General features: G+C 33.7%; 3 protein-coding genes and 1 long non-coding RNA gene across 5 annotated transcripts; 1 reads left to right on the top strand and 3 right to left on the bottom strand.

The window, feature by feature from the left end:
* Nucleotides 1–2,265: 2,265 nt before the first annotated feature.
* On the bottom strand, nt 2,266–8,448 carry LOC114758403 (disease resistance protein At4g27190-like). The gene is made up of 9 exons (XM_028947444.1): nt 8,208–8,448; nt 7,722–7,878; nt 7,498–7,588; nt 7,313–7,402; nt 7,106–7,204; nt 6,668–6,756; nt 5,953–6,122; nt 5,128–5,220; nt 2,266–4,703 (listed from the first exon to the last, which is right to left on the bottom strand). Exons 1-9 carry the CDS (start codon nt 8,446–8,448, stop codon nt 2,266–2,268), a joined length of 3,468 nt encoding a protein of 1,155 aa, XP_028803277.1.
* Nucleotides 8,449–43,626: 35,178 nt separating this feature from the next.
* On the bottom strand, nt 43,627–45,639 carry LOC114758402 (probable disease resistance protein At4g27220). Its single transcript, XM_028947443.1, has 3 exons — nt 45,370–45,639; nt 45,147–45,267; nt 43,627–45,056 (listed from the first exon to the last, which is right to left on the bottom strand). The coding sequence occupies exons 1-3, from the start codon at nt 45,637–45,639 to the stop codon at nt 43,627–43,629; spliced, it is 1,821 nt and encodes a 606-aa protein (XP_028803276.1).
* Nucleotides 45,640–52,834: 7,195 nt separating this feature from the next.
* On the bottom strand, nt 52,835–53,628 carry LOC114758401 (uncharacterized). The gene is made up of 3 exons (XM_028947439.1): nt 53,531–53,628; nt 53,315–53,427; nt 52,835–53,211 (listed from the first exon to the last, which is right to left on the bottom strand). Exons 1-3 carry the CDS (start codon nt 53,626–53,628, stop codon nt 52,835–52,837), a joined length of 588 nt encoding a protein of 195 aa, XP_028803272.1.
* A 3,679-nt stretch (nt 53,629–57,307) lies between these two features.
* Nucleotides 57,308–59,108, top strand: LOC114758406 (uncharacterized). 2 transcript variants are annotated; one of them, XR_003741789.1, is made up of 3 exons: nt 57,308–57,378; nt 58,435–58,515; nt 58,857–59,108. It is a non-coding gene; the product is annotated as an uncharacterized LOC114758406 (long non-coding RNA). The 2 variants fall into 2 exon arrangements; XR_003741788.1 differs by having other exon boundaries at nt 58,435–59,108.
* The last annotated feature ends 3,596 nt before the right edge of the window (nt 59,109–62,704 follow it).

Here is a 62,704-nt window from a genome sequence, read left to right as displayed (position 1 = left end):
TTTTTTTTTTTTTTTTTTTTAACTTGCATTCCAGCATCTAAACAGAATTTATTTAGCCAGGTTAATTACTTAGCATAAAAAACCATCTTTGTACTTATTAAATACCAAACCTTCATCTAATCACAATATTTCTTTAAAATCCTTTGAGATCACCAATTCAAATTAAACACCTCTCACTCCCTAAATACTTGCATACATATATAAATCTAAATGTACAAAATTCCGTTAGCATATATATAAACTTCTTTTCCCTTTTTTCACTTGAGGAACTTTAACCTTAATCTAAGAATTTTCCGGGTGTAAGATGATAATCAAACCATACTTTTAATATCTTTAGACAACTTTAACAATCCAAAATAACTGCAAAACATTTTAGGATCATTAGACAAAAACTGCAAACTGATTCCTAGTTTTCAAAGTTACTCATTCTATTTAACCTCTTGTGATTAGCACTTGATCACATTTAAGCTCTTGAGATTTGCCTTATAAGCTCTTGAGATTTGCCTTATATACAATCATTTAATTGTCCTCTAACACACGTAACTTTTACTCCAGATCTGGAAATTTTCCAGATTTATAGCTATGTATTCAAATTCAAATTTAGCATTCAAATTATCACACTCATTGATCCATCTAATCTCCCTTAACACAGCATCACAACACGCATAAGGAAAGGAGCTCAAGTTCTGCTCCCCATTTAGTCGCATTATCCACTAAACAAAAGAAGAAAAAGAACATGCAATCCAACATACTCACATGCAATGAGATGTTTACTGTTATGGGTCTTGATTTTAATAGATTCGGAGCTAAAAATTCAAACAACCTTCTTTCCCCTGTTTCGGCCAACCCAAAAACAGAGCAAGGAAATCTACATGCAAGCTAAAAATCATACTCCATTATCGTCAACAAAATCAACAAACACTACTCTTTCCTCCTCATCAAGTTCGCACTTAACCAAGAGTTTCTCTCACTAGAACCCAAACTTCTTTCGTCATTAACTCTTCAAACACTTAGCAAACCGAAGAAAGAAGAGTAGAATGATGATCAGAGGACTCACCTTGTTCAGACACTAAGCTCGGCATGCAATGAAAAGGCCACCGATCACTACTCGGACGGCTTCTCCTCTCACGGTCTCCCTCTCACGTTCCTCTTCGTTTCTTTTTCTCTCTGGTTCCTGTCGAAATGATGGAAGGAGTAGATGCGTTTAATCAAATTAAAAAAAAAAGGTCAGAAATGATCAACAAGTTTTGTATTCACTTTCATCCTTTCAACAAATTTCTGAAATATAAAATAAATCCAAAAATTAATCCATCATATTTTATATGGATTTTTCTTGTCTATTAGCTTCTTTGGCTCATAAAATAATTTTTCTTAAACTTGGGATCAAAAATCAATTCCTAACTATTTTTCTTGATTTTTTTAAGGAAATAGCCCTTAATTTCAGAAATCAATGCTTAATTCATTTTGAGGATTTTATGCCTCAATTAGCTTCTTTGCCTCATAAAATAATTATTTTAAAATTTTTATCTCAAATATAAACCTCTAACTATTTTTCTTGAATTTTCAAAAAAAAAAAGGTCTTTTTAACTCTCAAAATTAACTTTCAAATTGTTTATACCACATTTTGAGGAAATAAACTTTTCCATAAAATTTCTAAGTCCTTGAAATTATTGTTCAATAAATTTTCTCAAATTTTCTTAGGCTTTAAATAATTTTAATAAATTTATTTCCCTTGTTCCCCTAAAATTTAAACATTCCAGATGTTACACCTGCCAAAAACAACTTTGCAACTATACTTTGTGACTGATTGAATAACTGACAATATCATTAGGAACTTAGGAGATGAAATATATTCACAATGATTAACATCCTATATTGTGTAGTGCACACTTTGAGCATTCAAATAAAACACATCGAGGGATGGTCACGTTATAATTTAAATTTTTTTCTACTTTGATATAATTTGTAACAAAAAATTTCAATTACTGGAACATTAAATTTTTTTTTATTGTCAGCAATTTTGAAATTGATATGAGCGTGCAAGGTCAGTGGTGAATACAAAAATCAAGTACAACACAAGCAGGCAGAGAGAAATAAACAAAAGAAACATATGATTATTTGGCTCTAATATAAATTAATTTTAGGTTTTCAAAGTTCGTCCCTTGGTGTCATTAGAGATGAGAAGCTCATCGGTATATTTGAAGCTTGAGGAGAAGTACACACAAACAGTAACAATATTCATAAATTGCTGAGATTCAATCAGAATCATAAACATAATATAAAAGAAGTCAGATATGGACCTGATTGATCAATATTAGCTCGCCAACGGTATAGCAATAGGGCCTCATCCATCTTAAGCAGCGGTCCACCCTTTGATCTCGTTATCTGAGGGCGTCTTAGAATCGGGCAATTATTAGCAGAGAATGTTTGGAGGGAAGGGCAGACCATGATGCCTCTGTATACGACATCTAATTGTGTCATGAAATTTAATTTGAGAGATGTCAACTCGGGAAGAGTGATAGGTTCCAATTCAGAATGATCCTTTTCAGCTTCAACCATTTCTTTCATCTTCTGACAAGCATCAACATCGATGGTGCGCAAGTTTCGTAGGTGTGCCAATAACTTGGGTGTGATCAGAGCTTCCATGCTGTCGCAAAACGAAATAGAGAGATCTGTGAGATGAGAAAATAGGGGGGATTGAGGCAAGGAATCAGCATATGATGGCACTAAATCTTCCAAGTCCTCCTTATCCGTGCAAAAGGGGCAATTACAACAGCACAAGCACTCCAAATCTTTGCAATGGCTAATTTCCAACAGTTCAATTTTGAGTGGCTCACTGTTGTCGCAGTATGATAAAACACTGCATAGGGATCCATTACCTGTCCCTAGGCGGCAATTCCTGATAACCAACTTGTTGGTTCCCCCTGGGAGTATTACTTTTTCATCTCCCAAGTCCATATCCTCAATATATATCTCTTTCACGGAATATTCTCTATCATAAGCATGATGAATACGGTGCCGGCCAACAACGTATTCTGCAACCCGTAAAGTTAATTGATAGCTTCTGGTTACACAATTATGGGCCAGGAAGCTCACAAAGTTATTGAATACGCTAATGTCACGAAAATAGGCTAGTACAACTTCCAACTTTTTCAAACCTTGTGTACCTTGTCCTATCGCATCCGTTGAGCATTGGGTCCAACCCACCTCAAGACATAGGCGTCTAAGATTGACCAGTGATTCCAAGCCCCTAGGTGCTTCAATGATTGGAGTAAAACATAGATCCAATGATATTAAGCTTTTCAATTTTATTAATGAAGGAATGCAACTCAATTCTCTACATCGAGAAAGTAATAATGCAATCAGACATTTCAAGTTGGACAATGATTCGGGCAGACGCTTGATCCCAGTCCCAGACAAATCAAGTACTTTAAGAACAGGCATGTTGTTGAAAAACTCATCTGAAATGTGGTTGAGTTCTACATTACAATTCAACAACAACGTCGAAAGTTGAGAAAACTTAAGACATGTTCCATTTGGAATTGTTTGTATCTTGTTTCCCGTCAGAAAAACTTTTTGTAAATCCTCTTTCCATTGGTCATCACTTGGTATTTCTGTCAAATTCTTGTAAGCTTTTCCCATAATTTTACAAGTTTCTTCTGCAATACCAATGGCAAGGATTCTAAGAAATTTATTTATCTTCCATTGATTCCGTTGATCATCATAATCCAACATGCTATGATCCTTTAATTTATACAACATGTTGTAACCTTTGTTATACTGCACCGTCAACTTCTTTGTCTCATCTATGCTTTCATAAACAAATTTTCTTAGCAAATAATTAGCATCGTCATTGTCAAAAATTCCATTGGTACTTAAAGCACAATCCAAGAAGAATATTTGCAATTTGTTATTTAAGAAATCATAGCTAGATCTCAAAACTGGCAATACCCATTTGTCCATTTCATATTGCCCATTGCCCAGGTTTTCAAGACATTCCAACATATGTCTCCATTCTCTAGCTTCTGTTCTCCCCTTCATGCTTGTCGCGATTCTAACAATAGCTAGGGGAAAACCCTCACATTTTTGTGCCACATTCTGTGCAATATCTTCCACTTCCGAAGACAGTTCTTCACGGAAGGACCCCAAAAACTCCTTAAACAAATCCCAACTCTCTTCATCATCATCATCATCATCATCTAGAGGCGCCACTTCTATTACCTTCTTACAACCCATACCTTGACACACATTCCATATACGGGTGGTCAAAATCAATTTAATTCGATTATCTGACATAGGAAATCCAACATCCTTTAGAAAGAAATGATCCCAAACATCATCTAAAATAATAACACATTTGTTCATCTCTTCGAATGCTTGAAATAATTTCCCGGCAATTCTTTTAACCTCAAACTCATCAGATATATCCAACTCAATTGATCTGGCGACCACTTTTTGCAAATGGGAGATGCTATTTTGTGATACAGTTACCCAAATAACTTTAATGTCGCTAGTAGCTTCTTCTGAAATAAGCTTGTTATGTATATGGGTTGCTAAGGCTGTTTTTCCTGACCCTGCCATTCCCCAAATTCCAATTGGTGACGGCTTGTCATCCATTATCCATTCCCATATATCTTTAATTTCCCATTGAAAACGCCCACCTATTAAATCTGTCGTAGGCAATATATAACCCGTGGAAGATCCTAGCAACAAGAATAGTAATGAATAATTAAGTAAAGAGAGTAAGAAGAATATATAAAAAATTAAACTAAACATATGGCATTCAAATTTTAAGTAGTCATATATAGACATATATACTCTATCATCGAAATTTTTCAGGAATCAAAATGTAAGTCACCACAGAATTTAGGCAGCATTAAATATTTTTCTGCACTTGTCCCTCATCAAATAATCAAAAAAGTTATGGACAAGAGAGTGGCTAAGAAATATACAAGAGAAGATTACAATTGAATGGGAGAAATTTTTGGAAGTTATGAAGTTTATCAAAAAGATTTTGGAAGTCATGAAAACTTTGGAAAGTTTAAAAACTTCAACTAGTTTTAATAAATTTTCATAAATAACATTTAAAATGAGCTGGACATATATTTTTTATGCTAACAGACGTACCTTTTCCTTGTTGGTTTTCATTCTCACTATCGGAAGCAGAAGATGACCCATCTTGAATCATTGCCTGACGGGTAGCTTCAGCTGGAATTTGTCCTGCTTCATTGGACAACGCCATAATCTATTAGACCGTCCAATGAGATTTTTTTATTACAAAAAACCAAAAAAAAAAAATTCCCCTGTGCATGTCTTTTGAAAAAATTTACCAGATCTAAGGCAAGAGCTAAAAAAATTCACCTCTGTCTGAAAATTAAAGGCGTATCTAATTAATTTAGTCTTCATTTAAACCTCTATATCACATATGATATCTTCAAAAATAAAGGCAATGTGGGATAGAAATGTAACAAACATCACATAAGATATCTTCCCAAAAAAAAAAACCCTCTGTATGAATTAAAAAAAGATAGGAGGCGAGGGAGTATATAATTAAGCATTTTAGCTAATTCATTAGAATTAAAATATGGCATTTAACTCATCAAATCTGTCTCAAATGGAAAATATCCTTCAATTTTATCCAAGTTAAATAAGATTGTAAAGGAATACAAAAGGTTACATTAAAGTATTAATTGCAGGACAAAATTGACAAATAAATATTAATTACGCTCAAGATCAATCACTAAGTAATCAAAAAGTTATGGAGAAGAGAGTGGCAAAGAGGAAAATATGAGAGAAGTTTACAATCTGACGAGAGTAATTTTTTTAGGTTATGACAATTTTTTTGGCCAAAAACAAAGTTATGAAAATTTTTAAGAGTTTAAAAACTTCAACAAATTCATAAATGACAAATAAATGGAGGTGGATATAAATTTTACATGCTGATACTCATACCTTCTTCTAAACGATCTTGTCTATTCACTCCGTCAACTCGTAATCTTTTATTGCCATCTTGCTTTCCAACTTGTGCATAGTGGCGTCTTGCTTTATCATATAGACTTTGTTTTTCTTGGTTCAGGTCACTGTTGAGCAACTTCATAGCCAAATCTTCCCTTTCTTTTTCACTGTCAAACTAAATAGTTGTCCGTATCATTTATATGACCAAGGGTCTGTTTGGGATGAAGAAAAGGGAGGGGAGGAAAGGAAAGAAAGAATTTTAATGAGGCCGACTTTAAAAATCGAAGAAATTGGGTTAAAAATGTTTAATTAATTTTTAATACTTTTTATTTTACATATTCTCTTTATTAAAATTTTAAAATCCCATTTCTTCAATTTTTTTAAATCAACCTTATTAAAATTTTCTCCCCCTTATCCTTCCGTCCATTTGCCTCATGGGGTAGAAGAGACTACTTTGCGTGCCCGTGTAGGACTATGTGTGGGCATGTGTGAGTGCTGAGCTATGAATCTATGACTATATGTTTGTAAGAAGTCATACCTGAAATGAAGGATTTCTCTTCACATAATTACATGATTGTTCCATGAACTTCATAACAAAGATACCGCAGTCAAATCTACAAATTAATATATATATATATATATATGATAAAGTCCTGATAAAAGCTTTTTCTAGTAAAGTTTATATAACTTTACATAATAATTGTCGACTCACCCATTGGGCTGTGGGAGGATGTCAGTTTCCATCTTCGAACGAAATTCCGTAAATGCTACCTCTATGAAGAGTTTTTCCATGGCAAGCAACTAGATACATAAAGCATAAATTCTACAAAATCAAAAGAATAATTGATCGATTAAGGTTGTCAATATTGCAATGATCTAACACTCACCAATTTTTTGGTTGTCTCATCACGTTCTATTTCAGCCACAAATGTATTGAGTAGAGAATCCCACACTTCAATCTCTTTATTCTTTAAATGGATAATATATAAATAAAAATGTCCACCATTTGACTTCGCTCCAATGTGAACAGGAATAAATATCTAATATTTGTGATAACAAAAATTAAATTGATATATATAGCAGGAAAAAAAAAAGGTAATCAGGTCGACAAAGAAAGTTTTCTATAAAGAGTTAAAAAGACTTGACATACCTTCTCACAGGATTTCAAGTCAGACGTATAATTTTCTCTTATTTTTTGGCGATCGACAAAGTCCAAGAAGCGAGCTATGCTGTATTTGAGTGCTGCCTCCTATGATCACATTACGTTGAACCATTAAGAGTTATTGTCAATGAACTAGCTTTAGATTAAACAACTACTGACATGCATCATGTAACAAAAAAGGGAATAGGAAATCACCGAAAATGTCACAGGGAGATAACAATTCGAAGGTGTAATTTTCTTCTTTCGCTCAATATGAGTTAACATCTCCGCAAAAGCATCTATTACCTAAGGATGCATGAAACTGAATGTCATTAATATAAATAAAACCTTTTTCATTAATATTAAAATAGAATATAAAAATATAATAAATAAATACTCACCAATGAATCCAAAAAAGCCCCTGGTCTAAGCGTGGCAAATTCTTCTTGAGTCAAATATGAAAGTGGGGAACCAAAAACCTTATCTTCAGGACTGAAGAATTAATTAAAATGATATATTTATCAAAACATAGAATTAGAGTGATTTGAAAAAAGAAAACAAAAAATAAAATACATTCATCTACACATATTAGAAGCACATATACAGTGAGAAGCATGAATCTAACCTTAAGCATTCAAACACATATTGTATAACCTTCAAGTCTTCAGTCTCCCCATCGGAAACAGAAGAAGACCCAACAACTCGAACCCCTTTCTGATACTTGGCATCAGCTTGACTTTGTCCTGCTTCGTTCGGCATGCTATAATCTATTATACCGTCCACTGAGATTTCTTATAAGGAAAAAATATAAATAAAATGAAATAAAATTCCCTGAGCATGACTTGTAAAAAAATTTACCAGAACTAAGGGAAGAGTTAAAAGTTAAAACTCTTCACCTCTGTCCGAAAAGTAAAGGAGTATCTAATTGATTTTATCTTCATTTAAACCTATCGTATAGCGTAACTCTAAATAATTGGGTCAACATTAAATAACGGCAATGTGGGAGAAATGTAATAAATATCAAGTTGGCAAAAAAACAAAAAGAAAAAATCCCCTCTGCAGGAATTATTAAAAAGATAGAAGGGAGCATAATAATATATAATCGCGTAACCTTGGTGACAATGTCGGAGGTTGTCTCTGAGATCATTGGAGTTTCCTCTGTCTGGAACATATTTTGCACAGGCTCGAATGCCTCCGCCTTTACCTCCTTTAATATGAGATCTGATTCTGGTGGCACCTCCTGCGAATTCCAATTTACAATATTTACACTTCCATCTTCGTCCTTCCTCCAATACCACAACGTGTCGCCACACATCATCATCCTTTGGCCTCCCACCAACTACCTTTTTCATTATTACTGTTCCTGCATATGCAATATATATACAGAGACAGAACCAAAGTGATAATAATTAAAATTGAAGTCATATATACAGTTCCACAGTTTGGGGATTGAGTTTTCGCCAATAAATCTAATCTACTTTTCCCGCACATACAAAATCATCTACCTTTCCTTAATATGCATGCAATTTGATCGAGCAAAGTAATGAAGGGATGAAGATTATTGTGCGCAGAGAAACTTCAGAGAGCGACCAACCTTGAATCTGTCCAATTAGAGAATGAACAATCGTGGAAAGGCAGAAGCAGAAGTAACAAACACAGGAAGATGAAAATGAGGTCACCTGATAATGATCAAAAGGAAAGGCAGAGGAAATTGAGAGAGGAAGTTACTGAATGCCATTGCAAGTTGAGGATTGAAGCATGGTGGACAGCTGACTCCGGTGAGAAACAGCAGTTGAGTTGAGTCCGTAGAATAGAAATGTGATGATGAAGAAGAAGGACTCTGGGGGAAGAGTGTTGTAATATTTTTTGGGTGTGTCAAAGAAAGGATCCTACATTAATTGGGAATGTGGGAAGATGAAAATAAATTGAGCATTAATCATGGACAGATTTTCTTATTATTATTATGAATTATGAATATTATGAATAGGAAAATCAAATGTAGAAGAGTTTTAAATGGATTTCCAATGCATTAAAAGATTTAAAAGTGGCCCATTAAAATCCTTTAATACTGAAGCATTTAAATTATTCAACGGAAATTTTCTATGATTATCCAACGCCTTGAAACGCTTGATATCCAGGTGCTTTAAACATGTTTTAATGTATTAAATGATGGCCATGAATTTCAAAATGGAGTAACGTCTGAAATGTTTGAAGTGTTGGTGCGGTTTTATTCCTTTTAATATATTAAACAATGATTATGAAATACAAAACGGAAGCTTTATCTCTTTGCCTCCAACCGTTCACATTATGCAATTAAATCATTTAATGTGCAACGTTCAAAACTGAAATTTGATTAGCTTTAAGAGGCAAGCAATATTCAGATCATGGAGGCCTATAAAAGGGTGCTCTGGTCTAAGGTTCAGAACACATAGCTCTAGAGTTTTTGAGCTCCTCTCTTCCCCCTCTTGTGTGTTCTCTTACTAGCTGAGTTTACTACTATCTTCTGCTGTTCTGCTCACCCTGTTATATAGGAAGGATCCGTTTAATCCTGGGGAGTGCCGCATCCTTATCTACCGGTGGTTGTGGAATAGCTCTTAAGGACAGCGTACTTAGGACGTGACTCGGATTAACTATTTATTTTGCAGGTGCTGCCGCCAACAATCTTAAGAGCTAATCACATCATGGAACAACCCCGCAACACTGCTGCTCAGAATAACCATGATGCTGCCCCAGTCACTGTTGTTCCAACAGCAGTTCCTATTCCTAGGCCGTTCCCTGACACTTCAAAAATAGAGACATTTGATGGAAGGAATTTCAGGCGGTGGCAGGAGCGAGTTTACTCTGTCCTTGACATGCATGGAGTAGCTGCTGCTCTTACTCAGTCCGAACCAACTCCAGATGCTGATCAAGCCCAGAAAGATATTTGGACACATGCTAATAAGGTTTGCAGACACACTCTCATCAGTACTTTATCTAATGACCTGTTCGATGTGTACTGTGTCTATAAGGAAGCACACAAGATATGGGAGTCTCTTATCCTCAAGTACACTGCTGAGGATGATGGGAAACAGAAGTTTGTGGTGGGGAACTTCTACAAATGGGAGATGACTGAAGAGAAAGACATCAAGCTCCAAATCAACGAGTACCACAAGTTGCTGGAGGAGCTTCGTGCTGAGAAGATCAATCTACCAGATGAGTTCGTAGCTGGTATACTGATCGAGAAGCTGCCAGAAACATGGAGTGACTACAAACAACAGTTAAAGCACAAGCAGAAGCAGTTGTCCCTGTCAGATCTAATTACCCACATAATAATTGAAGACACAAACAGAAAGGCTATACAAGCTGCGAAAGGAAAGGAAATAGCTGCCAAAGCAAACCTGGTGGAATCGAAACCGCGCTCCAAGAGGTATGATCCCAAAAACAAAAATAACAAAAATAAGAAATCTGATTACAAATCCAAGGACTCTAACCCCAAATTCAAAAAGAAAGGCAATTGTTTTGTCTGTGGAAAGCCAGGGCACTATGCGGTGCAATGTAGAAAAAGGGCTACTCAAAAGGGTGATAATCCTCCTAAGCCAAATGTGAATTTGGTTGAAGGAGATGATGGCAGTGATGATGAAGTCATAGCTGCAGTGGTCTCTCAAGCCCTCATTGTGACTGATGTGAAGAAATGGGTAGTGGATTCAGGAGCCACTAAGCACATTTGTGCAAACAGAGAGATGTTTACCTCCTTTGAAGAAGGGGAAGACCACATCTACCTTGCCAACTCTCGAACTGCTAAGGTTCAGGGAAAAGGAAAAGTGGTACTGAAACTCACATCAGGGAAGACCTTGGCACTGAATGATGTTCTGTATGTGCCTGATGTTAGGGCAAACTTAGTCTCTGTGGCGCTGCTTGGGAAAGCTGGGGTTAGAGTGTCGTTTGAGTCTGACAAGGTTGTCATGACTAAGAACAATGTTCTCATTGGGAAGGGATATTGTAATCAGGGTCTGTTTGTTTTAAGTGTTGCTGAAATTAATGAAAATGCATCTTCTTCTGCTTACTTGATTGACTCTTTTGACATATGGCATGCTAGATTAGGACATGCTCATAAATCATATATAAAGAGATTGCAAAATCTTGGGTTAATTCATGGAATTAAAAGTAATGATTTTAACAAATGTGAAGTTTGTGTAGAAACTAAATTAACTAAGAAGCCACATTTTTCTACTCAGAGAGAAACTGAATTGTTATCTTTAATTCATACTGACTTAGGGGATTTAAAACAAGTTCAAACTAGAGGAGGCAAAAGATATTATATCACTTTTATTGATGATTTTTCAAGATATACTAAAGTATATTTATTGAGAAATAAAGATGAAGCTTTTGAAATGTTTCTTTTGTATAAAGCAGAAGTAGAAAATCAACTGAATAAAAAGATTAAACGAGTTAGGTCAGACAGAGGAGGAGAATATTTATTATTAAATGATTTTTGTGAAAAAGAGGGTATAATCCATGAAGTAACTCCTCCTTATTCACCTGAATCTAATGGCATAGCAGAAAGGAAAAATAGAACTTTAAAAGAAATGATGAATGCTCTGCTTGTGAGTTCTGCTGCACCTGATAACTTGTGGGGTGAAGCTTTGTTGTCTGCTTGTTTTTTACAAAATAGAATACCCCATAGGAAAACTAAAAAGACACCTTATGAATTATGGAAAGGATTTGTGCCTAACCTCAAATATTTAAAAGTGTGGGGGTGTCTTGCAAAAGTTTTATTACCTGATTCTAAAAAGAGAAAGATTGGTTCTAAAACTTCTGATTGCATGTTTATTGGTTACGCTCAAAAAAGTGCTGCTTATCATTTTCTAGTTTTGAAAAGTGATATTTTGGATTCTAATACGATTGTTGAAACAAAAGATGCAAAATTTTTTGAACATATATTTCCTTTGAAAGTTGAGCGTGTCCCTAAAAGAGTTGAAAACTCTTCTTTGGAAAAAACTTCAAATGATAGTTTGAGTGAGAATTTAAGGAGAAGTAAAAGACAAAGAAAAGAAACGTCTTTTGGAGATGATTTTTATACTTATTTAGTAGAAGGTGATCCGAAAAATTTTCATGAAGCTATTTCTTCTCCAGATTCTCAGTTTTGGAAAGAAGCTATTAAAGCTGAAATAAATTCTTTAAATCAAAATAAAACATGGGTTTTGGTTGACTTGCCTCCAGGAGCAAAACCTATTGGATGCAAATGGGTTTTTAGGAAAAAATATTTTCCAGATGGATCAATTGATAAACATAAGGCTAGATTGGTAGCCAAAGGTTTTACTCAAAAAGAAAACGTTGATTACTTTGATACATTTTCTCCCGTGACTAGGATTTCTTCTGTTAGAATCCTGATTGCTTTAGCTTCGATCCACAAGCTTTTTATTCACTAAATGGATGTTAAAACAGCCTTTTTAAATGGTGATTTAGAAGAAGAAATTTATATGACCCAACCTGAGGGGTGTATAGTTCCTGGACAAGAAAACAAAGTTTGCAAACTTGTTAAGTCTTTATATGGTTTGAAACAAGCGCCTAAACAATGGCATGAAAAGCTAGACCAAGTTTTGTTGAGTGGTGGCTTCTCTACTGTTGAGGTAGAACGTTGTGTTTATACAAAACTTGTAAATAGTGATTGTGTGATTATTTGCTTATATGTAGATGATATGCTTATTTTTGGTACTAGCATGAATATGTGTGTGAGACAAAATGTTTTCTTGCTTCAAATTTTGACATGAAAGATCTGGGTGAAGCAAAGGTCATATTGGGCGTAAAAATCATAAGGAATAAACATGGTATCCTACTTTCTCAAGAACACTATGTTGAGAAAATCCTGAGAAAGTTCGAACACTATGATGTTTCTCCTGTTAGCACTCCTTATGATTCCAATATGCATTTAACAAAACATGAAGGAGATCCAGTGGCTCAATCTAGATATGCACAGATTATCGGGAGTCTGTTGCATTTAATGAACTATACCAGGCCGGACATAGCCTATGCTGTGTGTAGGTTGAGCAGATACACTCACTGCCCAAGTAGTAAGCATTGGGAGGCTTTGCTAAGGGTATTGAGTTACCTGAGGGGTACCATGAACTATGGTATACTATATAGTGGATTTCCCGCTGTATTAGAAGGATACAGTGATGCTAGCTGGGTTTCAGACTCAGATGAGACAAAATCCACTAGTGGCTATATTTTCAATCTTGGTGGTGGTGCAGTAACATGGAAGTCAGCCAAACAAACTATACTAACAAAATCCTCAAGGGATTCTGAGTTTATTGCAATGGAGTTGGCTGGTTCTGAGGCCGAGTGGTTGAAAAACTTCTTAGCGAATATTCTATTGGGTGAAAAACCAACACCATCAGTGTCTTTACATTGTGATAGCCAATCAGCGATAGCTACGGCTAAAAATAAAACCTTTAATGGTAAAAGTAAACATATTCGATTGAGACATAATATTATAAGGCAGCTTCTAAAAGATGGAGTAATCTCAGTCGATTATGTGAGGTCAGAAGTGAACCTAGCGGATCTGTTAACAAAACCTCTAGGGAGGAAACAAATTTATGAAACATCGAGGGGAATGGGACTAAAGCCAATTTGAAACTAACAGCGATAGCAACCCAACCTTTGTGATTGGTGATCCCATGAAGAAGGTTCAATGGGTAAGAACAAGTCGTTTGTTAGTTTCTGCTAGCACTAAATAAAGTAGCAGTCCTTTTCTATGGTGTGTGAGAAAGTGCTAGAATGCATTTTGGTGAGGCTGAGCAGAAGCTCTTAATGATTTCATAGTCTCACGGGACGGTGTGCTCATTGCAGGTACACTTAATGAAATCACCTCTACGAATGTGGAGTGGGGCCGCTCCTATGAGATCGTGGCAAAATCTCTAGAGCATTCGTTATGCACCAGGCACGCGCATGGCCGTTTTAACGTGCAAAAACGCCGTTAACAACAGGAATGTGGGGGTACAGTCTGACTATTAATACCCCTAGTACACACCTAGAGATGTTGGTTTTAAGTTCATAAGAACCACCGGCACCTCTGTGTACTAAGTATTATTAGTCTAGGTCTGGTTTTAAGTTCAAAGGACCACCAGATACAATGATTGTACTCATGTGTGTAACTCAGCTAATGGTATTTTCTTTGACACATGTGGGGGATTGTTGTAATATTTTTTGGGTGTGTCAAAGAAAGGATCGTACATTAATTGGGAATGTGGGAAGATGAAAATAAATTGAGCATTAATCATGGACAGATTTTCTTATTATTATTATGAATAGGAAAATCAAATGTAGAAGAGTTTTAAATGGATTTCCAATGCATTAAAAGATTTAAAAGTGGCCCATTAAAATCCTTTAATACTGAAGCATTTAAATTATTCAACGGAAATTTTCTATGATTATCCAACGCCTTGAAACGCTTGATATCCAGGTGCTTTAAACATGTTTTAATGTATTAAATGACGGCCATGAATTTCAAAATGGAGTAACGTCTGAAATGTTTGAAGTGTTGGTGCGGTTTTATTCCTTTTAATATATTAAACAATGATTATGAAATACAAAACGGAAGCTTTATCTCTTTGCCTCCAACCGTTCACATCATGCAATTAAATCATTTAATGTGCAACGCTCAAAACTGAAATTTGATTAGCTCTGGTCTAAGGTTCATAACACACAGCTCTAGAGTTTTTGAGCTCCTCTCTTTCTCCTCTTGTGTGTTCTCTTACCAGCTGAGTTTACTACTATGTTCTGTTGTTCTGCTCACCCTGTTATATAGGAAGGATCCGTTTAATCCTAGGGAGTGCCGCATCCTTATCTACCGGTGATTGCGGAATAGCTCTTAAGGATAGCGTCCTTAGGACGTGACTCGGATTAACTATTTATTTTGTAGGTGCTGCCGCCAATAAAGAGTCAGTCTGAAATAATTACTGTGTATTGTACAGTCCAGCTGTATGACAGAGTGCTTTATCAGAATGGTGGATAAGAAAAAGAGAGAGGACGGATTCTTGTCTGATTGGCACATTCACTCCGTCGGCAGAAGCGGGAAACACTTTTTATTTAAAGCCTATTCATATTTAAATCGGTTGTTGAGCTTCTAATCTCTGAAGTTTAAACTAATTAATACTTCATCTTATTCTTATTATGAGACTAATTTGTGTACCAAAATAAAAAAATCAGTTAAAATTAATTTTCTTGAATGTCACACCTATATTACAAAGCATCCACACCGAGGCATTCAACTTGTCAACTCACAATATAACGAAAGAATATAATTTCAGTTCACATAATCAAATTGAAAAGAAGAAATCAAAGAGAACAAATTACCGAATCTTACTCCTTTATACTTAAATATAAAAATTAATTTTTTAGTCTTTTAAATTTTAACTAACTTATAACTTAGTCCCTCGTAACTCGACTCTCCTTTCATTTCTACTGGACGAGAAAGATGACAAGCTCTGTTTTTTTCCCCTAAAAAAATACTAAATATGTATAACTTGCGTTGGATGACATGTCAGCAATCTTTAGTGGCATAAAATATTATTTTTTGCCATATAAGATAATTATTTGGTGACTAAAAATAAATTATATATGATAAGGATTAAATTATTAAATTTGAAAAAAAAAATTAGAAACTGAGCTATCCCGAGTCATAGTTGAGGGACTGAAGTATAAGTGAATTAAAACTTAGAACACCAGAAGATTAATTTTTTTCTAAAAATTAATATGAAAAGAAGAAGTCAAGCCTGTTACAAAGCATCTACGCCGAGGCAATCAAATTTTGCATTTAAATGAATGAACTTACTTTATTTCTATTTTTATATTTATTATTTTTTCTTAGACTAAATTATCTTATATATAAATTAATATATAATTTAATATTATAAGAAAAAAATTTTAAAAATCATGTCACATTTATTAACATTAAATAATCTATTTAATTTCTGACATTAAATATTTAAAAAATGATAAAAAAACTAAAAATTATTAAATTTCAAATTAGATTTGATGACAACATTTTATTTAATGCTTTACAATACTAAACTTGTAAACTACTATACTGTAATTTTCAACTTTTTTCTTATTATTTTTTGATATTAAATAAAAAGATATTACAAGTCATGAATTGAGGCATGAATTGAAACAGTAGTGTTGCAGGCTTTGGGGATTTCGGGAAAGATGCGCAATGATTGTTGTTTAATATAAACTCTTCTAAGTATTTTAACCTAAACCAAAAACTTATTTTATCTGTTTATTTCATATTTCATAAATTACTTCCTATTTTTTAAAAACTGCTTTTACAAATATTAGTTGCAATTCTAAACATGTATTAAAAACAGTTTTTTAATTATAATTTATAAATATAGATATATGTTAAGACTTAAGAGCGTTTTATTTTAATTTACATAAAAATACCTCAGCTAAGTGATTATGGGACATTCTGCTAGTGTACATCTGAGGGTGCAGAGCATCCAACGTCCTCCAGCTGTATCACATAATGCTTTACAATTGGGAAAAAAATTTTGCAGGGCAAAAGTGACTTTACAAAGGACCACGCGATTTTTGAAATTATACGGTAATACCAAAGCACCAAAATCAATATATATATATATATATATATATGTTTTGATGGTAAATTATCAAAATATTATTTATTTATTTATTATTTTACACGTATATATATATGCATTTTAACATGTAGCGATTAAAAAAAATATAAGTGTATATATAAAAATTTATAACTTCCAATTTATATTATAACTACTGGTCCAAAAATTTATGAATTTTTATAAGTAAATTTACATATATATAAATATATTAGCAACTAAAAATAAAAAATTTATTAGTGTACATATAAAAATTTCAAGAGTTAAAACAAAAATTTACAATTATTCATCGGTGAATTTATAAGTATATAGAAATATTTCAACAACTAATAATAATAAAATAACAAACGTGGATGGAATGATGTTTTGGTCATTTACTATTAAAAATATAATTTTACTCCAGTTCTTTGTTTACTGCATACTACAATGTAATTATGAAATTTTTGGGGTGAACAAAAATTAAGTTATTTATCAGTTTCTTTAATGAAATTGTCCCTTTATTAGAATGATTTATGAGAAAAGACAGATTGTTGTCTGCTTGACCCGATGAAAACAGTAATACTATCACCATCTCTTTTTAACCATGAGTTAGTAAATGAAATGGTTGTTGAATTTATAGCTTTCTATAAACTAAATAGTAAATCCATACTACAAATTTAAGGGAAAAAATTAAAAGAAATACTTCTCTTATTCTTAATATAATATCTAATTATTAAATTGATTTTGATATATTTGTATTCCGTGCTCAACACCCAAAACCCTGCACGTTTTGAGTGGTGAGCGCTTTTTTTTCATGTTGAGGATTGAGGCATGGTGGACAGCTGACCCCGGTGGGAAACAGTAGTTGAGTCGAGTCCACAGAATAGGAATATGATGATGAGAAAATTACTGAACGCTAATTTCAAGTTGAGGATCGAAGCATGGCGGACGACTGAGACTGACTCCGGTGAGAAACAGTAGTGCTTCTGCTTTGATGCCTCAGCGCAAAGTGGAGAAAGAATAGGCATATTCCATAGTTAATTAAGAAGTTTAGGGATTTCGAGATCAGAAAAGATGGATTATAAAATACTCACATGAGCGTAACTTTTCCCCGAAAAATAAATCATTGTTTATATAGAATACTCCTCCGGTCCTTAATATAAGACCCATTTAACTAATTTGATTAGATTAAGGAAGTTAGGTAAGTTAGTTAATTATAAGAAAAGTGACATATTTTTTCTAAAACATCATAATCATCTTTTTTAATACCCCCTCTCCTTCTTCTACTTGATTATGGTTGAGAGAGTATCTATAGGGGTAATTTAGAGAAAATTGATAAATATAAAAAAAGGGTCTTATATTTAGGACCAAAATCAACACAAGAATTGGGTCCTATATTAAGGACCGGAGGAGTATTATTTTCCAGCTGTATCGCAGACTGCTTTATTAGAATGTTTTCCACTGACTTTGCGCTACTTCTTTCGGCGGACGTGTTTAAACTCTTTATCATCTTCCGCGTTTCATCCTTTTTCTGTCTCATCTCCTGCCGAAATTACTTGGAGATCCTGATCTTTTCAATTAATAATATCTCTAATACTTAATATAAGATCTTATTTGATTTTTATTTTAATTTTAGATATAAGACTCTAATCCAGTTTGTCTCTCATGTTTTTGCATTTTGCTTCTAACAATAATAGTTTTAGCTAATATACTTGATTAGCAAGACAACACATATTTATTATAAATAATTAACTTAATTTATTTCCTTAATCTTCTCAAATTAGTCAACAAACTCTTATAATTAGGACTGGAGGTAGTACTGAATGACAAAATAGTGCAAGTCAATTCATTGCCCGATAGTAATTAACGAATGCAAAATAAATTTCTCGTGTCTTTTATATAAAGGCTAATTGACTAATTTAAATAGATTAAAAAGTTTATGAAATTAGTTATTTATATTAAAAAGATGTTGTTTTTCTCTAAAATACTCTTACTAATCATATATATTAGTTAGAACTATCATTTGATGGAATCTTTAATATATACAATTACTACAAGGACTACTTTAAAAAAATAGATAAATGTGAGAGTCAAAGTAGATTGAAGTTTTATATATAGGACCAAATTAAAAGTCAAATTAGCTTTTATATTAAAGACTAAAGATAATACTACTTTAACATAGAATATGTACAAAGAGATGAAAAGTAACAAGGAACATTAATATGGATAATTTTCAAGTTTGCTTATCCTTTGATAATATTGAAACAGTGTCTAATAATGAAATATCCAAGTTTGATTACTTTGTAATTGTGTTTTCATGACTTCAGTGATCATAATTTGCTGGGTTTTATAGTCCAATAACATCAAACATCTTCCTTAAATTTTTGTAAAGCGTGAAATTGAGTTCGAACTTTAAACAAAAAGTGCTTATTACTCCTTCCTATACGTTGATAAAATTAGCTTTGCTGTGTCACAATTACAGTTAATAGAGTTAAATTTTGGAGATGCTGCTGTAAGTCTGCAACCAGTCGCAGTTCTCCGGCAAAGTCAGAGCAATTCTTTCGCAACCAATCACAGCTCGTTGGTCCGGAAGCAAGACGCTCGTTCCATCCTTGCGCCGCCGTCGGTTCTCCATCCTTGCAGGGGTTTAGTGATCGGATTTGCAGTTGCTTCCACAATGCGGAATTGAAACTTAGAAATCCATTCACCGAAAAAAAAAAATCTTTAGATCTCATTAATTCTGTTTTAGAATTAAAAATTTTCTAATTTCATCTTTGTTTAATATACACTATACTTCATAGGAATAAGGTACTTTTTTTTTGCCAACCCATACAGAGGAGTACAGTTTACACAATAACTAGAATATTCTCCACCACGGATGGGTGCATATTGCTCTATATCATTTTTTTTTTTAAACGCAAAATTGTAGGACTACCTTTATAATAATACATTATTCTATATTTATAGTTCTAATTTATATATTAAGATATATTTTGTCAGGATTCAATTAGAGAAAAATAAAGATGTTGATCAAAAAAACTTTTGGATACTCACCATAAAAACTTGTTTTGCTTTATTAATTAAATTAAATAACCACATATTTATTTAGTAAATTTAGTTATTGGTTTAAAATATTAAAAATCTCCGGTGAATACTTGCAATCATTCTAAAGTGAGCTGCGTAATCAAGACAATAATAGAAGGAAATGTTTATTATATAGCATGAGAGTTTTGTTGTTTACTCAAATGGAAGGAAGCCGTCATTAAATGGATGGGCATCACACTAATAATGAATAATGCAACTCACCCATTTCAATTGCACCCGACCCATTTTAGCTTCAAGGGTATTATGAGATTTCAGTAACAAAAAAGTAGAAGATAGATAAATGAGAGGTAAAAATTCACTCCCACAAAAATGAGGGGTAAAATTGTTACTCCCTTTGTCCTTAATATAAGACCCATTCAACTAAATTGATTAGATTAAGAAAGTTAAGTAAGTTAGTTAATTGTAAAAAATATGACGTGTTTTTTCTAAATACCATAATCATCCTCCTTAATATCCTCTCTCTCTCTCTTCTCTAATTGATTATGGTGTAGGGAGTATCTACAAAGATAATTTAGAGAAAATTAATAAATATGAGAAATAGGTTAGGACTAAAATCAACTTAACAATTAGGTCTTATATTAAGGACCAGAAGAGTGTTAAAAAAGCGAATTAAGAATATAATCGAAAAATATCTTTCTTCCCTTACTCATAAATAAACTGGAAGAGTACGCCGAGTTATTACCATCTACATTACTTAGTGTGGTTTTTAGCATGGCGGATGGATGAGAACGGGACTTAGATTCTCTCCACTACCTTCCCATCCTCTTCTCCTCCATTACTATTCTTTTCTCTTCACAACCATTGGATCAAAATTCCAATGGTCCAAATTTAACATCTTATAAAAATGATGTTATTAAAAAAAATAAATTTAAACTGTTAAAATCTGGTCTGAACATTTTATAATTGTATTAAAAAAAATTTGCTCTATAGTAACAGTCTGTAGTTATGAACTGTTCAGATTAGATTTTAACAATTTAAATTTATTTATCTATTTTTTATCATAATATTTATTTTTATAAAATATTATAAAATATTAAATATGGACCATTGGAGTTTTGATCCAATAGTTGTAAAGAGAAAAAGAGAGTAGTGGAGGGGAAGAGGATGGGAAGGGTAGTGGAGAGAATCTAATTCCATGAGAAAGGCGGATTGTTGTCAGAGTGGCCCGCCGCCTAGTTGTTATTTGAAATCCGTTCATGTCCTCCCACGTAATTCCATCACCGTCCACATTTTGGTTACCACAAGTTAAATAAATAAATTGGTTGGTGAATTTCCAGTTTTCCCTAAACTAATAAACTAATACAACAACAACAACAACAATAATTATTCCTTAAAGCGGAGTCCGGCAAATACACCCCAGGCAGCATATAATAGCTTTGATTTTAGAAACCCTCAGTTTATGAGCAATTAGAAAACGCATAATTAAACAATTAGGGATCTTTAATGAAACTGCTTAATGTTATCGTGGGCCTGGGCTAAGAAGTGGGCACTAGTGGGCCTGATACCTTGGGCTTAGGAGAAAAGCAGCCGGCCGGGAAAGAAGTGGATGCAGATTTTTTCCCCCCTCTAAGCATAGATATTCTCCTAATAGAGACAATTATATTTGACACATTATCGGGCACTAAATGTGAACATTTTTTTTAATATTTATTTGAACCTTAATTCATTATGTTGTGAGAAACTAATCCCTTCCCCTAGATTGAACTGCATAAATAGATACTAGAACTTGCTAAACAATCATATACATGATTTGTGTACACTCTCTCCCCTCTCCAAAGATTTGTTTCCCTTTATAATGTGATTTTTTTCCCCATACGTTATGCTTTTTGGCAGTTTTCAACTAGTCAAACCACATTTTAATAATTTCAATTTATTTATTTATCATGTACTATTACAATAATAGTTCCATTAAATAATAAATTTAACTGTTAAGATGTTAATCAAAATAGAAGAAAAGGAAGAGGAGGGGAAGAGAATCCTCTTCTGTAAGACCCTTAACCTCCCAAAACATCATAACTCGTCATAAAGTCCACTACTATGGTAGAAAAGGAGAGCTGTTAAAACGAGCTACCATAGTAGAAGGAAAATTTCATATTTTTAGAAATTGACTTTCAAGCTCGGGTCAACCCGTAAGACGTTGCATGCAACTAAAATAATCCATTCATATCCACTGGGCCTCCGAGCCTCCGGCCCGGGTAACACATACATCAAAATCAGCTCATCTAAATAGTTTTCAACCATATAATCCAGAGTTCATCAAACACTAGCAATGGCTTCTGGCCAACCAAAATAAGGAGATACATTCTCTCCAGTTTACAACAAGGCCGGGTAATCAAATATATCAAAAAGCAGTCCTAAATGTGGCAATATATACTAGTCATACATATACAAATGCTAGAGGCCTAAAGCTAACCAAGCTCAAGCCTTTGCGTCTCTTCCCGAAGGCGCACGCCCGGAACCTTCACCTGAAAACATTGTAAACCACGGGATGAGACAAAGTCCCAGTAACCAACCTTTCCAATACTAGGTACTACTAAATAGGTGCTCGTGAGGTGTCAAGTGGGGCAGTTCACAAATAATATAATGATAGCCACAACAATTCATGCAAGTGCAATGATGCAATCCCATCAACCAAATCCCTCACTTTGGGGGATTTTCAGGAGCCGAACCCGGCCTATCCCTCACTATGGGGGACGTAGAGAGCCAAAAAGGCCTATCTCCCACTATGGGGGACGTACTAAGCCAACCATTATGCATTAATGGAAGCCTTACCACGTGGTAGTAACAGACAAAACTCTCACCAATTCCCAATCAATGCATCATGCTCAAATCATAATCAAAGAGTAATAGTCATTTCACAATTAACCTCATTCAGTGGCATATCTTTCACAATTCCAAAATTCATTCATCATTAGTCAAAACCCCACAAGACGGTTTTCCTTCTTATACACAACATACAGTTTGAACATAATTACTACTTAAAGCACAATACTCACAGCACCACAGAAGCAAGTACTAAGGATTGGAAAGTGGTTACCTCTCGCCTGAGCAAGGAACAACAAACCAATGATGTGGCCCCGTGCACCACCAAGACTCCCAACCGGTCTACACAAGCACACAAACACACAACCATCATATATTAGCTTTCAAACTAATAATGTGGCCAAAACAACACTTGGGGACACAAAATTCCTATCTCCCATTAAAACTCTACCCAACTCAAAGGGTATATCTATCAAGGCAACACTCCAAAGTCATACCAATCTATTAACACCTTAATTCCTTTCCAAACATCAATTAAGATTCACAACCTCAAGGACCCACTATGGAATTCTACACCCAAACATCCCATTTGAGCAATTAAGGTTCCAACAACAATTCTAAACCGATTAAACATCCAATTTAACCCTCCTTAACATAACCCAATTCACAAAACTCAAAATCAACCTCTACATTATCATCCTCAATCACAAACCTCCCATTTCCATAAACCCTAGCTCTAAAAATTCAAGGCTCTTTAAATCCAAGGAAACTACACCGATTAAATACTTAAACTAACCCAATGCAATCAATTAAACTCAAAACAATCGGTCAAAAACCTCAGTTCCAACACAACCTAGAAAATCCTAGGGTTTCACCATAAATCCTTATAAATTCCAAGAAATTCCAAGAAAGAAAGAAGATTAGAGGTTAAAATCACTTACTTGAGGTAATGGATCCTTAGAAATGTCTTTCCCAAGCCTCAAAACCGAAACCCTAGCAGAGCTCCTCTCTCCTCCTTCAGATTTTCTAATTTTCACACAACTGAACCCTCCAGCGACTATATAGAATCGCGACCTTTCGCCGCTGCGAACCCCAATATTCGCCGCGGCGAACTAATCCCGAGAGGGATTACTCGCTTGAAAACCCGACTTCGCCGCGGCGAAAGCTTCCCGAGAGGAAACTCTCGCTTGCCCAAAAGAATTTCGCCGCGGCGAAACCTTCCCGAAAGACACTCCCCTTTGAAACTCCCAGTGCGCCGCGGCGAAGTAAACTTCGCCACGGCGAACATACCCTGAGAGGGGTACGTTCACCTATTCCTCCAACAAACCTCAAATCCAACCCAAACACCAAGATCAAGATTAAATTGCTAATCTATCCTCAAAATCAACCCAAAAGAGGCTATTAAAACCCGATAAAACTCAGGATGTTACATCTTCCCTACGTGATCCCCTTTCTGAATATATTTTCTTCCATCTCTCTCATCATTATGGTTCTCTCTGTTTTCTTCCCTATTGGTTTTTTAATGGTGATTTAATGTATGTGAAGCGGCTTCAGCTTTGATTATCATTAAGTGTAATTTTTATATTATAAAATGACTCTTATATTTAAGACTTGAGAGAGTATATTTTTTATGCGCTTAGCTCAAATTCTTTCACCAACTCTCTAGTCTTCCCAATAACTTTCTCATGTTTAGACCAACTAAACTCACTCTGCCCAGTCAGTTTAATCTATATATATCTGCTGTCACTTGACACGCCATAAATATAAACACTTAATATTATTCAATTATTCATACACTACAAATATCACATCTGTTCATCCTTATTTATAACTACTGCCTCTTGTAGAATATGGAAAGAAAATAAAAATAAAAAAACAGGGCACCAATTTCACTCATATTTTTAAGTACAAAGTATATTTTTAGCCTTTTAATTATAAAATTGTCAACAAAAATGATGATATTGAGAATTTGAGATATTGAATATTGATAAAAATATTCTCACATGCTACTGTATTAACTTTCATTTTCAAAACAACCATAATTATTACCAAAAAAAATTATTATTTAAGATTAATAATTTTAGAGTTAAATGACTAAAAATAAACTTTTAAAGGTTGCGAAAGAAACGAAAAGCTGCTATTGAAAACCTCTTACTTCCTTTCAAGGGAGAGAATGATGACGAAGAAGATGATGATAATGATATTGAAAATGATGTGTCTCGGTTGTGTTTACTTGTGTCCACAAGTTTATCTGGTTCAAATTTGCAAGATTCACTTTCACGTGCTAATGTGGACCTATCAGAGCTTATTTCTAATGATAGCTGATCTAGAGAACTTGGTTTGAAATATGGAAATCTTTCAAGTTGAAGTTCTTGTATTGGTGGTTGCTTCTACTTCAGCTGTTTGCCCTCCGCATCAGATCCTTGAACAGGAATCTCCTCGTTCAATATGGAAGCTTTCCTTTCACCAAACATGAAAGTTTCTGCATAATCAAAGAGGCTTCTCAACAAATACGTACTTATACATTCCCCCATCCAAAATATTACCAAATGACAATACTCCATTATTTCATTTGAAGGACATACCAAAAGAGGGAGTCCGGATTTGAGATCCTTTGAGGACGTATTCATTATCAGAGACTGGAGTAATGAGATCATCGTCCAACAAGTCTTGCCACATATACCTTATCTTGTATCTGCTGCTCCCAATTTGAATCCACAAATCACACACTTCGGCTCATTCAAAAAAAAAATCAAAAGTATAAAATATGCAGTTCATTCTAAGGACTGCATATGTCTCTACCAAATCCTTCCCTCTCACTTCCCCAATCCACCTCTTCACATCTTTTATGGCATAAAGTTAATGAATCATGAACTATGTAAGTCAGAAACAGGATGCTACACAGAGATAGAGGAGCGTATAATTTGTAATCCCCAACATCTAAAAGAACCACAATCTTCCTAATTCATGCCATTTTTATCTATTTGTTTCAACTAAATCTTGACTTACAAAAAACAGTAAATAATATGGTTTTCATGTTTGAAAGACAAGTCCCAAACCTTAAATAAACAGAGTATTAACAGGGAGAAGAGAGAATAATACAACATTGGAAGTGAGAATCATCAAATTATGTCATGTGCCAGTGAGAAACAAAGTACCAAATACAGAGATTGAAAGTGAGAACTTTCTTAAAATCTAACATCAATGTGCAAGAACCTCATGGGAATGTGGTGAAAGAAACAGAGAAGTTAAATCACCTCGAAGATGGACTCCATTACGAGCCAGATGATGAAAGCGTATGAGATGAGGTTCTTCAGAACGACCCATCAAACTGAGGAAGTACATTATGAATCCTTCTCACTTCTCCACCTTTACTTCCTTCCATCTCAAATCTCTCTTCCTCAATTTACAAACTTAACTCTCTCCTACTTCGCAAGCAAGCAATGGCAATATATATACACACACACATACTGTAAAAATCAGTTAACATGTAAGAAGAAAGATCTCTGTCTCTCGTGGTGTCGGCAGCTACTAACATAGGAATTGATAATAACCCATTATTGCCTTTCGATGTATGATTGATTTGTCATCTTCAATAAATTGACTTCTGTTAAATCAAATAATTTGGTTTACTATATAAGGTGAAGATAATGCAGGCCTGTTGGAAACAGAGTCATCCTTGGAGTAGTGTGCCTGTTTTCTTTAAATAATTTGAATATTCCCATGCAATGTATGAGGAGTTCTGATTTTATATGATTAACATAATATTTACATAAACCACTTCTGTTTATTTATTCATTTATAATTATAGCTAATAGTCAGTTCTTGTCCTCACAACATTGCTCTCAAAAAAAGTAAATTCTGCTTCTTTCTTTCTGCTGCCATTCGTATGGCATCTTTCATTTTTGTTTTTCAAAAGTTTAATTGCAAATTTCAAATCTTAATTTTGAAAATAATTCAACTACAAATACAATATGATCTTTTCTCAAAGTCAGCTTTTTGATTCATGATGACGAAATACTTATTTGTATTGCATGGCTGGCACTTATACCTAACATATAGTGTCTTGAAGAATAGATATGCCATGTGCATTGTCTTAAATTTGTGACATAAAAATTTTAAAAGCTTACAATCAATTTTTATTTGTAACTTGAATACTTATTTTGTCAAATGTTGAAAATAATGTACAATCTAATCCATATAAAATTTAAATTATTTCACTTGAACAAAAACGTTGACAAGCAAATGAGAATTGAATAAATGGTTTCACTGCAAATATAACAATAAATTATATTAAAATAACACATAAAAATATACAAAAATAAATCACTTTATTTAAAACAATAAAAATCAAATAAAAATAAGCAGGAGTTTTATTTTATTTTATTGCAAAACTGTCCACAAATATTATAGATATATTTTTCCAGTTAATTATTAGCTCACCCACTGGAGAGTACAAGTTTAAATATTATACACCTCCTCTATCGTTAATTTTCGCATCACATCCTCTATATGTTTTTCTTACTAGCGTATATGTTTCTAACTTCAAAATTAATTTTTTTCTCACTCAGGTCACTAATAAAAAAATATTAAATAACTGTCAAATTTTGAAATTTGTCTTGTAAAGCTACACGTGCACATGTGAACCTCCGATAGAGGTATGTTAGTTTATAAAGAGATAGATTAGAACAAGACGGAATCAATGTAATTATGATATATGAACCTTTATTTTTGCGCAAAAAAACGATTCATGAACCTTTATAATGAGCCACATTTTCTGCCTCAAGTCACTAATAAAAAAAAAGTATTAAATAATTCTCAAATTTTCTAATATGTCTCATAAATAGAAACAAATCACTCTCCAAAATGTTGTCCTACAAACAGAAACTGAGGACAAAACTTGAAAGCATTTTAGTAAAATTTGCAAGTTTTTATTCATAAATAAGTCCCTTGTTCAGAGTTCATATGTAAATTTGCCTACGTAATTCAACTTAAGTTCAATATAAGTTCCTTGAATAAGTCTCCATGTAATTCTTCCAATAAAATAGTTTTGTTGCTACAAGCAAGTAGTTGCATTACAAACTTAGTTTCATCATCAATGTACCCATTAAAATAGTGTAATTGAACAAATATAGAAGCACACAACATAAATATAGAATCAAGAGCAGTTCTTAAATGATGACTTAAAGGATGTCAAGTCCTATCATCTTCAATGTCACACACAGCAAAAATCATGTCCCGCATTTTACATTACCAAAAAGAATTAGAATAATTGAGAGGCATGCCACAAACAACTTTGCAACTCGACTTCGTAACATATGATTTTTTGCCTCTAATATAATTAATTAATTTTAGGCATTCTTGGATCTTAATTTTAGGCATTCTAATTGCTTCACTTTGTCATCTGGGAGGAGAAGCTCATGAAGTATATTCATCATCAACATAATATAAAAGGAAGTCAAACGGTGGGGGAGATATGGACCTGATTAATCACTTTTCCAATAGTACCCATCCAGGATCGTTTTATTTAGAAGCACACTTCCATTATTTGAGTTCACGATCAGAGGGGGCTTTAATTGCTTGCAATATCTAGCATGGAATTTTTTGAGAGAAGGGCAGAGCATGATGCCTCTGTATACGAAATCTAATTGTGGCATCTCATATAATTCAAGAGATGTCAACATGGGAAGTTCAAGAGAAGGGTGAGAGAAGTTGTCATGCAGAAGGGCCGTGAGGTAGCCACCACCAACAAGTTCCTGTACAGAATGATCCCCTCCAACTATTTCTTTCATCTCCTTACAATTACAAACACAAATGGTGCGCAGGTTATGGAGGAGTGCTGGTGACAAACTCAATTATTTTTATATATTTTGATATCTTTTATATGGGTTTTGTCAACTTAATTGGTCCCTTTTTGTCTTAATTGATTCTTAATTTATTTAATATATTTTATTTTGAATTATTATTTTATAGGGACAAAATTGTCATATTTTAGTTTAATTTGACTAATTGATTTTTGAGGACAATTAATGCTACCTTATTCTTGAATTTTGTTTGCAGGTTTTTGGAAGATTTTAAAAAAATTAAAATTAAAATTAAAAAAAAAAGAAAAAATATAATAAAAAAATAATTGCAACGTTTTGCTCCCCCACTAATAACCTATTATTATCATCAAAGGGAGAGACGCACACACGCTGAACGAGCTGCCTGGCGGTGAGAAAAAAAGAAGAAACGCGAAGAGGGGAGGCCAGCGACACACTCTTCATCATCATCTCCAGCGAGCTGACGGCGAGACCGAAGGACCAGAGGGCAACGACGGGGGCTCAGTCTTGAGCCATTCTCTCCCATCCCCACCGTCTTCTTCTTCGCTGAATCTCCTGGTCGCAGACAGATTAGCGACAGCGAGAGGGAGCGACGACAGCAAGAGAACCAGCGACGAGCAGAGGCAGAAAACAGGGAGCTGGACGGCATCACCCTTCATTGCACTGTTCCCTCACGTCCCTTCCATGGCAACCTATAGCAGAGCATTGTTTATGGCATTCCTCATGACAAACCGTGGCTAGAGTTTCATGATTCTCTAATTCAACAATAATGGCAGGAGCTCCGATTATCAAAGGAGAGTTTAGTTACTTTAATTTCCTGTCTATTAATTGTTTAACAATTCCTAAGTCTTAGTATAGTTATTCTAATTATTGAAAATTTTTTATTGTTTAATCTGATTTTATTTGGAGATTATTGTGACTTGATTATTGTTTAGCATTTGACATTGGGTTGTTTATAGCTTTGATTTCAATTATGATGTTGTGCTTATGACATTTGTATTGATTTTGGAGTTAATATATTGTAATTTTCTGAGGTGGCTTGGAATCTTGGATCATATTGTCTCTTGTTAACTTTAATTCTATTGTTTTGGATTTAAGAATTTTAATTAAGCATTAGTTTTTAGCATCCTTAATTCTATTTTACTATTCTGGTTGCAGTTAGTAAATTAGGATTTTGGGAAAATATTTAATTTGTGGCAATTCAAGGTGGCTTGGTTGTTGGATTAAAAGCTTAATTATAATTCTAAATTCATTGTTTTAACTCCCGCATCTTTTAGAGTGATGATTGCCTGCGTTGTTGAATTGGAGAACTGATTATTATCATTGTTATTTGTGTGTTTCCTTTTCATTTCTTTCATCTTCATTTCTTTCAATCATTTTTATATAAAAACAAAAAAAAAGTATTTTAATTTCAATTTAATTCAAGGTGTTTACTTAGCAATTATCAAATTAAAAATCCTTTTTATAGTTTAGGTTACTTGCATTTATTTACTAGGATTTAATTTCATTTTCGGCTCCTCAAAGTGAATACGACCCGGATTATGCACTATATTGTATTAATTCGGTTAATTTTTGGAGTAACCCCAAAGCGACAAATTAAGGGCAAGTTATCTTCAGCTGGTAACTTAAACGCGATCAGAGTCTTACAATCCTGAATTTCAAGATCTATGGGATGAGAAAATAGGGTGGATTGATGCAAGGAATCAGCATATAGCGACACAAAACTTTTCAAGTTGTTCAAACCACGGAGTCTTAGACGTCCAACAAGTTGGAAAGAGGAGCAAAAGGGGCAATTGCAACACCACAAGTACTCCACGTCTTCATAGAAGCAAATATCCAACGGTTCAATTTGGTGTGGATTATTGTGTTGGCCATATGATAAAACAGTACACAGGGGTCCGGCACCTGTCCCTTGCTGGCACTTAATCATATCCAACTCCTCCATGTCTGCAGGGAGTATTACTTTCTCATTTCCCAAAACCATATCCTGAATAACCACCTTTTTCCCGGGATATTCCATGATATCATTTCCATCGCAAGGAACATCACTTGGGTCCAGATCGTAACTTCTATTCTGTAAAGTTAAATGATAGCTTCTGGCTGCACAATTATGGGCCAGGAAGCTCACAAAGGTATTGAATACGCTAACGTCACGAAAATGGGCTAGTATAACTTCCAACTTTTTCAAACCTTGGGTACCTTCTACTGTCACATCTGTTCTGTATAGGGGACTACCCACCTCAAGATGCTCTAAATTGATCAATTTGGATATGAGCGATATTGACATTACCAGCTTTATCTGTATGGAGCAGATTCAGGTATTTAAGATTGACCAATGATTCCAAGCCTACAGGTGCTTCAGTGATGGCAGTAAAAAATAGATCTAATGATATTAACCGTTTCAATTTTCTTAACGATGGAATGAAACTCAATTTTCTACATCTTGAAAGTAACAATGTGGTGAGACATTCCAAGCTAGACACCAATCTGGGCAAACGCTTGATTCTAGTGTTAGACAAGTCAAGTGCTTTAAGAGTAGGCATGTTACGTTGTTAAAAAAATCATCTGAGATATAGTTGAGTTTTGTGTTGTGATTCAAAAGCAATGTAGAAAGTTGAGAACACCTAGGATATGTGCCATATAGAATTGTTCGTATCTTATTCCCCGTCAGAAAAACTATTGTAGATTTTCTTTCCATTGATCATCACTTGGTATTTCTGTCAAATTCTTATAAGCTTTTCCCATAATTTTACTAGTGTCCTCTGCAATACCAATAGCCAGTAGTCTAAAAAATTTGTTTATCATCCATTTACCATCATAATCCAACATGCTATGATTCTTTTATTTAAGAAACATGTTGAGACCTTGATTATAGTGCACCCTTAAGTTCTCTGTCTCATCAATGCTTTCATAAACAAACCTTCTTATCAAATGATAGGCAGCGTCATCATAAAAATTTCCATTGGTACTCAAGGCAAAATACAAGAAGAATCTTTGCAATTCGTTAGTTAAGAAATCATAGCTAGATCTCAAAACTGGAAATACCCATTTATCTATTTCATATTGGCCATTGCCCAAGTTATTAAGACATTCCAATATACGACTCCATTTTCTAACCTGCGTTTCCCCCTTCATGCTCGTTGCCATTCTAACAATAGCAAGGGGCAAACCCCAACATGCCTGTGCCACTTCCCTTGCAATGTCTTCCACTTCCAAAGACAATTCTTCATGGGATCCCAAAAACTTTTCAAACAAAGCCCAACTTTCTTCTTCATCTAGAGGCTTCACTTCTATTACCCTCTCACAGTCCATACCTTGACACACTTCCCATATACTGAGCGGTAAAAATCAATTTAATTTGATTATTTGACATAGGAAATCCGACGTCCTTTAAAAAGAAATGATCCCAAACATCATCAAAAATAATAACACATTTTTCCATCTCTTTGAGTGCTTGAAATAATTTTTTGGCAATTCTTTTAACCTCAAACTCATCAGATATATCCAACTTAATTGATTTAGCTATGACTTTTTGCAACTTGTGTATGTTGATATTTTGTGATACAGTCACCCAAATAACTTTAATGTCACCATTGGCTTCTTCTAAAAGCTTGTCATGAATATGGGTTGCCAAGGCTGTTTTTCCTGAACCCCCATTCCCCAAACGCCAATTGTTGACACCTTGTAATCCATTATCCGCTCCCATATTTGATCAGTATAATCTTTGGAAGATCCTAGCAACAAAAATAGTAATAAATAATTAAGTAAAGATAGTGAGAAAAGTAAAAAAAAATTAAATTAGATAATATGGCATTCAAATTTTAAGCAGTCGCATATATACTCTCTCCATCCCTATGCGGAAATCACATTTTGGAAGATTTCAAGAATTCAAAATGTAAGTCACCAAAAAATTTAGGCGGCATTAAATATTTTTCCTCACCTGTCCCTCATTAAATAATCAAAAAGTTATGGCGAAGAGAGTGGCCAAGAGGAAAATATGAGAGAAGGTAACAATTTGATGAGAGTAATTTTTTAAGGTTATGACAATTTTTTTGGCCAAAAAAAAGTTATGAAAATTTTTAAGAGTTTAAAAACTTCAACAAATTCATAAATGACAAATAAATGGAGTTGGATATAAATTTTGTATGCTGATACTCATACCTTCTTCTAAACGATCTTGTCTATTTACTCTGTCAACTCGTAATCTTTTATTGTCATCTTCCTTTTCAACTTGTGCATAGTGGCGTCTTGCTTTGTCATAAAGATTTTGTTTTTCTTGGTTCAGGTCACTGTTGAGCAACTTTGAAGCCAAATCCTCCCTTTCTTTTTCACTGTCAAACTACATAGTTGTCTGTATCATTTATATGACTAAAAGAGAGCGCCCGCGTGCTCGTGAACTATGTGTGGGCATGTGTGAGTGCTTACCTATAATTCTATGACTATATGTTTGTAAGAGGTCATACGTGAAATGAAGAATTTCTCTTCGCATAATTATCTGATTGTTCCATGAACTTCATAATAAAGACACCGCAGTCAAGTCTACAAATTAAAATATATATATATGTGATAAGGTCATGATAAAAAAATTTTCTGGTAAAGTTTGTATAATTTTACATGATAATCGTCCACTCACGCATTAGGCTGTTTGAGGATGCCCATTTCCATCGTGGAACGAAATTTCGTAAATGCTACTTTCTCGAAATTCTCGAAGAGCTTTTCCATGGCAAGCAACTAGATATCAAGCATATAAATAAATAAAAAAATCCATATAATCAAAAGAATAATTGATTGATTAATGTTGTGAATATTGCAATACTTATCTAACACTCACCAATTTTTTGGTTGTCTCATGACGTTCTGTTTCAGTCACAAACATATTGAGTAGAGAATCCCATATTTCAATCTCTTTATTCTTTAAATGGATAATATAAAAATAAAAATGTCCACCATTTGACTTTGCTCCAACGCGAACAGGAACAAATATCTATTATTTGTGATAACAAAAATCAAATTGACACAGGCGGGGAAAAAAAAATCATGTTGATAGAGAAACTTTTCTATAAAGAGTTGAGAAGACTGACATACCTTCTCATAGGATTCCAGGTCAGACATATAATTTTCTCTTATTTTTTTGGTGATGGACAAAGTCCAAGAAGCGACCTATGCTGCCTTTGAGTCTTTGAGTGCTGCCTCCTATGACTACATTACATATGAACCGTTAAGAGTTATTGTCAATGAACTATCTTTAGATTAAACAACTATTGACATGCATCATGTAACAAAAAAGGGAATAGGAAATCACCGAAAATGTCACAGGAAGATACCAATTCGAAGGTGTAATTTTCTTCTTTCGCTCAATATGGGTTAACATCTCTGTAAAAATATCTATTACCTAAGGATGAATGAAACTGAATATTATTAATATAAATAAAACCTTTTTCATTGATATTAAAATAGAATATAAAAATATAACAAATAAATACTCACCAATGAATCCAAAAAAGTCCCTGGTCTAAGTGTGGCAAATTCTTCTTGAGTCAAATATGAAAGTGGGGAACCAAAAACCTTATCTTCAGGACTGAAGAATTAATTAAAATGATATACTTATCAGAAAAAATAGAATTAGATTGATTTTTTGACCGGAAGAATTAGATTGATTTAAAAAAGAAAACAAAAAATAAAATACATTCATAGATACATATTAGAAGCATATACACACAATGGGAGGTATGAATCTAACCTTAAGCATTCAAACACATATTGTATGACCTGCAAGTCTTCATTCTCCCTATCGGAAACAGAAGATGACCCATCTTGAATCCTTTCCTGATAGTTAGCTTTCGCTTGGATTTGTGCTGCTTTATTGGGCATGCTATAATCTGTTACACAGTCCAATGAGATTTTTCATAAGGAAAAACCGGAAAAAAAAAAAAACTCTACTCATGACTTATAGTAAAAAATCTACCAGAAGTAAGGGAAGAGATAAAAACTCTTCACCTCTGTCTTAAAAGTAAAGGAGCATCTAATTAATTTTATCTTCATGTAAACCCATATAGTGTAGCTTCAAAAAATTGAGTCAACATTGAATAACGGCAATGTGGGAGCAATGTAATAAATGTCACATATGATATCTTTAAAAAAAAAAAAAAGAGAAATCCCCTCTGCATAATGAGAGATAAAAAATAGAGGAGGGAGCATATAATAATGTATAATCACGTAACCTTGTTGAGAATGTAGGAGGTTGTCTCTGTAATCATTGAAGCTTCCTTTGTGTGAAACAAATTTTGGACAGACTCGAATGCCTTTGCCCTTGTCTCTATTAATATGAGATTTGATTCTGTTAGCACTCGCTGCAAATTCCCAGCCACAATATTTGCACTTCACTCTTCGTCCTCCCTCCAATAGATCAACGTGTTGCCACACATCATCCCTTGGCCTTTCACCAACCCTTTCCATTATTACTCTTGCTGCATATGGGCAATATATGCTGAGCCAAAGTAATATAATTAAAATTGAAGACATACAGTTCCACAGTTTGAAACCTGGTTTTCCCTTGGGAAGAGACCTAGGCAATAGTTTCATATTGAAACAAGCTTATTGGCTTTTATTTTAAGAGCACGACCTTTTGACAGGTTTGGGGCTTGAGTTTTCGTCAATAAATCTAATCTACTTTACTTGTACGCAGTTATCTACTTTTTCAATCGTCTACATTTCCTCAATATGCATGCAGTTTGATCGAACAAACTAATCAAAGAATAAAGATTATTATGCGCAGTGCAACTTCAGAGCTGGATCAATCATGAATCTGTCTAAGTAGAGTAGGAATAATTGTGCAGAGGCAGGAGCTGAAGTAACAAACGAAGGTGAAAATCAATTCACATAATCAAATTGTAAAGCATAGCAAAAAGAAGGAATCAAAGAGAGAAAATTACTGATTGCGCCTTTTCAAGTTGAGGATTGAAGCATGGCGGACCACTCCGGTGAGAAGCAGAAAACGCTGACTTGAGTGATGCATCAACACGGAAGAAAACGCGCTGTTAATATATTAAAATGAAGAAATTAAGAATCACCGTTCAGTGTTCACCGCTGCGGCCCGGTGCCAACTAATCAATGTGCCAATAAGACAAAAATCTGTTCTTTCTCACTAAATGTAAGATTCTTTTGCCCAATTTTGAGGGCAAATCCAACTTGGAACTGTGGAATAAGTGTTTTGAAATAATCTAACTCACATCTAAATAATGTTGTTCTTATAGACTAAATCCGCATGTGCAAATGCCCCTAAAGGTAAATTATATATCCAACTTTCTTTTCAAGCTAGCAACCAGATCCCCATTTGTGAATTTTTACTCTCTCCCATCTTCAGAAGTCACCAAACAATATATCCTCTCCATCACACACACACACACATACAAACGAAAAACACATATTTGACAAAATTATATAGATAGAGGAGCTTATCCGTGTCTTGATATTTTTTCCAAATTTTCTTCTAATTAAATAATATGCTGTAATGGTAAAATTATCAAGGATTTGAAAAAAAAAAAACACTATTAGATGGGAACAAATAGGGATCCAACAAATTATCATATAGATACTTAAGTTATAAGAAATAAATTAACGGATAATAAATATAAACGTTGAGAAATGTTTATATGTATATGAATTTAATAGAATTTTCTTTGTTGAATATAGTAGGTTATGAGATTTAATTTCAATCATCTGAATTTAAAATATATTGAAATGAAATTGTTGTCATTTTATATTTTAATTATTTAATTATATATTTTTAAAATTAATATATTAATAAAAGTAAACTCTTACAAGTTTACGATTTAAATTTATGATATAAGTTTACATCTCGATCATGAGTTTGCTTACACTTGTGAGTTTGACAATCTTGAGATAGAATATTGTATTGAAAAAGTTACAAGTACCTAAGTATGTCCCAAAATAAGGGATTTGTTTACAAAAGAAAATGTTACGAATTTTGTTAAAGAACGTTGAAATCTCAAGGCGGTTCGATGTCCTTTTTGTACACATGCAAAAAAACTAAATTGCCTCTTGTTCAAATTTTACATCTGAATTTATATATAAAGTCAATTTTCTAAATTTACAACTCAAAGGGCTTGGATTTATAAGTGCATGTGCATAAATTTTTCATTAGTTATTCAAATTTGTATACAGATTTACAAGCCAACCTCTATTAGGGAAAAAGGACGCTTTACTATATTTTAGCAAATTTCCCGGACTTATTTATTAAAAAAAATTTTATTTTGGATGTATTGATATTTTTCTTTTCATTGTTCTGTGTATCTTTGTCTTTCCATGTAATTGTATCGCCGTCCAATTTTGACCACAAATAAGAAAATGGGCTGTTGATTCTGTAGTCTTCTCTAAGCTAATTAATAAATTAATACCCAAAAAAAAAAAGTAATAACGTCTATTTGCTCGGCTCCGTTGAATAATGCCGAAACAGCAGCCTAACATGTTGCTTAGCATGTGAAGCCTATTACAATATCAATATTATATAAAACCAAAGGTCGAAGTTGTTTAATCTGCTAAGCGTTAAGCTTTTGCCCACTAATAAACAAAAATGCAACCGAAGTAGTTATATTTTTCTATACGCTTTGTTTTGCATTGTGTGCAATATCTGCCTATTAGCAATTTAAAAATACATTAAACAATTAAGGGTATCAATCAGATGATGTCTTCCAAGTGGGAGTATTAAACTATATATACTCCTCCAGTCCTTCATGTATGATCTAATTAGAGAGTTAATATTGATCCTATATGTAAAATCTATCTTATATATTTATAAATATTTTTCAGTTAACCTTAGTGATATTCTTTTAACAATAATAATCAAGTAGGAGGAGGAGGGAATTAAGGAAGATGCTTAGAGTATTTAGAAAAAACATCATATTAATTAATTTAACTAACATCTTTAATTTATTCAAATTAGTTAATTAAGTCTTATATTAAATACCGGAGGAGTATATATAAAAGAATCTAAAAATATATTATTGCAGGTTTTTTTATCTAACTAACAGAAAGTGGAATTTGCAAAATATACACTACAAATTGGAGTTTGTCCTATATATTAGCAATATCTCATATAGAGCTGATCCTAAATATAAGCAACACATTGCGTTTGTGTAAAAATTAAATCCATTTTTTTTAGTTTTTATCTCCAATTTATTACGTGACTTTCTCATAATTATTTATTCTCTTTCATCTCTTTTCTACTTTTCTTTCTCACTCATTATTTTTGTATATTGGAAAAATTTACATATCTTACAGAATTATTATTTTTAACAAATTTTAACTACCATTTTGATTTGATTGTTTCTTACATATAGGATAGGAGGGATAAATAATAAAATTTAGTTTTAAAATATTTTTACTATATTTTTTATCAATTTAGGTTTTGATAATGAGCATTATTAAACTTTGGCTCCTTCTTCATTCCGATGTTGGAAGATTAAAAAAAAAAAATGAAAGTCCCGGATCTTTCTACAGATAAAGTTTGTTTCTAGCTACTATCTCTTACAAATGCTAACCATGAAAGTTACGTCATCTTAGTTTACAGCAATTTAAAATTAGTATGAAATAGTAGTAGATAATTTATTAATAAAATATTTTGCACATTATTTTTTATTGAAAACATTTAATAATAAAAACCATGGCAGCCGCCAAATGCAATCAAAGACAAGAAGCTATTGGAGATGGTAAATGAATCAATGACCTGAATTAATAAATAGAAGCAGCCATTAATTCTGCATTCACATAAAAAAGGGCACTGTAACTATAATGATTTTAAAAAGTTCAATTAAATAATGGGTAATGAAATTTTAGATCAGAAATGAAATTTACATTTCACAATTAAAAAGAGCAGGCCAATTCGTAGTCTAACTCGTTTTATGGGTAGAAGAATTACAGCTACAAATCCAAATGTAGGACCTGAAGATATCGAAAGTGATTAACAAGTAAGATATGACATGAAATAAGTCATTAATTTGGATAGCGTTCTTGGAAACTGATGGGGTCAAAAGGATTTTCATTTCAACATGTGTCCCCCCCCCCCCGGGGAACTTGTATGACTACATGGAGCTTGATATCTGCCACTTGTTTCTTTATATATAATAGTTCAACTAAATGAATATTTCACTCTAAGGACCTTTTTGTTCGAAACCTATCCTGTTTGTCTTTCCCGCAACGTATTTTCTTGTATTTTGTAGCTCCTCTGATTACATGTTCAGTCATCTAGAGGAAATTGACCCTCCAAATGATTCGTGAGAAATCTAAGATTCAGAAACTCGCCTAGCTTCTTCTTGTTCTTGTTCGTGCTTGTGCTCTTCTCATCACAGCTTTTCTTACAAATACGAAAGCTCATGTTAGAGGCCAGACAAACGTCCATATGCAAAATATATTTAACTTTGATCATTGTCATAGTCTCTATAGCTTGAAATATTCTGGGCCCAATTTCCTATTTACTTGCCTGTTTTCATTATGTTGTTGGGGATTCCAACAACTTCGGGGATTCCTGGCTGATCCTCCGAATTTGTCATGTTTGCGGATGTGTGCATTAATATCATCGAGGATGTTAGAGTTCTTGGAGACAGTTTTGTGAGCTTGGTTCAGCATGACCATAACGTCGTCGTTTGGATCTAAAGCTCCACAGGTGATCAAGCTGCAAAACAGATCACAAGCTCCTGTTGAAAATCTCTTACTTCCTTTTAAGGGAGATCATGATGATGACGAAGAACAAGACGATGGTGATATTGAAAATTATGTCTCTGGCGTGTTAGTTTTGTTGGTTTTGTTACTTGGATTCTTGCTCTTCTTCATCAAACTGGGCTGATAAGAGAAAAAAATGTAGCCAGTGATTCTCAACTTAGTCTACTTCAACTTTACAAGATTCACTTTCATCTGCTAATGTTGGCCTATCAGAGCTTATTTCTGATGATAACTGATCCTCAGAATTTGGTTTGGAATATGGAAATCTTTCAAGTTGAAGTTTGGTGTCAAGGGTTGCCTCTGCTTCATCAGTTTACCACTGTATCATGTACTTGAACAGGAATTTCCTCTTTTAATATGGAGGCTTTCCTTTCACCAAACATAGAAGTTTCTTCATAATCAAACTTATTCTGAAAATTATTACCAAATGATAATAGTCCATTGTTTCATTTGAAGGACATAACAAAAGAGGGAGGGTGGATTTGAGATCCTTTGAAGACGTTCATTATCAGAGATTGGAGTAATGAGATCATCATCCAACAACTTGTGCCCAACGTACCCTGTCTTGTACCTCCCGCTCCCAATTTGATTCCACAAATCACACTTCATTCAAAAAGATCAAAAACAGGGCATAAAGGGTTAGGATTCATTCTACCTCTTGTAGGATCATGCATATGTCTCTGCCAATTGCTTCCCTCTCACTTCCGCAATCCATCTCATCACATCTTTTATCATATAAACGAACTCCATAAATCATGACATGTGAAAATGAGAAACAGAGTACCAGATACAGAGATTGAAAGTAAGAACAACTTTCTTTAAATGTAACAGCAACGTGCAAGAAACTCCATGGGAATGTGGTAAAAGAAACAGAGAATTAAACCACCTTGAAGACATACCCCATTACGAGCCAGATGATGAAGACGTATGAGACGAGATTCTTTAGAATGACCGATCAAACTGAGGAATTTGGGTTAAACCCCACAGGTGAAATTTGGGTGCAGTGAAATTTCAAAATCTTGCGGGACTGTTTGAAATTAATCCTCTGCTACGGGGGCTAACTAAAATTCCTCAAAAGATCTATGTCTCTCATGGTGCCAGCTGCTACTAGAATAGGAATTGATAAGAACCCAATATCGCCTTTCTATGTCTGATTGATTTGTCGTCTTCAACATATTGACTTTTGTTGAATTAAATAATTTGGTTTACTATATAAGGAGAAGATAATGTAGGCCTACTGGAAACAGAGTCATGCATGGAGTGCTGACATGTGCCTGTTTTCTTTAAATAATTTGACTATTCTCATGCCATATAGGAGGATTTCCAATTTTATATAACTAACATATTATTTATACAAAACACTAATGTTTATTTATCCATTTATAATTATAATTTAATAGCCAGTTCTTGTCATATCATTATTCTCAATAAAGGTCAGTCCTGTTTCTTTCCTTTTGTTGCCATTTATGGGGCATCTTTCGTTTTTTTTTTTTTTTTGAAGTTTGATTACAAATTTTAGGTGTTGTTTTTTAAGATAATTCAACTACAAATACAATATTACCCAATGTCAGCTTTTTGATTCATGATGAAGGAATACTTATTTTATTTGTACTATACGGCTGGCATTCATATTTAACATGTAGTATATTGAAGAATAGATACATTCAGAGACCATTTTGAGTATATTTTGTACAGTTATAAATGTCCTTTAATTTGAGTGATTTGTAAAAGTTAATTAGACAAATAAATCTTAAGCATTATTTGGGGGATTTTCATTATCAATACTGTAGTTTTCAATTAAAAAAAAGAAATAGTTTAGTTTAAGATATAAATAAGAAATAATAAAAAGCAATTCCAAAATTTACTAATAAGTTGTTGGTTGAGATGATAACTGATAAATTTTTTTTTGGGATACAATGAAAACTCTTGAGTATGGATTGCATTTCCAAGACTCAAGCCAAAACAATAATAGTTTTTACAAAGTAATAATTTGTGATAATTTGACTCTATCTTCGAGTGCACTAAAAAACAAAGGCAAGAAATTTGATCTTGGTAAGTCTGTACCGTGTTATGTGCCTCATGTAAATATATTAATTCATATGAGAACATAACCCTTCATATAAATTTATTAATTTAATAAATTTACATATAACTTTTCAAAAAACACACTTCTTACTTTTTAAAAATATTCCAATACTAGAGCTGAGCAATCTTTTGAATTTGCTATTTCACGGTTTCGGCCTCTCTCTCCTTTGCCTTTGATTTCCGTTATGGTTTTTGAATTTGGAACTTTTGCCGCTTCGCTGAGACTGATTATATTCATGTGTAGCTAAATTTTTAAACTTGCTAGTGGATTGAATATTTGATTATGCTTAATGTTAAATTTTAGCTACTTAATCTTGCTTTTTATTGTTTTGATGACTATAACCACTATTACGTGTGAATTTGATGATTAAGGTTTACCTTGACAAAAAGGATTGCAATCTAATTTGTAATTAGGATTAAAAATATACCAAATTATCTTGTATAATTATTGATGAGTGACATCGAATTTTTTGCTTCTTGAATAGTTGTGTTAGAGACTTGAAAGAGTTATAAGTGAATCGACAGACACTTATAATTAATTAAACAAAATTAACTCTAAAACTAATTAATTTAGTGAAACAAGATTTAAAAAGCTAGCAAAAGATTATTGACTCTAGCTAGATTGTATCTTTTAATTTTTGCACTTAATTTGGTAAGTTCTTATTTCATTTACAGTAATTCATTTCATTCAATTTGAATTCAATCTTGATTTCTTAACTTAAATAAAAAAAAATTTATTGCTTAATTACTCATTAACTTAGTTTGTTTTTAGATCGGCACTTATACTTTCGCCTTGAGGTGCCTATTAATTTTTGGTAGAATCAACATCTTCTTAAATTTCTGACATAAAAATTTTAAAAGTTTACAATCAATTTTTATTTGTAATTTGAATATTTATTTTTTCAATGTTAAAAATTAGATACAGTCTAATGCACATAAAAAATTTAAATGGCTGGCAAAAAAAAAAATGATTTCACTTAAATGAGAATTGAATAAAAGGAAATTAGAGAGAGGGACCTAATATAGATAATATTTATTGGAAAGGACTAAGTACTAAAATATAAAATAAAAACACTGTTTTGCCCCTAACCAAATTCCTTATATTCTCTCTCACCACATCCTATAATTATCCTTCTTTAAGTGAAATAATAAAGACTTATTCATATTAATTCAAACTAATCAGAATTACAAAGTCAGAAACAATTCTAGTTAATCAAATTAAATTAATGACCAACACTAAATAATTTATTTTTCCATCATTTTTAATTTAGGCTTTCTGAATAATAAACTTACCAAAGTCATAAAATTCAACCATATATTTATTTATTTATTTCATACTCTTATTTTATTTCTTTTTTTACCAAAGTACTCTTATTTTATTTCAGTATATTATAAATTTATAAACCCAACCCTTAGAAATAAGGGGAAATTACTGTAGAGTCACAAGCAAGAAATTTAATCACTATAAAGCCCCTGAAAATGTTAAAATAAATCTAAAGTCCCAAGAGACTTAATTGTGAGAGATTTTAATTGTGCAATCACAAAATTACCCTTATTCATTTGAAAGAAAACATTAAAGGAAAATGTGATGGTTTTTTTTCATTCGCACAACTCTGTCGCATCTCACCTCTTTGGCTATGATATTCTGCTCTGCTCCTCGTCTCTATGACTCCGTCTCTACCTCACACCTATTGCTTCTCATTCTCACTACTAGCTTCCCTCAATGTGCCCCTTGCCACTCATCGCGCTGTCACCCACTGTCAAGTCTACCTTCATCGTGTTTAGTTCGGTGAGCATGATTATTCATCTAGTTGATAACTAAAGAGCTTGCATCTCAATGTCTTGTCTGATTAGGTGAACTTGGCTAGTGATTAACCCTATTAAATGACTTTTTTCCACTTGATTATTCATTTCAATGTGTAAAATTATATTGGAAAAATTAGGGGGAAAATTCATGTTGAAAGTTAGATGGTTTTGAAACTAATTCACATTGAGAAACTCAATTTTTACGTAAATGGAGCGTACCCATAAAATAGCAGTTGCATTACAAACTTAGTTTTATCATAAATGTACCGATTAAAATAGTGTAATTGAACAAATATAGAAGCACACAACATAAATATAAAATCAAAAGCAGTTCTTAAATGATGACTTAAAGGATGTCAGGTCCAATCATCTTCAGTGTCACACACAGCAAAAACCATGTCCTGCATATCACATTACCAAACGAATTAGAAAAATTGAGAGGCATACCACAAACAACTTTGCAACTCAACCTCGTAACAAACGATTCCTTGGGTCTAATATAATTAATTAATTTTAGGCATTCTAATTGCGTCACTTTGTCATCAGGGAGAAGCTCATGAAGTATATTCATCATCAACATAATATAAAAGGAAGTCAAACCAGATATACACCTGATTAATCACTTTTCCCAGTAGCACCCATCCGAGGTCAGCCCTATCAGAAGCTCAGTTCCATTATTCATTCGAGGGAGACTTAGTCGCTCGCACTGAATAGCAGAGAATGTTTGGAGAGAAGGGCAGAGCATGATGCCTCTATATACAACATCTAATTGTGGCATGTTATCTAATTTCAGAGATGTCAACATGGGAAGTTCAATAGTAGGGTGAGAGAAGTTGTCATGCAGAAGGGCCATGAGGGCGTCGCCATGAGTAACTTCCATTACAGAATGATCCTCTCCAACTATTTCTTCCATCTTCTCACAACTATTAACGGAAATGGTGCTCAGGTTTTGGAGAAGTGCTAATAACTTAAACGGCATCAGAGTCTTCATGCTGTTACATCCCCCAATTTCAAGATCTGCGAGATGAGAAAATAGGGTGGATTGATGCAAGAAATCAGCATTTGGTGACACTAAATCTGTCAAGCCCCATAAACGCCAGAGGCGTAGAGTTTGAACATGTTGGAAGGAGGGGAAAGAGAGGCCACTGCTACAACACAAGTACTCTAAACCGTGACAATCACTGATATCCAACTCCTTCATGTCTGGAGGGAGTCTTACGTTTTTATTTGCCAAAAAAATATCCTCAATGACCACCTTTTTCTTGGAATGGTTAATAATATAATCTTTATCGAAAAGACCATCACTTGGGTCGCGATTGTAACTACTATCCTTTAAAGTTAAGCAATAGCTTCTGATTGCATCCCTAAAGGGCGGGAACTTCACAAAGGCATTAAAATAGCCAATGTCACGAAAATAGGCTACTATAACTTTAAACTTTTCCAAATCTTGTGTACTTTGTCCTGTCGCATCCGTTAAGCATTGGGCCCAACCCACCTTAAGACACTCTAAATTGATCAATTTGGATAGGAGCAAATCTGACATTTCCAGCTTATCTTCAGTGAGTAGATTTAGGCATCTAAGATTAACCAATGATTCCAAGCCCCCAGGTGCTTTGGTAATGGCAGTAAAAGATAGATCCAATGATATTAGCCTTTTCAATTTTCTTAATGAAGGAATGTAACTCAATTCTACACATCCAGAAAGTAATAATGCAATGAGACATTCCAATTTAGACACCGATTCGGGCAAACACTTGATCCTTGTCCTAGACAAATCAAGTATTTTAAGAGCAGGCATGTTGTTGAAAAACTCATCTGCAATATAGCCGAGTTTCACATTACCATCCAAAAGCAACGTCGAAAGTTGAGAACACTTAGGACATGTGCCATCTGGAATTGTTTGTATGTTGTTTCCCGTCAGAAAAACTTTTTGTAGATCTTCTTCCCACTGGTCATCACTTGGTACTTCTGTTAACTGCTCATAAGCTTTTCTCATAATTTTACTAGTCTCTTCCACAATACCAATAGCCAGGACCCTAAGGAATTTGTCTGTCATCCAACAATCAAAATAATAAGAATAATAATAATCATAATCATAATCATCATCATCATCATCATCATCATCATCATCATAAGGACCCAACATGCTATGACCCTTTAATTTATGCAACATCTTCCGGCCTTCATTATACTGCAACCTCAACTTCTTTCTCTCATCAATGCTTTCATAAACAAACCTTCTTATCAAATGATCAGCCATCTGCCAATTAAATTTTTTATTGGTACTTAAGACGCAATACAAGAAGAATCTTTGCAATTTGTTAGTTAAGAAATCATAGCTAGATCTCAAAACTGGAAATACCCATTTGTCCATTTCATATTGCCCATTGCCCAGGTTTTCAAGACATTCCAACATATGTCTCCATTCTCCAGCTTTTGTTTCCCCCTTCATGCTTGTTGCGGTTCTAACAATAGCCAGGGGAAAACCCTCACATTCGTCTGCCACAATCAGTGCAATGTTTTCCACTTTTGAAGACAGTTCTTCAGGGAATACTCCCAAAGACTCAAAAAACAAATCCCAACCATCTTCAAAATATAGACGCTTCACTTTTATTACCTTCTTACAACCCATACCTTGACACACTTCCCTTATACAGGTGGTCAAAATCAATTTAATTTGATTATTTGACATAGGAAATCCAATATCCTTTAGAGAGAAATGATCCCAAACATCATCTAGAACAATAACACACTTCTTCATCTCTTTGAATGCTTGAAATAATGGCAATTCTTTTACAAGGCTCATCAGATATATCCAACTTAATTGATTTAGCTATGACTTTTTGCAACTTGTGGATGTCGATATTTTGTGATACAGTCGCCCAAATAACTTTAATGTCACCATTGGCTTCTGCTAAAAGCTTGTCATGAATATGCGTTGCTAAGGCTGTTTTTCCTGAACCCCCCATTCCCCAAATGCCAATTGCTGACACCTTGTCGTCCATTATCCACTCCCATATTCGTTTAGTATAACTTTGAAAATTGCGCCCAATTAAATATGTTGTAGGCAATATATCATCTATGGAAGATCCTAGCCAAAACAATAGTAATAAATAATTAAGTGAAGATAATGAGAAAAGTAAGAAAAATTAAATTAGATAATATGGCAGTCAAATTTTAAGCGTTGTATATATACTCTCATCATCCCTATGTGTAAATCACATTTTGGAAGATTTCAAGAATTGAAAATGTAAGCCACCAAAAAATGGAAAAATTGGTAAAAAAATCCCTGTTTGAAATTTTAATTGACCAGAAGGACCTGAATTGTGTAAGTGCAAGTATGATCCGTGAGCGCGCTCGCGGATCATACTTGCACTTGCACAACAGGTCCTTCTGGCCAATTAAAATTTCAAACAGGGATTTTTTACTAATTTTCTCCCAAAAAGTTTAGGCGGTATTAAATACTTTTCCGCACTTTTCCCTCATTAAATAATCAAAAAGTTATGAAGAAGAGAGTGGCCAAGAGGAAAATACGAGAGAAGGTTACAATTTGATGAGAGTTTTTTTTAAGGTTATGACAATTTTTTTGGCCAAAAAAAAGTTATTAAAATTTTTAAGAGTTTACAAACTTCAACAAATTCATAAATGACATATAAATGGAGTTGGATATAAATTCTATATGCTGATACTCATACCTTCTTCTAAACGATCTTGTCTATTCACTCTGTCAACTCTTGATCTTTTATTGCCATCTTGCTGTTCAACTTGTGCATAGTGCCGTCTGGCTTTGTCATGCAGATTTTGTTTTTATTGGTTCAGGTCACTGTTGAGCAACTTCAAAGCCAAATCCTCCCTTTCTCTTTCACTGTCAAACTACATATAATTGTCCGTATATGACTATTCATATGGAAAAAAGAGAAAAGCTGTTCATATATAACTTTCGTTTTGTTTTTCCATAGTTTCTGTAATTGTCCGGATCATTTATATGACTAAAAGAGAGGGCTTGCGTGCTCGTGTAGGACTATGTGCGGGCATTTGTGAGTGCTTACATATGTGTTTGTGAGAGGTCATACCTGAAATGAAGGATTTCTCTTCACATAATTATCTGATTGTTCCATGAACTTAATAACAAAGATACCGCAGTCAAATCTACAAATTAAAAAATATATATATATGATAAGGTCATCATAAGAACTTTTTCTAGTAAAGTTTATATAATTTTGGATAATAATCGTCCACTCACACATTAGGCTGTTCGAGGATGTTGATTTCCATCTTGGAATGAAATTTCGTAAATGCTACTTTCTCGAAGAGCTTTTCCATGGCAAGCAACTGGATATAAATAAAAAATTCTATATAATCAAAAGAATAGTTGATCGATTAATGTGTTGAATATTGCAATTATCTAACACTCACCAATTTTTTGGTTGTCTCCTTACGTTCTGTTTCAACCACAAATGTATCAAGCAGAGAATCCCATACCTCAATCTCTTTATTCTTTAAATGGATAACATATAAATAAAAATGTCCACCATTTGATTTTGCTCCAATGTGAACAGGAATAAATATCTATTATTTGTGATAACAAAAATTAAATTAATATATATAGTAGGAAAAAAAAGGTAATCAGGTTGACAAAGAAACTTTTCTATAAAGAGTTGAAAAGACTGACATACCTTCTCACAGAATTCTAGGTCAGACATATAATTTTCTCTTATTTTTTGGCGTTGGACAAAGTCGAAGAAGTGACCTATTCTGCCTTTGAGTGCTGCATCCTATGATTACATAACGGATGAACCGTTAAGAGTTATTGTCAATGAACTAGTTTTAGAAAACAACTATTGACATGTATGAAGTAACAAAGAAGGGAATAGGAAATCACCGAAAATGTCACAGGAAGATACCAATACGAAGGTGTAATTTTCTTTCGCTCAATATGGGTTAACATCTCTACAAAAACATCTATTACCTAAGAATGCATGAAATTGAATATTATTAATATAACTAAAACCTTTGCCATTAATATTAAAATAGAATATGAAAATATAATAAATAAATACTCACTAATGAATCCAAAAAAGCCCCTGGTCTAAGCGTGGCAAATTCTTCTTGAGACAAATATGAAAGTGGGGAACCAAAAACCTTATCTTCAGGACTGAAGAATTAATTAAAATGATATATTTATCAAAACATAGAATTAGAGTGATTTGAAAAAAGAAAACAAAAAAATAAAATACATTCATCTATACATATTAGAAGCCCATATACAGTCAGAAGTATGAATCTAACCTTAAGCATTCAAACACATATTGTATAACCTTCAAGTCTTCATTCTCCCCATCGGAAACTGAAGAAGACCCAACAACTCGAACCCCTTCCTGATACTTGGCATCAGCTTGGCTTTGTCCTGCTTCGTTCGGCATGCTATAATCTATTATACCGTCCAGTGAGATTTCTTATAAGGAAAAAAATATAAATAAAATGAAATAAAATTCCCTGAGGGTGACTTGTAAAAAAATTTACCAGAACAAAGGGAAGAGTTAAAATTTAAAACTCTTCATCTCTGTCTGAAAAGTAAAGGAGTATCTAATTGATTTTATCTTCATTTAAACCTATGGTATAGCGTAACTGTAAATAATTGGGTCAACATTAAATAACGGCAATGTGGGAGGAATGTAATAAACATCACATATGATATCTTTAAAAAAGGGCTGGCAAAAAAACAAAAAGAAAAAAATCCCCTCTGAATGACTTATGAAAAAGATAGGAGGGAGAATAATAATATATAATCACGTAACCTCCTTGGTGACAATCTTGGAGGTTGTCTCTGAGATCATTGGAGTTTCCTTTGTCTGAAACAAATTTTAAACAGACTCGAATGCCTTTGCCTTTTTCTCCATAAATATGAGATCCGATTCTGCTAGCACCTCCTGCGAATTCCCGTTCACAATATTGACACTTCCATCTTCGTCCTTCCTCCAATACCTCAACGTGTCGCCGCACATCATCATCCTTTGGCCTTCCACCACCTACCTTGTTCATTATTACTGTTCCTGCATATGCAATCTATATACAGAGACTGAACCAAAGTGATAATAATTAAAATTGAAGTCATATATACTGTTCCACAGTTTGGGGGTTGAGTTTTCGCCAATAAATCTAATCTACTTTTCCCGCACATACAAAATCATCTACCTTTCCTTAATATGCATGCAATTTGATCGAGCAAAGTAATGAAGGGATGAAGATTATTGTGCGCAGAGAAGCTTCAGAGATCGACCAAGTAGAGGATGAATAATTATGCAAAGGCAGAAGCAGAAACAACAACAAACGAAGATGAAAATGAGGTCACATAATAATAATGAAACGGAAAAGCAGAGTAAAAAGAGAAAATTACTGAACGCTAATTTCAAGTTGAGGATCGAAGCATGGCGGACGACTGAGATATTGGAGGTAGTACTGAATAACAAAATAGTGCAAGTCAATTCATTGCCTGATAATAATTAACGAATGCAAAATGAATTTCTCCTGTGTTTTATATAAGAGCTAATTGACTAATTTAAATAGATTTAAAAAGTTTATTAAATTAGTCATTTATATGAAAAAGATGTTATTTTTCTTAAAATACTCTTGTTAATCATATATATTAGCTAGAACTACCATTTGATGGAATCTTTAACATGTACTGCAATGACTACTTTGAAAAAAATAGATAAATATGAGAGTCAAAGTGGATTAAGATTTTATATGTAGGACCAAATTAAAAGTCAAATTAGCTTTTATATTAAATAGTGAAGATAGTACAACTTTAACATAGAATATGGACAAAGAGATGAAAAGTAACAAAGAACATGAATATGGATAATTTTCAAGTTTGATTATCCTTTGATAATATTGAAACATTGTCTAATAATGAAATATCCAAGTTTGATTACTTTGTAATTGTGTTTCCATGACTTCAGTGATCATAATTTGCTGGGTTTTATAGTCCAATAACATCAAACATCTTCCTAAAATTTTTGTAAAGCGTGAAATTATGAGTTCGAACTTTAAACAAAAAGTTATTATTTCTCCTTCCTATACGTTGATAAAATTTAGCTTTGCCTGTGTCACAATTACAGTTAATAGAGTTAAATTTTGGAGATGCTGCTGTAAGTCTGCAAGCAGTCGCAGTTCTCCGGCAAAGTCAGAGCAGTTCTTTCGCGACCAATCACAGCTCGTTGGTTCGGAAGCAAGACGCTCGTTCCATCCTTGCGCCACCGTCGGTTCTCCATCCTTGCAGTGGTTTAGTGATCGGATTTGCAGTTGCTTCCATTATGCAGAATTAAAACTTAGAAATCCATTCACCAAAAAAAAAAAAATCTTTAGATCTCATTAATTCTGTTTTAGAATTTAACAATTTTCTAATTTCATCTTTGTTTAATATACAATATACTTCATAGGAATAAGGTACTTTTCTTTTTCTTTTTTGCCAACCCATATAGAGGAGTACAGTTTACACAATAACTAGAATATTCTCCACCACGGATGGGTGCATATTACTCTATATCATTTTTTTTAAAGCAAAATTGTAGGACTACCTTTATAATAATACATTATTCTATATTTATAGTTCTGATTTATATATTAAGATATATTTTGTCAGGATTCAATTAGAGAAAAATAAAGATGTTGATCAAAAAAACTTTTGGATACTCACTATAAAAACTTGTTTTGCTTTATTAATTAAATTAAATAACCACATATTTATTTAGTAAATTTAGTTATTGGTTTAAAATATTAAAAATCTCCTGTGAATACTTGCAATCATTCTAAAGTGAGCTGCGTAATCAAGACAATAATAGAAGGAAATGTTTATTATAGCATGAAAGTTTTGTTGTTTACTCAAATGGAAGGAAGCCGTCATTAAATGGATGGGCATCACACTAATAATGAATAATGCAACTCACCCATTTCAATTGCACCCGACCCATTTTAGCTTCAAGGGTATTATGAGATTTCAGTAACAAAAAAGGAGAAGATAGATAAATGAGAGGTAAAAATTCACTCCCAAAAAAATGAGCGGTAAAATTGTTCAACTAAATTGATTAGATTAAGAAAGTTAGGTAAGTTAGTTAATTGTAAGAAATACGACATGTTTTTCCTAAAATACCATAATCATCCTCCTTAAATCCTCTCTCCTTCTTCTAATTGATTATGGTTGAGGGAGTCTCTACAAGGATAATTTAGAAAAAATTGATAAATATGAGAAATAGGTCTTATATTTAGAACTAAAATCAACTCAATCATTAGGTCTTATATTAAGGACCAAAAGAGTATTAAAAAACCGAATTAAGAATATAATCGAAAAATATCTTTCTTCCCTGACTTATAAATAAGACTGGAAGAGTACGCCGAGTTATTGCCGTCTACATTACTGAGTGTGGTTTTTAGCATGGTGCATGGATGAGAAAGGCGGATTGTTGTCAGAGTGGCCCGTAGCCTGGTTGTTATTTGAAATCCGTTCATGTCCTCCCACGTAATTCCATCACCGTCCATATTTTGGTTACCACAAGTTAAATAAATAAATTGGTGAGCAATTAGAAAACGCATAATTAAACAACTAGGGATCTTTAATGAAACTGCTTAATATTATCGTGGCCCTGCGCTAAGAAGTGGGCACTAGGGGGCCTGATACCTTGAGCTTAGGAGAAAAGCAGCCGGCCAGGAAAGAAGTGGATGCAGATTTTTCTCCCCCTCTAAACATAGATATTCTCATAATAGAGACAATCATACTTAAGACATTATCGGGTACTCAATGTGAACTTCTTTTAAATAATGATTTGGACCTTGATTTACTATGTTACGAGAAACTAATCCCTTCCTCTAGATTGAACCGTGTAAATAGATACTAGAACTTGCTAAACAATCATATACATGATTTGTGTACACTCTCTCCCCTCTCCAAAGATTTGTTTCCCTTTATAATGTGATTTTTTTTTTCATACTTTATGCTTTTTGGCAGTTTTCAACTAGTCAAACCACATTTTAATAATTTCAATTTATTTATTTATCATGTACTATTACAATAATAGTTCCATAAAATAATAAATTTAACTGTTAAGATGTTAATCAAAATAGAAGAAAAGGAAGAGGAGGGGAAGAGAATCCTCTTCCCTACGTGATCCCCTTTCTGAATATATTTTCTTCCATCTCTCTCATCATTATGGTTCTCTTTCTGTTTTCTTCCCTATTGGTTTTTTTAATGGTGATTTAATGTATGTGAAGCGGCTTCAGCTTTGATTATCATTATGTGTAATTTTTATATTATAAAATGACTCTTATATTTAAGACTGGAGAGAGTATTTTTTTTATGTGCTTATCTCAAATTCTTTCACCAACTCTCTAGTCTTCCCAATAACTTTCTCATGTTTAGACCAACTAAACTCACTTTGCCCAGCCAGTTTAATCTATATATATCTGCTGTCACTTGACACCCATAAATATAAACACTTAATATTATTCAATTATTCATTCACTACAAATATCACGTCTGTTCATCCTTATTTATAACTACTGCCTCTAGTAGAATATGGAAAGAAAAAAAAATAAAAAACAGGGCAACCAATTTCACTCATATTTTTAAGTACAAAGTCTATTTTTAGTCTTTTAATTATAAAATTGTCAACAAAAACGATGATATTGAGAATTTGAGATATTGAATATTGATAAAAATATTCTCACATGCTACTGTATTAACTTTCATTTTCAAAACAACCATAATTATTACAAAAAAAATTATTATTTAAGATTAATAATTTTAGAGTTAAATGGCTAAAAATAAACTTTTAAAGGTTGCGAAAGAAACGAAAAGCTGCTATTGAAAATCTCTTACTTCCTTTCAAGGGAGAGAATGATGACGAAGAAGATGATGATAATGATATTGAAATTGATGTGTCTAGGTTGTGTTTACTTGTGTCCACAAGTTTATCTGGTTCAAATTTACAAGATTCAGTTTCACGTGCCAATCTGGACCTATCAGAGCTTATTTCGGATGATAGCTGATCTAGAGAACTTGGTTTGAAATATGGAAATCTTTCAAGTTGAAGTTCTTCTGGTATTAGTGGTTGCTTCTGCTTCAGCTGTTTGCCCTTCGTATCAGATACTTGAACAGGAATCTCCTCGTTCAATATGGAAGCTTTCCTTTCACAAAACATAAAAGTTTCTGCATAATCAAAGAGGCTTCTCAACAAATAAGTACTTATATATTCCCCCCTCCAAAATATTACCAAATGACAATACTCCATTATTTCATTTGAAGGACATACCAAAAGAGGGGAGGCTGGATTGAGATCCTTTGAGGACGTATTCATTATTAGAGATTGGAGTAATGAGATCATCATCCAACAAGTCTTGCCACACGTACCCTATCTTGTATCTCCTGCTCCCAATTTGAATCCACAAATCACACACTTCAGCTCATTCAAACCAAAATAAAAAATAAAAAATAAAAAACAGAGTATAAAAGATGCCATTCATTCTACCTCTTGTAGGACCATGCATATGTCTCTGCCAAATCCTTCCGTCTCACTTCCCCAATCCACCTATTCACATCTTTTATTGCATAAAGTCCATAAATCATGAACCATGTAAATCAGAAACAGGGAACTACACAGAGATAGAGGAGCGCATAATTTGTAATCCCACCATCTAAAAGAACCACAATCTTCCCAATTCATGCCATTTTTATCTATTTGTTTCAACTAAATCTTGACTTGAAAAAAACACTAAATAATGTGGTTTTCATGTTTGTAAGACAAGTCCGAAACCTTAAATAAACGGAGTATTAAAAGACAGAAGAGATAAGAATACAACATTGGAAGTGAGAATCATCAAATTATGTCATGTGCAAGTGAGAAACAGAGTGCTAAATACAGAGATTGAAAGTGAGAACAACTTTCTTAAAATCTAACATCAATGTGCAAGAAACTTCATGGGAATGTGGTGAATGAAACAAAGAAGTTAAATCACCTCAAAGATGGACTCAATTACAAGCCAAATGATGAACGCGCATGAGATGAGATTCTTTGACCCATCAAACTGAGGAAGTACACTATACGAATCCTTCTCACTTCACCATTTTTACTTCCTTCCATCTCTCTTCTCTCTCTCTGCTGCAATCTCAAATCTCTCTTCCTTCAATTCACAAACTTAACTCTCTGCTACTTCCCATGCAAGCAATGGCAATTTAGATATGTGTGTATGTATATAACAAGAAAGATCTCTATCTCTAATGGTGCGGGTTGCTACTAAAATATGAATTGATAAAAGCCCAATATTGCCTTTCAGTGTCTGATTGATTTGTCGTCTTCAACATGTTGACTGATGTTGAATTACATAATTTGGTTTACTTTATAAAGTGAAGATAATGCAAGCCTGCTGGAAACAGAGTCACACGTGGGGTGCTGGTGTATGCCTATTTTCTTTAAAAACTTAAATGTTCTCACGCCTGTTTTCCAATTTTATATAAAACATATTATATTTAAATAAAACAATACCGTTTTTTTATCCATTTATAATTATAATTAATATTCAGTTCTTGTCACATCATTATTCTCAAAAAAGATAAATTCTGTTTCTTTCTTTCTTTCTGGTACCATTTATATGGCATCTTTCGTTTATTTTTTTAATTTGATTACACATTTTAAACCGTAACTTTGAAAATAATTCAACTACAAATACATTATGATTTTTCCTCAAGGTCAGCTATTTGTACTGTATGGCTGGCATTCATAGTTAACATATAGTACCGTGAAGAATAGATATGCCATGGGCATTTTCTTAAATTTGTGACATAAAAATTTTAAACGTTTACAGTCAATTTTTATTTTTAATTTGAGTACTTATTTTTCAAATGTTGAAAATTATGTGCAACCTAATGCATATAAGATTTAAATGGTCCCTTAAACAAAAAAAACGTTGACAACTAAATGAGAATTGAATAAATGGTTTCACTGCAAATATAACAATGCATAATATAAAAATAACAAATAAAAATAAATTACTTTATTTAAAACGATAACAATTAAATAAAAATAAACAGTTCTTTTTTTGGCAAAATTGTCCTCAAATATAATTCTCCTCCGGTAATGGTCTTATATTTAGAACCGGAGGGAGTATTACAATTATACTTTTCCAGTTAATTGTTAGCGCACCTATTAATGTCACAGTAAATATAATTGAGCTGGTTATTCCAATCGGACGCCACGACTCTCTTATTTTCTTTTTGGCCAACCACGTCTCTTATTTTCAACCACTCGAGAGTATAAGTTTAAATATTTTACAACCCCGTATCGTCAACTTTTTGCATCACATCCTCTGTGTTTTAACCTTTTTTTTCTTATCAGCTTAAACCTATCCTCCTTTTTTCTCTCTTCTTTTTTTGCATCCTTATTCATCGAGGGAATTCAGGCACCAATCATATCCGTAGAAAGTCAAATTCATAAATTCACACATGTGAAAAATTTAAAGAGGTGATTAGTGTTATTGGGTTAAAATATCCCAAGAATTTTAAACCTACTCAAGTCTTGATCAAAATTCGAAGCTAATTTTTTCTTCCCCAGATCACTAATAAAAAAGTATTAAATAATTCTCAAATTTTGTAATTTGTCTTATAAAGCTACCGGTGCACATATAAACCTCTCCAGAGCTATATTAATTTGTAAAGAGATAAATTATAAACAATGCCAGATCAATCTAATTACGATATATGAACCTTTATGACGAGCCACATTTTCTCCCTCAAGTCACTAATAAGAAAAAGTATTAAATAATTCCCAAATTTCTGATTTGTATTATAATTAGAAACGAACCTCTCTCGAAAATGTTGTCCTACAAATAGAAACTGAGGACAACCAATCTTAAGATACTCGAAATTATTTTAGTAAACTCTGCAACGTTTTATTCATAAACAAGTCCCTTATTCAGAGTTTATATGTAAATTTGCCAATATAATTCAACTTGAGTTCATTGTAAACAAATCCCCTGAGCAAGTCCTCGAGTCATTCAATATAAATAATTCCCTTGAATAAGTGTTCGTGTCATTCTTCCAACAAACAGTTTAGTTAAAACAAGTAAGTAGTTGCATTATAAACTTAGTTTCATCATAAATGTATCGATTAAAATGGTGTAGTTGAACAAATATAGAAGCAGACAGTATAAATATAGAATCAAAAGCAGTTCTTAAATGATGGGTTAAAGGATGCTAGGCCTGATCACTTTCGGCATCCCACAAAGCAAAAACCGTATCCTGCATATGACATTACAAAAAAGAATTAGAATAATTGAGAAGCATGCATGCCACAAACAACTTTGCAAAAATATATACTTTGTAACTGATTGAATAATTGACAATATCATTAGCAACTTAGGAGATAAGATATATTCACAATGATTAATATTCCGGATTGAGTAGTAGTGCTGGTGCGCACTTCGAACATTCAGATGAAATAAAAATTAAGAGATGATGAGGTTATATCCTACAACTTGGCTTCCCTTCGTTGAGATTTATTTATGATATTCGATATAATTTATAACAAACAAAATGCCAGTTATTGGAACATTAATTGCTTTTATTGGGAGGCATTCAGAAACTGACATGAGCGTGCAAGATTAGTGATGATCACAAAAATCAAGTACGAAGCGGGCAGATGGAGACAAATAAAGAAGACAAAAGGAAACATATGAATGACTATTTGAAACACGACGAGAAATAAACACAAACAGTAACGATATTCATCATAAACATAGAATAAAAGTAAGCCAAAGAGTAGGGCGGATATGGACCTGATTAATCACTTTTGCCAGTAGTATCCACCTGTAATATCCCAAATTTTATGGATTTGAGTAAAGCATGATGAAGGAGAAATTTTTAGAGAAATTGTTGAGATTAAGACCTTTAAAATATGGTCTAAATAATTATAAAGTTAATTTCAAGAATTTAGGACCTATTTTCTTGGAAATTCAAGGAAAAATAGTTAGAGGATAATTTTTGAGCTGAGATTTTTAGGAAAATTATTTCATGGACTAAAGAAGCTAATGGAAGAAGAAAATCCATATAAAATAACCAGGTTTGATTTATGGAATTATCTGATTATCCTGGAAAAATAGAGAAGGATCAAATTGAAGGGAAAATGAAGACCAAAGGGTATAATAGTTATTTCACACGCCCTCACCGACTTATTCTACCCTAATATCTTCTCCCTTCTTATTTTCCCCTGCTACACGACTGAAACAGAGCAAGAGAGAGTCGGTGGATTAGGGGAAGAACGAGGAAGAAGAGGAGGTGATTGAAGGAGAAGATCGGTTCGTTCAAAGGAGGAAATCAAGCAAGGTAAGCCTTGTGAACATTCTCCTACTCTTCTTTCTCTCAACCGTTGCAACTTTAGAAGAGGAAATGACAATTTAAAACTCTCGGTTATGGAGGAAAAATCAGTATCTAAATGTAACAAAAGTAGTAAAGTGTAGATAGAGGCTTGATCAAGTAAGTTATGGGGTTGTATATGTTGTTGATTTGCTTTTGGAATGTTTGAACCGAGCCCCTGTTCTGCTTTTTGGTGTGAGCGTTAGGTTTTATGAAAGAGAAGATGAGGTTGTGATGTGTGTGTGTATATATATATATATATATATATGTATATACACGATGGCATGACGTTTACTCTTTCTTTTTGAGATTTCGGTGACTGGTTTGGAAGTACACTTGGTATCTGGAAAAATTTTCAGATTTTCTGTTCAATGTAGCGTGATATGTAGGAGAGGAAGAGAGATGATTAAAGCCCAAAGGGAAGACATAAATGAATATTTTGGAAGTTTGTATCTGTATGAATATGTTGTAGTTGAAAGTGAAATTGTCATGTAAGAGAGGTGGGCCCGTTGGATTTAGTGGAAAGGGAGATGGTCAAAAAGTTTGTGGATAGATTTATATATATATATGTGTGTGTGTGGCTGGTTATGCGTGTGAGAATCTGAAACTTTTGAAGCTAGAAATTGATGAAAATTTTGTGGATACGCTAGGAAAGGTTAGCATTGAGTTAATGCTTTAAATATTTATAATTCTGGAAAATTCTACAGATTAGGAAGAGTTGTTGAAATTAATTGAGTACTCATTCTTTAATACATTTTAATGTTGAATAATGATTTGGGAAGGCAAAATTCAGATTTGGGACATTAAAGTAGTGGATAGAATGATGTTTATGAAGCTGGAATTTCAAGAAAGTATGGGTGAAGTGTTGTTACTGTTATAAATATTAAGTAGGATCCTGAAAATATTCCAGGGTACATATTCATTTTTGAAAGAATTGGAATAAATAATCTACTTTACATATACTTATATATGTGTGTGTATATATATATATATATATTAATCTACCACTCCCCATATAAATTATAGGATTTGATATTTGTTCAAGTCCATTAAGAAGGGAGCCAAGGAAGAAGCAAGGGGAAGTTAGTACAGAAGAAAAAGCAAAAGGTAGTAACTCTTTTCCTTTAATGTGATTGTGCATTGATTGCCACATGCTTGGATGTGCCTTTATGCTGATTGTGCATGAGAACATGTAAGTTGCCTTTGCATAATAATATTTGTCATGACAATATGCGCTGGTTTCCATTTATTTTGGAATGTGGGCGCGATAGATAGCGATTAGCTATATGGGTGTATGGTGTATATGCATCATTGATTATACTTGGATGCAAGGTGTTGTTCTCTTTGGCCTGTGTAGCATGTTGTTTGTGATCTTGTATGATTACGTGAGGGAAATTTGTTACTACTGGGATTCTTTAGAATCTCACCCCTTCTTCCATGTAATACAGCAAGAGCAAGTACTCCTAAGGGCAAGGGAGTAGTGATCGGTGGAGTTTAAAAGTGCAGGAAGCTGGCGATCATTTGTACATATATATTTTGTTTAAAATGCATCTTATTTTGGAGTAAAGATATATATTGTATATCTATTTTGGTATGTAAATATTCCTCCATAAGGAGATGACTAAGGGCAGATAGATCATAATGACTGCTATTGAAGGAAATGGTCAAATTTTTTGATATAATTATTATTTGGCCTAAAATTATGTGTATCTAATTACGTATCTCGTCGTGTGAGCCAATGGCCAGGGTGTCAAATGTTAAACCCTATTGGCTATAGTTGACTTAATTCAGGATTCGAAGGGCCGGATGGAAATAACAATATATAAAATTCCCAGGATTGAAACCTGGCTTTTAATGGATCATGATTAAATAGAATAATTCTACTAGTATATAAGGGATAGGTGTTACATTTTTGGTATCAGAGCGGAGGTTCTGGCAAGAGGTCAAAATGCTCTGCTCGCTTGAGATACATAATCTTGTTATGGTTAATTGTAACAAAGGTGCATATATTGTGGTGTTAGGAATTTGATTCCTACCATTATTTTACAACTGTCTGCCTGTGATTTTAAATTGGAAATTTAGTGTTACTATTATTATTGATTATGATTTATTTCATGATCAGTAAAAGATGGTTATACTCAGAGGAGGCAGAAGTGGAGGTCGAGTTGATGAAAACAGACCCCCACCTGACCCTCTACAGCAAATATTGGACAGACTTAATAAACAACAGCAAATGATAAATGAAATTAGAGAGAATCAGGCTAGACAGGACCAAGAAAGAGAAGAAAAGAATAGGAATGATATTCCTATTGGAGGCTTACAACAACAACCCGAATTACAACCACGACAAGACCCAGCTGGTCCCTGAAGTGGCTTCTGAAAGACCAATTGCAGAGCAAGAAAGTCTACAATATTGGATTTCCAGGTTCTGTAAGCATCAACCGCCATCATTTATGGGCAAATTTGATGTACAAGCAGCTGAGGATTGGGTAATGAAATTGGAGAAGATTTTCAGAGTTATGGAGTGCTCTACTGAAAGAAAAGCTCAAATGGCAATATATAAGCTAGAAGGTGATGCAGATAGATGGTGGAAAAATACCGAACTGCTTTTGCAAGCTAGGAACGTTCCACTTACATGGGAAGTGTTTAAAGAGAAATTTAATGAGAAGTATTTCCCTCAGTCAATTAGAGATGGCAAAGAAGCTGAGTTCCTGACACTGGCACAGGCTGAAAATGAATCATTTGATGATTATCTAGCTAAGTTCATTCGATTGTCCCGGTATTCCACACAACTACAAGAGCGAAATAATGAACGTTGGAGTACTGGGAAATTGATTCGTGGATTGAAGCCTATTTTGAGAGAAAAGCTAGCTCCTATGCAGCTTGCTCATTTTGACACAGCAGTGGAGGTATGCAGAATCACTGAAAGTAACCTGCAACCTCAAAATGTGATCAAAGGCTATAGTAAGCCAGAAGCTTCTGAAGGACCATCAAGGAAGAGAAGTAATCCGACTCCTTGGGATAGGAGAAATGCAAAAAGAATGAATCAACCAAAGAAGCCAGGATCCCAAAGAGTTGCAGAAGTGAAAGAATGCCCTTACTGCGGCAGAAACCATGGGAACAGGCCATGTTGGTTTGGGCCCAATGTTTGTTATAGATGTGGAAAGCCTGGTCACTTTGCTCGAGAATGTGGGCAAAAAATGGAGGAGTTCAGGCCCAGGAATCAAGGTAAAGTCTTTGCTATGACTCATGAGGATGCTCGCAAGTCTCCAAATATGATCCAAGGTACAATTCGACTTAATGGCAATTTAGTGCAAGCATTGTTTGACTCTGGTGCTAGTCATTCTTTTATTGCTTATGAATGTGCTAGACGACTAGGGTTAAAGGTTGATAAATTGCCTTATGACTTGGTTGTGTCAACGCCCACGGGTGCTAAAGTTATTACTGCTAGTGTTTGTTTAAATTGTTTAATTCAGTATGAGCAAAATGATACAGTCATAGACCTTATCTGTATGCCATTCCAAAATATGGATATAGTTATAGGTCTCAACTGGCTATCAGCTAATAATGCATTGATTGACTGTGGAAATAAAAGGCTTGTGTTTCCTAATTCCCAAAAGATTAATGAAATAGAGCCTGAGTTAAACTTCATCTCTATAACTCAAGCAGAAAAGTGGTTACAGAAAGGTGTCAAGGGTACATGGTTTTCTTCTCATTACAAGCAGAAGCAACAGTAAATTTAGATGAGATACCTGTGGTTAGGGAATTTCCTGAAGTATTTCCTGATGACATAAGTGGGTTACCCCCTGAAAGGGAAGTGGAATTTGCAATTGATATAATACCTGGAGCAGGACCAATTTCAAAAGCCCCGTACCGTATGGCTCCTAATGAAATGGTAGAACTGAAGAAACAAATAGAGGAGTTACTAGAAAAAGGGTTTATACGACCCAGTGTTTCGCCATGGGGTGCTCCAGTGTTATTTGTGAAGAAGAAAGATGGAAGCCTCCGATTATGCATTGATTACAGGGAATTAAATAGGGTGACTATCAAGAATAAGTACCCACTTCCTCGAATAGATGACTTACTTGACCAGTTGGCAGGTTCTTGTGTATTCTCCAAAATTGATCTTAGATCGGGTTATCATCAGTTACGGGTGAAAGCAGAAGATATACCAAAAACTGCTTTTAGAACTCGGTATGGGCATTACGAGTTCTTGGTGATGCCATTTGGACTGACTAATGCACCGGCAGTATTCATGGATTACATGAACCGAATCTTTCGACAGTATTTGGATCAATTTGTGGTGGTGTTCATTGATGACATTTTGATATACTCCAAGAATAGAAAAGAACATGAGGAACATTTGAGAATTGTCTTAGAAATTCTTGAGAAGAAGCAGTTATATGCTAAGCTCAGTAAATGCGAATTTTGGCTTACAGAAGTTAAATTCTTAGGCCATGTTATCTCATGTGATGGGGTTGCAGTAGATCCTAGTAAAGTGGAAGCAGTGCTGAAATGGAAAAAGCCTGAAACGGTTACAGAAATAAGAAGTTTTCTGGGTTTAGCTGGTTACTATAGAAGATTTATCCAGAATTTCTCCAGGATTGCTTTACCGCTGACTAAGCTCACTAGAAAGAACCAACCCTTTGTATGGGATGATAAGTGTGAGGCCAGTTTTGAAGAGTTAAAGAAAAGGCTCACGTCCACTCCAGTCCTGATTATTCCTGATCCCAAACAGACCTATGTAGTCTATAGTGATGCAAGTAAACATGGTTTGGGATGTGTCTTGATGCAACAAGGCAGAGTGGTAGCATATGCCTCCCGACAACTTAAACCTCATGAAGAGAATTATCCTACACATGATCTAGAGCTAGCAGCAATAGTGTTTGCTCTCAAGATATGGAGACATTATCTCTACGGAGCAACTATAGAATTATACTGTGACCATAAGAGCCTCAAGTATTTACAAGACCAAAAAGAATTGAACATGAGGCAGAGAAGGTGGATGGAACTATTGAAAGATTATGATTATGAAATCAAATACCATCCGGGCAAAGCAAACGTTGTCGCTGATGCCCTGAGTAGAAAAACAGTGCAAGTGGCAGCTCTAATGATTGAGGAACAAGAATTATTGGAGAAATTTAGAGATTTTAATCTGTCAAATCAGATGATATTAGCAGGTTATGGTGCCACTCAAGTGGAAAGTGACTTGAGAGATGAAATAGAAGCAGCTCAGGAACAAGATGACTTGGCGAGATCAATCAAGATTAAAATTGAAAAAGGAGAGACACAAGAT

This window comes from Neltuma alba, unplaced genomic scaffold (genome assembly GCF_004799145.2).
Source record: "Neltuma alba isolate B1F8T4 unplaced genomic scaffold, ASM479914v2 tig00010691_pilon, whole genome shotgun sequence".
In the NCBI taxonomy this organism is placed as follows: domain Eukaryota; kingdom Viridiplantae; phylum Streptophyta; class Magnoliopsida; order Fabales; family Fabaceae; genus Neltuma; species Neltuma alba.
This window is presented reverse-complemented; position numbering and strand designations above follow the sequence as displayed.

Bases quoted from the DNA above. Each gene is read 5' to 3' on its own strand.
- LOC114758403 (XM_028947444.1), bottom strand. From the start codon at position 8,448: ATGAAAAAGGTAGTTGGTGGGAGGCCAAAGGATGATGATGTGTGGCGA. The intron at 7,403-7,497 runs GTGAGTATTTAT...ATGCATCCTTAG, and splicing joins GGGCTTTTTTGGATTCATTG to GTAATAGATGCTTTTGCGGA. The intron at 4,704-5,127 runs GTACGTCTGTTA...TCTTGTTGCTAG, and splicing joins TGAAAACCAACAAGGAAAAG to GATCTTCCACGGGTTATATA.
- LOC114758402 (XM_028947443.1), bottom strand. From the start codon at position 45,639: ATGGGTTGTAAGAAGGTAATAAAAGTGAAGCGTCTATATTTTGAAGAT. The intron at 45,268-45,369 runs GTATTTCCAGTT...TTTAATTGGCAG, and splicing joins AATATGAAATGGACAAATGG to ATGGCTGATCATTTGATAAG. The intron at 45,057-45,146 runs GTCCTTATGATG...GTTGGATGACAG, and splicing joins AAAGGGTCATAGCATGTTGG to ACAAATTCCTTAGGGTCCTG.
- LOC114758401 (XM_028947439.1), bottom strand. From the start codon at position 53,628: ATGATTTATGGACTTTATGCAATAAAAGATGTGAATAGGTGGATTGGG. The intron at 53,428-53,530 runs GTAGAATGAATG...AATTGGGAGCAG, and splicing joins TATGCATGGTCCTACAAGAG to GAGATACAAGATAGGGTACG. The intron at 53,212-53,314 runs GTATGTCCTTCA...TTGATTATGCAG, and splicing joins ATCCAGCCTCCCCTCTTTTG to AAACTTTTATGTTTTGTGAA.